Here is a 72,089-nt window from a genome sequence, read left to right as displayed (position 1 = left end):
GCTCAGCCCTGCCAATGTTGATCCATGCAGTCAGCAAAGGTGAGAGTTTGGGCCCAGCTAAAAGCACTGGACCTGCTCAGGTACTTCATTCCTTACCTTGGAGAGGGGCCAGGATCCTGAGTGTGCCTTGCCTCTGACATAGATGGTACGCAAGACTGGCATGGAGAAAGGGAAGGGGTACTCTGTGTGCACAAGTCTGAACTATTCAAGTTGTTTGAACAATTTGTATTAATGTTTAGGCTTAATTCCTCTTGCCTCTAGAGTTACACTAGATAAAAACCTGGAATGACATATTAATGAATCATCCCAGACTTCCTTCACCACCTTGTGGAAAGAAACAGGCATTTGCAGGCTAGGATTTATCTGACCTCTTTGGGCAGAGGTGAATCACACTGTCGAGATACCTCTTTCTCTTCATTGACCATGCAGGGAGCCCAGGGTGACAATTTGAATGCAGATATCTATAATTTAAATACCTACCTCTGGTGAGATGAATTTCACAGTTAATGCCAGTTTGCAGTACTAAAAGAAGTGGAAGTGRCTTAAAAGAGAGAAATGCCCAATGATTTCCAAGATGAGAGTTTCCCTTTTTGTGTATCTATGATAAACTTGTTATGTCACGTTCAATGAGAGGAGCAGGGAGATGCTTACACAGAGAGATGTGCTGAGATCACAGCTGAGAAGGACAGAGCAGGGAAAGGCAATAAACAGAAATCTACTGACCTTTTCATTATTTAAAACAAAGCAAACCAAAACAGGGAATGGCAAATAAGAAACAAAGGAATTGTGATTAATCATGAATTAGCCAGGTGTGATTCCTGCAGTGACCCATCAAGACTCTGTCATTCTGAGCTGAATCATTCTCTAAGGTCAGGTGCAGCAGCACTCATTTTCACTGAAGTGATACTGAGAGTAGCTTACAGTCTAAACATGAAAAAGAAAAATATCCTTCAGCATTGTTACTCTTCAGCACACTGGTGTATCTTTTCAAAGATACACCAGGCAGCTGCTGTTTCACTATGCTTAATCTCCAAGTGGCAAGGATTAGACTTGTTTTTTGCATCTGCATCACGGTTTGTGTTGCTTAAACTACAAAGAACTGTTAGAACTGTAACTCACATGCCTTAAGGAAGCCTTTGGGCAGCTCTGYGTTGTTTTTCTGACTGTAGTTTTGTTTCACATGGATCCGAGAATATATCCATCAACTGACTGAATTTTTTTACAAATTGTCACCTGCTCCTTTGCTATTCATTAAGTATGCAGTACTTTGCAAAAGAGCCATATTGTGCTCCAGCAGAAACCACTCCAATTGCTCTCTGAAAGGTTTTCACACAGACACACACATTAGGTAAAGGAGGGGATTATGCATTGGTCTCCCATTGCCTGGGTAGCTGTGCTAATTGCCACGCTATTACCTAAGTTGGTGAATGACCTGGGGATAAAACAGAGGGCACCACTGCACTTCAGCTACAGCTAGAAAGGAAAGGAAAACAGTAGCCACAACTGGCAAAATGGCAAGCAATTTTTCTGTGGAAATGATCCTGCTGGTGTGTATCAGCTACCTGGGGAAGCCTTTCAGAGGAGGCATGTCACAACCCTCTGTCCTGGCCAGGCTAAGGGGTGAGATACCCCCTGAGTGCTATCTCCAGGGTGGTGGGACCAGCATGGTCAGGGGAAAACAGAGAAACACAACAGTGAGACTCTGGCCAAACATGTAGCAATCCACTGGCGCCTGCAGGGTCATGCAGTAAYAGAGTGAGGTTTGTCAAGATTGTATTTTTGGGCCTTGATAGTTCTAAGAAGAGAGAATAAAAACTTTTTGAGGATATGGGTATCTATTCTCATCATGCCATGACAAGGCAGGCTTGTCTTCTGCTGGAAACAGTAACATTGTCATCATAATGTCCAGGGGAGTGATGGAAGATGAGAGAAAGGGGGAAAGTACTGGGGACAACGGCAATAACAAAAATAGTGGCTGCCACATCTCACAAGCAAAGAGTTTTATCAGGTATTCCCAAAAGCAAATGAGCAAGGATATTGGCCAATATCCTTGGAAACTGTTACTCAAATAATTGACACAAATGCTTTTGGACTTGTGCAGGATGTTGCAAAGTTTATAAATGTTACAGTCTTCATCTGCACAATCTCTCCTGTGTGAATATTTCTTTGCCTAGAGTTTTTACCATGGCTATTTAATATAGTGTTTGACATTTGCAAAACATTATTTGTCTGTGTGGAGAAGTAGTGATTARTGCTGATAGACTCTCTTATTGCAAAAGCCCACAGCCTTTAATCAAAAGTGGTGCTAGAAGGAGGTTTTTCCCTAAGTAACAGAAGAAATCAGTAACTATGTTGTAGTAGAAATATACATAAAAGCTGTACACGACTCCAGTATACTAAGCATGCATAGAGAAGCAGAAAGTTGGTATCTCAAAAAAGCCTGTAATCCAGAAAAAGAAATATAATAAAGGTTTAGTCTTTTCCTCCCCCTGTGTATTTTAATGTAACTAAACACTTGTTTGTTCCAATCCATGCATCTTGACTGCATCCTAGTCTTGCTGCTACTACTTCGTAACAGTCCAGTTCTTTGACTTACCCCTGTTTGCTGGGGTTTCTTGTTTCCATTCCTGCGTCAGCCATCTCAGCTATGGAAATCTCAATTCCTTTAGCAAGTCGGTCTGGCTCCTTGGTCTCAAACAGTCACTGCTGGGAATGTTACTACCCTGTGGTTTGGGGCACTATCTCTTGCTTCCTGATGACTGCATCTTAGAAATCCATTACAGCATGATGGTTCAGTCCCTCTTTAGTCATCTTTAGCTTGTTTGTTGACTCTAAGCCATCAAGAGTGACTACGCATCCACTCCTGCCACAAATGCCTTCACTTTTTCTTCACTGATTCAATACACTTCCCAATCATCTGATCCTCCTTAGACTTGCATTTACAATGAACTGTTTCTACAGGAGCCTGATATATACTTCAGTCTCAGTTAACTTCTATTCTTGAGCTGAAATGTCTTTATCACAGGGTCTGTGGCTTAATTCCTACAGTTTGGAAAACAACAATCTTTTATAAGACTTGTTATAAAAATATTATGAATTAAAACACTTAGAGGAAGATATAGGGGATTGAAGATAAAATCAAAATGCTCACCTGAAACTGCTCACCTTTTCTGCCTAGTGTAGATGGTAGATGTTTCTTTCTGGTTAAGCTGATTTAACTTCTAATCTATATTTTAAATATTTTCTCCCAGAATACAGGAATAGAAGCCAAAATTTCCAGCCTTGATAGGAAACCAAGGAGTTTAATTCTACCTTATGATCAACAATGTGTGTAACAAGATCAGGGAAAAGTGAGATTTTACAGGAAATTCAGGATAAATCAGTCTTGTGTACATGTTGGTGTCCACTGTGATGTGTGGAGTATTTTAAAACCCTAATGGATAGTCAAAGACAACTCCCATTTRTTACAAAATAGCTAGCATTTCACTCACTGTTTCACACCTACAAGTTGTAATAGTCTTTACCTCTATTTTTTTTTATTTTTTAATTGAAAACTTGCTAAGGAAGAGGCATTGCAGTGGCTAGAGCATACCCCAGAAGCAGCTGCTGCTATTACTCTTATCTATTCCTTATTTAATGGTTTAGAATGAAGAATCCAGCTTGTTTAGATCTGCATTTTAAGGAGAGCTGCTAAATCATGACTACTGAATAAGAAATTAGCACTTCTCCTGTGTCAGATGTTTGCTAGAAGGGAAGGCCAATGGAAKGTAGGAAAGAGTTGAAATGGGTAGCAGAGATCCTGAAGAGGTGGTAGAAGGTGACAGAGAATGGAAGGAATGTGCTGGGAAGAAGTGCATGAGTAAGGGAAAAGGACACCACGGAGGCTGAGGTAGCAGAGTATCTGAAAGATGCTTCTAAAGATCTTTTTGTTTGTCTTGCTATGGACTTTGCTCTGAAGTGAGAATCAGTTACATGCTTTCTTATGGGACATTTCTATAGCAATTTCAAAATCACCACTGTACCTGTGAAGTTCTTAGCTCTTGCCACACCATGGCAGCTGGACCCAGTCTCACCTCAGCCTCCAATTCTGTTATGAAGATATCTGCAGACACTTGGTATCTTGGGACATATCTATGGGCGTTTTGGACTACACAGCTACCTTGTAAATGGCTTTTGAAATAGCTAGGTGAACACTGAATTCATGGATCCAGCTCCTCACTAACCAGAGAGATTTGATATATCTGATACAGTCCTTCCCAAGAAGAAATAATCATCTTTTCTGTGTTAGCTTCTCATTTACTCTGCCTATTTTCTGTTTAACCAGCTGCACAAGAAAGCATGTAACTATGATTCTGAAACGTGTCGGGGGTGTCTGCATCTTTTTCATCTGATGTTTAGACCTTGTTGTCTTTTCAATGACCTTGGCAGGGATGGCGCTTCCTTTTCAGGTCCTCAATCTCCCCCTCTCCTCATCACTTGCGTTGCATGCCTGCCCCATTTACAGATCACATGCCTCAAAGTCAGCTTGGCCACTGGAGGAGTCCTCACAGGCACTTTGCAATCCATCAAGTCATGGATGATTGTTACATATTTGATAATTCTAGAACTGCAATGTGTTCCTCCCTGTTAGGCATAGCTGAGTTGAACTCAAGCCAAGTAATAAATAACTCTGGGCAAACAGGTATTTACTAGGAAGACAGGCTCCATCTCTTACACTTTGCTTGTACTTGAAGTCTTAGTAATGCACAATTTTCCTGAGGGCAAGGTCAATTTACAATTGTACCAATTACAATTGTCCAATTACAGCCATTCCAAGCCTGTTGCACCTTGATAATGAGATCCCTGTCCTTATCAAATTGCAGAGAAAAGGGAAGATGGGAATTTTAACATTTGAATATTCACCAAAAGGAGAAAGTCGTGGTCAAGAGACAGTGACATGCCTTCATCTTGACAGCTGTTTGTAGAACTTACACTTAAAAATCTCCAATGATAGAATGTCTGGAGAGGTTATAGGGGCTTCATTAATATGCTTTTCCTATTGCCATTAAATATTATTTTCCCACTAATGTTTCCCACTAATGTATCTTACAGCAATTTAAATAATCTATTTCATAAATCCGTCACTAGACTAGATGAGAGAACAGATTATCCTTAATTCTGTTTAATTTTTTGTATACTCGAAGGTTTATACCTCTTAAGCTCATACTCTGTAATTAGGTGAGTTCCATTCATTCAAACTTTCCTCTTAAGTCATAATCTGTAGATCTCAAATCACTCTGGCAGATGTCCTTGGAACTCTCCACTATTCATCCACATACTACTTTTACATTAAGAGAATTTGCTCTTGCACCCATGAGACTGTTTCTCTGAGGAACAGTTAGCTCCCTTTAATTCCCTTTTCCTTCCAGCTTTGGATCTCAGATGAATTTCTGGAGGGCTGACTTGCTGAAGCCAGTTGATTTTGGTTTGTTTTTTTTCCTTTTTCTTTTCTTAAGGAATGTGAATTCTGTCATCTCACAGTCACCCTCACCTTAGTTACCTTTCACCTCCCCACCCTTACTAATCCCACTCCATTTCTAATGTTTAAAATTAATTCTTGCAGAGTATTCTTTTCGGTTGCTTTTTCAGCTTTCTGTATCCAAAAGTTGTTATGTATACATACCAAGAAGTTGCTGGATTGTCTGTGCCTTGCTGTATTCTGTTCCTGGGTAGTGGAATCAACAAAGTTATTCAGTCTAGAGCCACTAACCCTTTCTGGAAGACAGAGCTGAAGACCTCACACCTCTTTTGCGTAGGTGGTACATTAAAATGTTGCTTTTGCACTATAGCATATTATTACTTCCACCTTTGTTCCCAAGTGGACTGCATTTCAGACAGCAGACCTTTCTGGCTCTCCATAACTTTATTAAACTTCAAACCATCTTTGTTCACTTTTGTATTTTACTGTCATAGCCTATGAGCAATGAAAGTCGTTCATTAATATTGACTTCTTGGAAAATAGGGTCAACATAGATATTCAGAGAGYACTGAAGTATGATCCTCTCATGTCGGCCTTAAACACATCACTTCTGGGCTATTATCATTCCTCTGAAATTGAAATACAGTATCTCAGTTAATATGAATGTGGTGTTGACTCCTTCAGCAGAAGCAATCTACCACTCTGTAACTTTGTCTTTCCAAGGGGTTCCCAGTTACAGAACATCCTTTGCAGCCTACTGCACGTCAGTACTTACCAGTTAGAAGAGCATGCCAGTGCTGCCAGACTTATTTAACAGGCTACGAATACTACRCACCTCGTAAGGCATTTTGTGTTGGCTTACTGTCTCAAAGCTGAAGCAGTGTAGTAATCTCACATGGCTAGTCAAGGTGCAAGAACAGACCAGTGTATCTTGCAGATCTTAAACAGGGAAAAGAGGTGGCCTATCCCCGGAAATTTGGAGTGACTATGTTTGCTGAACACAGATGAAGACTAACAGACACCACAACAAGCCCAACCACCCAGGATTCAAGTCTCCAGTAAAGCTTGAATCCGGAAAGTGATATTTTCCAGAATCATGTACAGTGAAGCTTAGAGAACGCGTAAGCATTGGGAATTGATGAACACTCAGCGTCCTGCAGGTGTTCAGAGGAGAAGGCGTGCAACTTTGACAGCCCTTTGGCATGTCAGCCTTATTTTCCATGCATTTTTTGGAGAGGGTTGAAAGACAGAAACTCAAATATTTAGACCATTAACACGTACTTTGGAAGGAGAGAACAAAAGCATTTACAGAAATTGATTAAATCTTGCCAGTATATCATTAACCAGAGCATTTTGTTAGAACAGGATTTATCATAGAGAGACTGAACTCTGCTTTTGTCGTTCTGTGTGCAATGTTGTATAAGAATATAAGTCTTGGAAGGCTGTTCTCTTGAACTGAAAATTACTAAATATTTATCAAGCAACTATGACTCAGGGATTCTTGCTGCAAAATACTGTGTAAGATATTAATGGACAGTAAGACTGGGAGTGAATCAATCAATAACAAATATAAATATTGCTTTCCAATTTGGCCCGTTAAACCACCCCTGGAGGAAGCTTGGATTGTTGTACAGAATTCAGCCGGACAAAGTTTTTTCAGGACTCTAACCTATCCTTTTGCTTTTGCTGCCCTTGAGAAGAAAGAGAAAGGTAAACATTTTCTATTGAAAATCCAACAAGTTGTTTTGATATTTTATATCACTTACTCTAACCGCTTCCAAACTACTGCTCTGATATCTTCAAACTCTTTTTTTCCTCTCAAAGGAGTTAAATGACTGTGTGAGGATGACACTGGGGAAAAAATGGATTACTGTTATTTTGTCGTGAGGACTCCAGTGGGATTTTGATTCAACAAAAAATACACAGAACAAATTTGCAGGGCCAGTGGAGAGGAATAATAGTCTCCTCCTCCGCCTGTCTGTAGCATCATTGTTGTTAATGGTCTGCACTTGCATTTCTTAGATATAGTGTACCTAAAGGTGGAGAACTATCTGTTTGTTGGGATTGGGTGCATTTGGATTTGATGCTGCACTTTTGCTGTACACAGAATACAAAGCTGAAGGAAGTTCATGTCATAAATATATCATCTCTGTCAGCGTTTAGCAAACAGTCTCAGGTGCTGTGGGTATGCCCTTTTGTGCTTTCCTTTTTTTTTTTTTCTTTTTTCTTTTTTGCTGATTTGTTAAGGACTGCCAGGGGTTAATGCTGATACCCAGTCTGACTTTTAATACACCTTAAGTGTACTACCAAATGAGTTGCTTTCCTTCTGCCCATGACTGTCAGCAGAATTTTGTTTCTCCTCTAAATCCTTTATGGCTTCTGTCTGCCACTTCCACCATAACTTGGGAATTGGTCCCCCAGGCCCACGAATTCACTTCCTTCGTATTATTTTAGACAGGAAATAAAGCTGTTTGTTTTGATTATTATGAGGTACATATAGTCAAACAAGAACACGATTTTTTTACTGTGCACACAATATTCTGAGAATTTTTTTTTATTTCAGAAGGCTAATCTATATTCATGCTTTTGTAATAAAGGATACCTTTACTTCTAATAGCTAGCAAAAGGAAGAAGCAAAATTATCAAATCAGTAATCTCACAGCTCAGATTAGGAGGGGTATTGGAGTAGTCAGGGATTTTTGCCATCCAAATACCTTAAAAATACTCCCAATTTTTCAGAAGCTGATATTTAGAAAAGTTTGTTTATTGATGATCTTCAGGAAAATTAATGGAAACACTAACTTGTTAGAGTTTTGCCTGTCAGGTATGCTAAAGAAGAACCTGTTTAACACCTTCCATCTCCCCTCCCAAACTCTGTGAATTTGCATGCAGAAAGATTTGCCCTTCATGAAGAGATCTTACATGCAAACACTAAGCTTGCTCARTCAAAGAAATGCTAGAGACAGATGATAAAAATGATTCCATATGGAGTGGACAAAAGATAGCATAAATGATGTTATTACTCAAAAGGTAGAAATCCAACACTTTTTAAATGCGGATAGTTAAAATGAGGCTTTTAGAAACAATAAGGCACTGGACAGGAAGCATTTACAACTTTTGACCCAATTGCTGACGCGTCTAAACATGCACTTGAAAGCTTAATTTTGGGAAGACATTAAAAAAAAAAGACAAGATAAGGTGTTATGCAACATCTAGTGCAGATAACTTACGTTTCTAAGACTCTAAGAATCACTTTGGTTGGTCATTTTTGAGGAGAAAAAACAGTCTAAAAAGAAATGCCGTAGCAGATACCATTCAAAAGACTAAAGCTTGAAAATTCATCCAAAACATTATCTCAAGTTCTTGTAATCTCTGTGCTGAAATTCCTACATGCAGTAAAACTCCCTTYTCTCCATATTTTACAGTAGAATCAGAAGAAAAAACAACAAACAAAACCATCTCTACTCCCCTCTTTTGGGGGGGGGGGGCATGAACATCAGAAATCAGGATTCCTCTTTCAGCTTCTCTTATAAATCTTTATACACAGAAAAAAGTTCTGCCTAACTAGAGGCAGGTGCTAATTTCCAATGAAATCAATGGGTATAATCTGGAAAATTTACAGCAACCAAGAATCTAGCCTATATCTCTCTCTCTACGTTCCTCCTTCCTCTGCTCCTGCCAGGCCAAGTAATTTAAATGCATTAACTCCTCAGGTCCTTCCTCCCCATTCCCAGGAAATCATGCATCAGATTGCAATGTGGAGTTTAGTATCTGCAAGTTTGGGATGTTGCCTGCTACAGAATTTCAAACAGAGGCAGGAGCCTGCTGCAAGGCAAAGCATGAAGACAAAAAGAACAGAATTTAAAAAATAAAGGGGAAATACTTAATTTTCCATCACACTTGTTACTTATCAAAATGAACACCCCCTTTAGTGAAAAAAATTCCTCTCTAGGCCAGAATGAAGATCTGTGGCATAAATTGTGACATGGATTTGTTGTGATTTGCAGGTGAGAGTAGCAGAAAGAAAAGAAGCCAAAGCATGTAACAGAACTCGTTATATGGAACACAGCTTCCTGTAGTCTGCAGTGAATTATTCCACTTGCCTGTTGCCTCCTTTCAACCACWCTGTCATGCCCTCATACCGGCTTATGTATGTCCTTACAAACACAGCTTTTTTGACATGCTGTCACCTATAAATGCCACCGTTGTGTGTTTGGCTCTGCTGCTGGAGATGTTGCTCATGCAGGAGTTGTGGGAGCAATTTTGGTGTGGGGGGGTGTCATTCATATGTGGGAACTGGAGGAAGACCACTCAGAGAGGGTGCAGCTCTGAAAAACATCCCACCTTCCAGTGAGTTTAAAAGGTGTGGTGGCAATCAGGACCACAGCACCCATGTGTTCACAACATGCCCCCGTAGTGCTGTATCCTCAGCCAGCATGATTAATTCCATTAACTTCAAAGAAACTGCATAGGGTCCTCCTGCCTGGTACGCCGGCTGCTTAGATGAAAGAGGAAGAGCTGTGTTTGTTTCCTTCTGCATTATGTGTTCACATTTCCGTCTAATAAAGAAAGTTAAAGCTTTATTTCCAATCAATTTCAGCTTATATTCATCACAGCTAACAATACCCTGTGCCCCTATAATTAATTTAGGCACATACATGCAATTGTTTGTCTTGGCAGGTTCACTTCATTGCACAGTAACTTATAGCCTGAATTTCAGAAAGCTGAAGCCATAGAGTAAGAACTGCAATTGCTCACCACTTGCAAAATCAGGCCATTAATATCACCTGGATTACAAATGTGTTTGTATTGCCACTATTGCCAAGAGAACTTCCTCTATCATCCACCTTCACAAATTATTCATGATAACTRTTATGAAGATGATCACTGAATTAATTAGTAATCAGACGCATATTTAAAAAGCACAATCTCGTATTCAACAATAAAATAATAAATCAATTTTACACTTTCATGGCAATTGCATAAATGGTTACTGCTCCTATTTAGAGTCTTGCTTTTCCTCCACATAGCAAGAGCCCATTGCATCTGTAGCACTAATAAATAATATAAATAGTCCCAATGTAAGAGAAAAGAAGATGTCAGCATGGGTTCTCCTTAACTGGTTTATGAAATTTCATAGATCTTTATTATGCTGAATCCTGCCGAACCTTTCAGCAAATCACATTTAAATTTAGAAAACAAATGGTAGTGACATGTAGCTTAACACTTTCCAGATTACAAGCATTTAGAAGAAAAATTATTATGAAAGCTTAAGATGACTGCCTGAATTCGGTCCACCATCATGCCTTTTCATCTGAGTTATTTTTTCGTAACTACTTTTGATTAATCATTATTGAAATACTTAAAGATCAAACATGGGCATCCAGGACTTGCTTTGTTTAACGGAGAAGATTGTGCCATCACACCTTTTTTTCTGTGGGGAGATAATAAAGGGCTTATTTAGGAAGAGACTTGCTTACTCACACTGACAAGAAAGCTTCCCCTTAAGGAGGACACCTGTGTGTTAAAGGCGGTTTGGTACTCAGGTACCTGCACGGTTTAGCCTCAGAAACAGGACGAGTGCTTTGTAGAGGTGTCAGTGCCCCCCCGAAATTGAGGCACGCTGCCTTCATGGAGGAAAGACAGGCAGAGGCAGGCCTGCAAGCAGGCTTTCCTGGTGGATTTGGTGCCCTGGGGCCAGGGGATATTGACTCCCCTAAGGGTCCAGGGTGGTCAGGCTGTGCTGCTTGTGGGGTCCTCAAGGCCGGAGGCACCAGCTCATGCCCAGGGGCTGGTCAAGCAGAAGGCGGGTAGGCAGGCACTGCTGAACTTGTTCAAGCACTAGTAGCCACTTTCTAGTGCCTTCCTCCTCATCTTAATTTTCAGGGTGGGAGGTCTGTGTCCAGCTCCCGTTGCTCCAGCTACTGGCCCGTCCTAGACTTTTCTTCCCAGAGCCACAGTGCTAAGGAGCACCTGAGTGCTGGTGTCTCCCATTTCATTCTGAAGGATCGTGGTGATCCTTTTAGCCAAAGCATTTTCCATAAAGGTCTTGCTTGTCCTCTGTAAGAGCTACATACTCTTCCAGGTGCAGTCCCCTGTTCAGGGGGAATACCTGTCATGTCTCCTTCCTTGCTGTATAACTTGCATTTAGCTGCACCTAAATGCACTTTGCTTAATGTGACTATTTACCAAATGACCCAACATGCTCTGTTTCTCCTGTCCTTAATGTTGTTGACCTCATTAATAACTGTTTTACCAATGCTTTCCTGAAGTGATTGTATACCTGCTTGCAGATTGCAGGCGAAGTTGCTGAGTACCACCAAACCTGGTGCTGATCCACGAGGAAGATGAATTCAGTGATTTCCCTACTGACAAACACTTGAGGTCTGTCAATGAGCTAATTCTTTTTCTCTTCAGCCTGTGCTTTTTTCTCTCCTGTAATTCTATGTTTTTAATCAGAATGTCATGAGTTACTAAATCAAATGGCTTTACACGGTGTAAGTCTATTATAGCTATGCAGTTATCTTTAATCATTAAATCTGTCACCTTATCATAGAATGAAATTATATTTGTTTGACAAGATTTTTGTTATCCAGAAAATTGTGCTGAACAACACTAACTATATTCCTATAATTTAATTCTTTTTTAATCAAATCCCTATATTAGCTTTTCTGGTATTTTAACTGGAATTTATTTCAGGCAGGGCTATGAGAAACTGCTCCATGGATGAAGAAAATATGACGATATCCTTTCCCATCCCTCATTAGGCAGTTTGTCCTGCACAGAGCTGCCCATTGGGGTCCCAGTCAATGAAAAGAATTTAGGAATTCTGGAGAAAAAGTTTAGTAATAGTATAAAAACTACTTCAAAGTAGGCAAACGTAGGTGGAAGAACAGCTGGCTCTTCCATTTTTCAGATGAAATACAAGGCATCACTGTGATAAAATTCTGGATTTATTCTATTTGAAATTTGCCAAGCAAAACCAGTAACTGAATTATTAATAAATATTATTTATTTCTATTTATTTATTTATTTAGAAATGTTATTATAGCAGAGTTTCTGGAAAGATACACTGCTTTATTTCAGTCAACTATTAATGTTTCAAAGCTCAAACCGATTCAATAACTCTGCTTATCTGCTTATTTTCAAAGAAAGAGCTCTGGGCATTCCAGGACCTCTTGCCTGTTCCATTTAATTAAAAGTTTCCTTTGATAAACCAAGAGTTTTAACCTACTGAATTTTATTTAGGTGTTCTGCTGGGAAATAGAACCTGATCCCCACTCAGTGTAACCTGAAGGTCCCTGGTCAATAATGGTAGATCTACATCTATCTTACTAGAGTCTCCCCTAAGCTCCCTTTGAGGCTCAGTTCCTTGAGTATCTGCACAGCCTAGGTCTCAGACCTTTTGCAGAGCCCAAAACAAGAGACCTGGCTGAAATACTGGTTGCTGCAGGGGAACACTGGGAAACAGGGCCCCTTGGGCCAGCTTTGGAGCACTTGAAGTGGAAAGAATGTGACCACGTGGAGGACCCCCACATGGTACTTCTGCTGGCGATGGACAATATGAGAGCCATGACTATGGTCAGAGCCTGCCTTAACACCCAATTATAAGCACAGAAATCACATCCAAATGTGGTGGCGTGGTTCCTGCACTCTCATCTTTCTCCTAGGCCACTGGTTTCAACAGCCCCAGAGGTGTGCTGAGCCTGGAGGCTGGCAGGTCATCTGTCTCTGCCTAGCAAATACTTGTCTCAAAAGCTAAGAGGGGTCGGCAGAAAGTCAGACCCTGCCTTATCGGCTTGTGACACAGCTAACTTCTCTCTATTTTCTCCCAACCAAGGGCAGGTGGAACAACTAAGGCGGGTGACAACCCTGCATGCACGCTGGAGGCATGAACACATGAGTATATGGCATGGGAACAGGAATGTATTTGATTCAGTATTGCTTGGGGCTGAGACATAGGCTCGCCCAGGTCATTGTCTGCCTTGTTGCCTCCTCACTTAACTCTTTATCTCCTCCCACATGCAATGAATTCTAAGGGTGGTAGGAAAACAAGCTGGCTCCATGCAGCAGAGGTATATCTTGTCCCAGCCTGGCCCTGCCTAGCCCAGAAGGTGAGCATGTTGTAGCAGGATAGATGGGAATGACTTGTGTTATCCCTTGCACAGCTGCTTGTCTGCACAGCTCTGCTTTCCTTTATTCCCCTGTGTCTACCTTACCCAGCTGTGGCCCAATCACCTTGTGATGATCTGTCCTAGCATGTCTGTCCCCACCACTGACTTCCTGTGCTCTGCTAAGTCCGCCTCCTTTCAAGACAGATCAGACAGCTAGGCTTCTTGGACACAGGAGCTTGGCAAAAATGAAGAGAGGAAAAAGAAGCCAGCACTTGGCCCTGAGAATGTCTTTCCGTCCTCTCTGCTGCCCTGCTGTAGGCTGGGAGGTCACCTCCTGGCCCCTTACTGCTGGCTCTCCGTGAGACCCCCCCACAGGATGGCATGCCTAGCAGCATCCTGCGCGACATGCTCCCCGCCTTGTCCAGCAATATATCAAGATGTTCCTGTGGCAACTTCTTCAGCCTATCCTTCTGAGCAGCAGCAGCTGCCAGCAGCATYCATGGGAACCAATCTGGCCCCATCAGGGCACTGTCTCACACAGACAGGTGGCTTCCACACTGCTACTCAGTGCCTTTTCTGAGCAGGTATTTCAGAATTACCATGTCAGGTTATGGATGTGGAGACTGGAGAACAGGACACCACGAATGGTGAACATTCTCATCATTTATACTAGTACCTGATCAGCTGGTCCAGTATATCCTTTCCATAACAATCTTTTTTCATCCCTCCACTTCTTACAGAAGGAGCCAGCTCATCACTTCAGGTCAATGGTAGTGACTTTCTCAGTAGACATGAAAAAAAGAGGATGTGGGGAATTATGCACCAATGAGCTTAACCCAAACCCCCAGAAATGATTTAGAACAAGTAATCAAATATTTAGAAAGTGCCTGTAAGATGAAGAAAGAGCTGAGAAGCAGGCAGTGGGGATTTGTAAGAAATATATTGTATAAAAATAATCTAATTTTCTTTTTCAGTAGAAAAGCAGATGTGGAACTAATCTATAGGACTTCACTTTAAGAACCCTTTTGATTTGATCTTACCTGACATTCTTATAAACCAGCAAAATAAGCACAGTCTGGATGAAATTACTGGAAAGTGTRTACAAAACAGGTTCTGTATCTATACTCAGAATTAGTTCAGTAGCAAAATATAAATAGGCAGYGAGTGCTCTTCTGGGGGTCTTTCTGCTCTGATTCTGTTCAGTGGTTGCATTAGTGACCCTATTCTTACATTTACAGATCACACAAGGCTGGGTAAGGCTACAAATATGATAGAAAACAGGTTTAGGTTTCAAAGGTATCTTGACAAATTAGAGAAAAGACTCAAACAAATTCAATGAAGACAAGTGCAAGGGAGTGCTCTAAGAGATGAATGATCACCTCCATAGGCATGGTATATTTAACAGCTAGTCCTGTTGCTGTTCTTTGGAAAAGGATCTGTGGGATTTTAATGGATCACAAGCAGAACACAGCAATGTTGTACTGTTATGAAAAAGGTAAACCTCATACCAGGAAATGCAAACACAATTGGAGTTAGCAAAATACCTAACATATCAGTAAGGCCTAAGTGGGAATACTTTGTCCAGTTTTGGGCACTGTGGGTCAAGAAAGATGGAAGCCAACTGGGGAGTGTCAAGAGAAGAGCAATGAGAGTATATCCATAGTATTGAACCCTATTTACCCTCTAAAACTGGCTGTAGCCAGATAGCTCCCTGGCCTGTGCTAACTCCTCAGGTTTGCCTGGCAGCTTTCCAGGAGAGTGTTAGCTGGCCAAGGCCAAACTGGGCCAGGGACTTGTCTAACACCCACAGCCCAGAAATGTTCCCTAGTGTTATCTAAATTATAAATATAGACAAAGTCTATGATTTTATGACCTTCATCCAAGTCCAGAACCCCTGGCATCACTGGAAAGAGAGAGAGTTCTTGTCTGTCAGACTCACTGGTCAGACTCTGAAATAAATGCTTCCAGTAATAGATTTGGGGTATGTTCCTTAGAGTTGTCTTTTGCCCCCAGAAGAATCTGTGGATTTCATCCATTTGGTTTGAAATGAGTAAGAGTCTGAGTCTCACTGGTGGATAGAGCAACACACAAACACGGATACACACATACACTTGGCGAAGAGGTTTTGGATTGTCTCCAGAGTCAACTCTTGTGGGGAACTTGGACCAAGAAGATTAATACCTTGTATTGAAACATCTACCATGCATTGTGGATGCCAACAATAGGCCTTCAAACCATATCTGAATACTGATTTCTATGGTATTTTCCCTTCTAAGTGACTTGTCCTGTGCTGTATTAGGTCAATAGTCCCTCTGGCTTTTTGTAGGGCAAAGTGCTGTCCCAAGGCAGTGTGGGGCTCCCCTTGCTGTTCTGAGTTCTTTGCTTCAGTTCTTTGCTTCTTTCAGCCCCACGGGTGGCTGGGTCCCTGTGAAGTGGTGGCTTTCAGAAAGCCCAGAGAGGGTGATCTGGGAGACAGATGGGGAATCTACCCCATTCAGTTTCCCCAGTAGCTTTCAAATAATGCTGGGACATAGAGATGCCACTCTTTGGGGACTGGCTGTGTGGACCTTTTCTTTGCCCACTGCTCCTGTAGGCGGAAGAATTTTAATCTGAATGATGCACCTTTATCACTCTCTCCTAGGATACCTTGTGCAGTACTTGAGTCTTTTCTCCTTTCATGACCCAGGAAGGCTCTCAGATCCAGATTTGGCTAAGTCCTAGTACCACAGGGAGACATACAGACCCATGAGACATGGGCTGCTCTTGCCTTCCTCAGGATGGCCTGAGCTTTGCACGTCTGCTCCCTGGGACACTTTGATGAGCCTGGTCCAGGCCTCTAGGGTCGCACAGGAGAGAGGATGGCTGAGACTGTCACATGCTGGGACCACAGCGGGGAAAAGTGAACGGGCATGCTGGAAGGCTTTGACTACAGTGTCTTCAGAAAGAGAAGGGAGCCCTGTCTACTCCATTTTTCAAATGAAAATAATAGAGCCCACATAGGGTCTAACAAAGTCCCATCTAACCCTCTATCCTGTCCCTGACTGGGGCTGGTAAAAGAGGCTTAGGGAAATGGCATAAAAATAGTGCATTTATAAAGAGATGCTTCCTGAGCTAGAGGTATTTCCAAGATTGCTTGGCAGTCTTTGATGCGTTTTCTTCCATGAAGTCATCTAATCAATTTTTCAATTGATCTAAACTTCAGACAGCCACAAGATCCTGTGATGATGAATCCGTGGTTTAATTATTCATTTTAAAAAAAAAAAAAAAAAAATTCCATGAAGTCATCTAATCAATTTTTCAATTGATCTAAACTTCAGACAGCCACAAGATCCTGTGATGATGAATCCGTGGTTTAATTATTCATTTTACAAAAAAAAAAAAAAAAAGCTCCCACCTTCTTTAAAGTTTTAAATCTTCTAACCAAGAATTTCATCAGCTGACCTTCAAATATTTTGTTGTGAGAAACTATGAACGTGAATTTCTATTCACTTCTGTATGCCAATTCATGACTGTATACATCATATCCTCTCCGAGTCTTTTCTTTCTAAGGTGGAAATCTTGTGATCTCTTTAACCTTTCTTCATACAGAAGTTATTGCATACCTTTGGTTTTCCTTCCATTGCTGCACGTATTTTCTACTTCTATCTTTTTCGAGGATGAAAAAATGAGAACAGCACATAATATTCACAATACGAGCATGCTCTACATGCATACATTAGCAGATCATTCTTCTGTTTTATTCTCTCTCCCTTTCCTAAGAATTCCTAACATTTTATTTACTTTTTTGATGAATGCTGAGCATGGCATTGAGATTTTAATAGAATTGTCAACAGTAACTCAAAGATCTTTTTCTGCATGCTGACAGCTAATTTAGAGCCCATCACTGCTATGCATGGTTAAGAACAGTTTTGCCCATGTGCAGTACTTTGTATTTATCAGCATCTCATGTGCCATTTTTTTGCCCAGTCACTCAATATTGTGGGCCATCTGCAACTCTTCATAGTCGACTTTTATTTTATTGCCTTCAATAATACAGTATCATCAGCAAATTTCATTACCTAATTTTTTCCAGATGACTTATGAACATTTGGGATAGCATGAGTTCCAACGCCGATCCTTTCAAAGAGCTATGAAGTGCAAAGACTGTCTATTAACCTAATGATCTGAGGACGTGCAGCGAGGAAAAGAAATTTCTCAGTAGGTGAGCTGTAGATGGTCTCTCTGCTGTTCCCTGATTTTTTGGCTCTTAGTGCTGTTGGGACTTAGATGGAAGAATATCTACAGAGGATATCACTGAACATTTCTAAATATACTGCTTTTTACTTCTCTGACTACAGCATAGCTACTATTTTTGCAAAATAATCTGCTCTGCTCTGTACTGAGGCAAGATCTTGTTTACCACTCAATGTGTGAGCTGCTGGTTTTTCACATCATATCATACTTGGGCTTTCTCATCATCTGATCTGTTTACATTTATTTTTCCTTTTCATCCTATACTCTCTACTTTCAATATCACAGAAGTCTGTAAGTAATGCCTGTAAGTAATTGTATTTTCAAACAAGTGTTGTGAAATCAGTCATGCTTTGGCATCTGGTCTTTCGTTTGCCCCATTAGTTCAGCATAGCACAGATGAAAATTTTTCCATTCCCATCATTGCCCAGGATGCAAGTCATCCCTTTCTTCTGAATACACTTAACGGCTGCACAATAAACAACTTTTCAGAAACAACCTGTTGATGGTGTCTTTTGCAGCTAATTCAGTCATCAGCTTTTCCACTTTCCCAAGCTTCTTGCATTATATACAGTAGCTTTGTATTTAATCAGGGTTCTGATGAGCTATGAACCATATCTCAGTTTTAATGTCTGCTTTGAGACATACACATATGTAACTCCTTTCTTTCCATCAGCATTTGGGGCCAGACTTTAGCAATTACACTTTTTCCCAGGTAGGACGCCATGGCAGTATACTGTCCCAGTCGCATCATCAAGAAATGACATGCTTCCTTTGGCCTCTGAGACCATCCCAGCACTGAAAGGAGGATGCACTCTGTGGAGGGAGCCACAAGAGCATTCATTTTGCACTCTCCTTGAGGTAGCTGGAGGAGGAGGATGTCTGTGGTGTCATTCCTCTGCTGCCACCTTCTCTGACTGTGATATTTGCAGCTCAGGAATGACTGAACACTCATAAAGATGCCATCCTGCAGGACCTCCTCTTATCCCCCCTTAGATGGGTCAGCAAAGGAGCTTGCATTGGCGCTTCTTTCAGCCCCATTTCAGCCTCATTCAGCCCACTCAGCAGCACTGTTCTGCATCCCTGAATCCATCACTACTCTCCAGCCAGTACCAATGCTCGGGTACTTGGCAGGGGCAGTAAGGATGTGGTGGTGGGTTGCTCCTACCTGCTTGTACAAAGGGAATGGAGGGTACCAGAGGTGATGAGGATCGCTATGTGGCCTTTGAGGTCTGCTTGCTACTGACTGAGCACTGCCATGGACACAACACTGTATCGGTTCTGTTTCTTCTTGATGAATTCAAGATAATTGAACTCAGACTGGCTCTAACATGACATGTCACTGAATAAAACACACTGGGCTACATTTTTCCTCTTCAGCAGAAGCTAGCCCTTTGGCTGTGCTGCCCAGTTGCTGAAGGGGAAAGGAAATATGGGTGGTAAACTATCTCTGTGATCTTTGGGAATTCACATTACCTATCACTGTTAATTACTCACCAAAATCTTCATACTCAGCACTTGCATTGCTCAGGGGAGGTGGAGTACACATCCCTTATCATGGAATAGATATATTCAGGCTCATGTCAAGAAGAAAGGTGTTAAAGTGTGTGACTGGGAAGAGAAGGAGGAAGGCAGTTAAGCTAACTTGTAATGTTTCTTTGGGATAAAAAGTCTACTGAAGGCATTCATACTGGATGGAGCCCTCTTCCTTGACAAACCAAAGCCAGAGGGATGCTCCTAAAGGGATTCAGGGAGATGACTGGTATTCCTCTTGTTAGGTGAAATGAGGTAAGCCCTATTCCTTAACACACAGCCTTCCCTCTCTTAAAGCGGACCAGGATGAAGTGTGGATCAAACAGAAACCCTCTACCAAATGAAGCTACCTAAGGAGTACATCATGAGGCAGAATTAACTGCTGGATACAGAAGAGARCAGCCCAGAAAGGGGTCTGACAAAATCACTGTATTCAGCTAATTTCAGGCAGTGCTGACTCATGCCTGTCCTAGAGGAGAAGCTATTTAGACCCCTTCAACATATCCTTCTGAAGTTTATCCTATTTTCTAGACTTCTCATTTGAGTCAGTGACTGTGACAGAGAACAGTAGCTGAAAATCTTTAATATGACAATTAATGTGACTTTTAATGTGATCATTGAAGGAATGAACAAAATCTACTGCAACTTTTTGCCCCAGATGTGCAGCACTGCCCCAGCAATACCATGCTAATGAATAGCTGTGGGTCCTGTCTTGTAGTAGGTAAATAAAAAAGTAGGTAAAATAGTTTTTTTGGTGCTTTTGCCTAGGTAGAGAGAAGTGATTAAATGCTACATAGGCAAAATGGAAATGAGAAAGCTTCATTTACCAGTCTTGAATCCTATTACTGAGCCAACCTGTTATCTGCAACTGGCAAACTGCTTTAGTAGAACTTGTTCCCTTGACACTTCCCTACACCCATTTTCTCCTGTACTCAGTGCTGTTCACCTCTATTTCTCCCCAACTTACAGCACACTGTGTAGTCCTGTGCTCAGTATAGCCAGGTTTGCGGTCTTTCCTTCTCTCACCTGCAGTCAACAGCCCACAAAGCCCTGTCTCCAATCTCTAGAATATATTCACTTTACACCTATTATAATTTATTTGGTTCAGAGAGCACCTATAAGCTGCTGGAATAATCAGACAACCAAAGCACTACTTGCAAGCTTAATATATTTTTAAATTTACATAAGACAACTGAGTATCATTTATTTTTACAGTAAAATATGTTAAACAGTGGTACAAATGGTTTGTTTTGTGCCAGTGCATCACAAATATATACACCTTGCATATATATCACCATATACTTAATAAAGCCAGACAGTAGTATTTTCTTGTAACTGTAACTGTAGAAGAATAAAGAACGAGCAAATTCCCTTGGGTCATAAGGAGGAGCAGCAGGTACATGCCGGTCACATCTATAAGAATAGTTACGACAGTATGTTTGGCTTTATGACATACTTTGCTGCTTTTGATCACGTCATTCCCGATTCTGAGGGCTCTGACTGTGTTTCCTAGGTTAGCTACTGTAGTGGGGAATGTATGTCTTTCTCTAGTAAAGGAGATGTCAGAAGAACTTAGGCTCCTTCTAGGCTGGGTCCTCTTGAATCAGTAATGAGGGACCTGCTGCAAAGAAGCTCTTCCTTTCCTGCCCATTTGCTGCTGCTTCTGTCACAGCTCTCTGAACTTCTCATTTCCTCATTCTTTCAACCTGGTCATCCAGAGTAATGAAATTGTTATGAAAAGCTGACTTAGCTCTAAGAACACACTGCTCATCACAGGTGTGAGGTAGCAAATACTTATTACTAGACTTTTCAAGGAATCGGGGCATGAACCAAAACCCATGGGTATTTTTTCATTAGCCACAGAAGCCTTTGGATCTAACTAGCATGACCAATTTCCCTTGAAGTCGGAGCCAGGAGCCCAGCTGACCTCAAGGGGAGCTGGAGCTGGAGTGGCGACAAAAGTCTGTGTCAGACGTTGCCAAAGGGCTGACTTTATCACGGGAAACACCAATCTTGGATGGTTCATAGGCTGTCCAAAGGGATGCTGCTCAAAATATAGAAGGCAAAGTAAAAAAATGAGCATCTAGCTTCTCAAGGGAAAAAAAAATTGCACGTTCAAGAGAGCACTTGAGACCCTATTAGAAGAGAGTCTGTTCTAGTTCATCTGACACAGATAAAACAAATGACGAATTAAGCTCTGCTTCATGATTTTTACATTCATTTGAAAATGCCTGTCATTCCACAAATACAAGCATCCACTAGAGGGACAAAAGTAATGTATATTTGTGGCTTGGCAGCACATTACAAGAGTGGGAAGTTGAGTCTACCCCTCCATCTGTTGCAGATGACTTTGAATGACAGCAAGATCTGGCAGACAAAAACATAACAGAACGTATTTTTCTCTCACTCCTTTCCAGACCACCAGTGTCTGCTGGTGGCTAGCACCTCCAGAGATAGCAATACAGCAAATAATCAAGATAACAAGCAGTAAATACCCAAGATGTTTCTCTTGCAATTATGTTAAGGGTTCCAGCTCAATGCTGTTTCTCATGTCCTAGTTTCCTGTATGCTATACAGGATGCCATCCTCATTTCCTGCTGATAATAATCATTTACTTTTAAAGTGCAGATTAGAATTTATATTTAAATAAAATTTCTCATACCTGTGCAGAGAGGCTTATGTAGTTACTGACAAATCCAAAAGAGTAACAAGTCCCAGTTTACAGTTTTCAGTTTAGAATTTTTGTCCAGAGAGATTAATAAAAATTCTGGAAAGATGTGAAGGACAGATACAAAATATAAAGTAAGAGTTTTACTAATGGCACATGAGTGATGAGCGACCTTGAAAGGCTTGGACATGTTGGAAGGTGGCACCTAGAGCAGGTGTCATGACTAAATTTATTTCCCGTCTTGGACTCTCACAAAGAGCCTTAGATGTGTGCCTTCATAGTGTTACTTAATTAATCTAATGGGAATTTCAGGCACTGATCTACTTGAAGTATAATAAGGCATCTCTTAACAAGGTTTGAAGAAGACTCTATTATCATGGGAATTGAAATTTCCATGGCATAGGCAATAAGCCATGATTTTATTCTGGGTACTATAAATCTTAAATGCAAGCATGCCCCCATTGAAAAATGCCCTTGAGTATCTCACTGTGATTGGTGTTTAGTGTTTTCCTTAAGAAAACTGCCTTGCAAGCGAATTACTAGAAGGTAACCTAACCTAGAGTGCGAGTTTACAGTGCTCTTACATAATTGAGCAAATACATGCTTTCTCCCCAAGGTAAGTGTGAGGTTACTGACCCCAGGAGAAGAAGAACAAGGTGCCTTATGCTTACAGATGGGTCCCTTGGGCAAAGAGCATGAGCAAGGGCTGTTGTTATGGTGCTCGCACCCAGACTGCTGCTGCATTTACACCTCCCTGTGGAAAGGCTCCTAGGCTTTTCTGTAGGTGCTGCCAGAATCAGGCTTTGGAGCTGTCTTTGAAAAGCCCTAGGACAAGCTAGTACTAGCTCTGTCTACATTTACCTCAGATTTTCATGAGGCAGGTATGTCACAATCAGCTGCATATAAACTGGAGGTGTTGTGTGACAGTGGTGATCACCACACGGATRATATGGAAGTGCTCTAGAAAGCCCAACTTTGTGCAAAATACAGTGTGGGAAAGAGAAGCTGGAAATGGCTAGAAATACAGAGAGATGTAGCAAAGTTTTTACAATTGATAGAGTTATCCCCCATCGAGCATGAATGCTCTTCTGCTCTGTAACTGTTATCAAAGGCATACATTCACCAAACTACTTTGAAACTTATGAACTTATGACCCAAGTCTTTAGCCTTGGTGACATCAACACCAAACATCAGAATGGACTTTAGCAGTATAAATGGGAGCTACCATGCGATACCTGAAGATGGTCTGTTCCCAGTATTTGTGACTAAGAATATTCCACTTAAGGCAAGAATTTACCATTAATAAACACTCATCACAGGAATGACCCATCATGCACATGGCTCAAACAATAGCTAAAAATTACAGATTGTGAACTTCTTTCTTAGATGTCTAAATACATGCCACCCTGACTAGCCTTCCCTTCAGCATTTTGCCTTCTGTGAGAAAGAGGCGAGACCAGGACCTGTGCAGCCAACGAAAAGGAGCTGTGGGCACTGAATGCAAGCAGATCCATTGACAGGGAGGGCAGTGTGTCTGCCCTTCAAACACTGCCAGAGAAACACAAGAGCAACCTTCAGTGGATGAGAACCATTCAGACACATTCAGTAAAAGACCCACRCTAATATGCCTCTTTTCAATATTCAAGACAGACTCGTGCTTCTTCACTTGGGAAGATGCTGAAGGTTATATTAAATCCCAAACAATGCCTGACTCCCTGTATCATTCTGTAGGATGCATCTGATGAGCTCTCACAGTACCCTTGAAGCTGATGGGCCATCCACCCCAAATGTGAATTAGAGATGATGCCATGCTCTGCTGTGAGCCCAGCTCATAATCATTACAGCACTCAGGGAGAGGATGAATTCCTTTTGTTAGTAAGACTATAGCTTAAACAGACTGACAAGACCTGCACATGCTTAATGAAAAAGGCTACTTTATAAGGGGCTGCCAAGTTTTCCTACCACTCATCATTTAGGAGCATGAATATTAACATTAGCTTTTTCTTTTCATATTGGTATAAAGCCAAACCCTTCTCTGACATCTGTGGAGATGCAGATCTTTTGATAATTGGGCCTATGATAGCATAGAACCATAAGGTGYATTTTATCTATACTGTGCTGATTTTAATCATCAAATTCACTGCAGTGAAAAGCAAAATCTAAAAACAGAGTCTTTTCTTTTTCAGTTGGGGTCTTTGCTTTGCTTTGGAAATGATCTTTAGATCCACTTTTGGCCCTCCATATGCTGCCAACAGTAGTGTTCAAGTGAAAATCTGATCCTGCACTCATAGAGGAAGCCAGCATAAAAATGATGCATATTCAAACAAAGTAATGAAATTGATTTAAATGTTAAGCAGAGTAAAATCAGTGTAACTCCCTCTTTCCAGTGAACAGGGTTCAGTCAAGGCTAGGTAAGGCACGGCTCTGGCTAACGGTAGTGCCCACACTGGAGGAAATATCAGGAGCTGCTATGCTTTGAGAAGTGTCAGAGGAGGAATCTCACACATTTAACACTGAAAAAGAAACTAGGGTGGCCCTGCCTATTTCACTGAAAATAATGCAGGACTATGGGGCCAGTCACTCTGCAGACTTCAGCCTTCCTCTTAGATCTCTCCACCACCTTTTTTTAGTAGTGGCCTCCCTGCCTATTTCACCAAACACACCAGCTTGGTCTGCTTTTCTCCAAAACATCTCACATTGCTTGAAAAGACCCGGTCCTTCCTTCTCCACAGCTATCTTCGAGGCCTTATTTTCATGTGGCACCTAGAAAAAATCTGCTAAGCAGTCAATGCTGGGGGAGAGAGCTGGCAATGATTATTTTACAGGAAGTTTCCATAACCTTTGTGCTGTACGCCTAATGCTCTCACTGCTGGTCCTCTTATCTTTCTTCCCCGTGCCATGCCATAACTTGTGGCTCACTGATTTTAATGCTTGGGAACTGTATCTGCTTGCATGCATACACTATGCATAAAGCAGCACGGACCTGCTCCGGAAAGTAAACAGAAGATAACACAGTCAATAAATAATGGTACATTATAGGGTCTCATAACATTACTAAGTGTTGGTTCAACTCCCACCATTTGTAGTAAAAAATTCACGGTGTGAGCAGCAGAATGGCACAGGGTTGTACAGCTGGACCTATACTTTTATGGAGTTGCTTTTGTGCTCTCTTATATTGAACTCAAAAAAGACTTAAGTGCATTGTTAAGGTTCAGGAGTCTTTTCAAGATTGATCTGCCATTAAAGCCTTGGACTCAGAGAGAGGCTTGTTAATAGGATATATTAAATAAGACTAGATTGAACGAATAGGAAACATTTCCTTTCCATAGGGAGCACTTTATCTCCAACATTGGAAATGTCTCAGCTCAAATGTCTCAACTGCTGACACATTGCAACTCAGCTGCAGCAGCATTTCATTTAGCCTTTGCCGCATAAGCTCATTTTTGTTTATGGAAAAGTTGTATTTATTGGCTAGGCTTTGTAGAATAAAACATTATTCTAGTCTGAAGAGATAGCAAGAAGAGCACTTTTTTGTTAAAACTTAATCTTGTCATTTTTGCTGCAAATCTTTAATCATTCTTGGTTTGGAAAAAATAGGGTTCTAATAAAACTAATATATATTTGGTGTTTCTTCCAACACCCTGCATTAGATTTTCTTTCTCAGTGCAAGAGAATGCATTTGCAGATCCTCCCCCTTAGTTCTAATTTTACAGTACTAAGATCTATTTGTGTGTGTATGCAAATGTACAGAAGCTCTTCCCTTCTCAGATGAAAGCTCCAATCCCAATGTTACTGGAGTTTCTCCTGGAATTTTAACAGATTTATAGACAGTTACTAGTAATAAATTCATACTGGTAGTAAAGAAAATAATAACCTACCTGAGTCAAAGGCCAGTCCTGCACAATTTTCTCTGCTCCAACAAGATTAAATAGCAGCTGGAGTTACTGAGGGTTACTGGGGGGTTAGCTGGGGTTACACAGTACTTTGCTGGACTGTGCCTTACATTGAGAGGGGATGGGGAAAGCATAAGAATCAGTCCTAAATCACATTAATGAAACTGAACTGATTAAGTGGCCTAAAGGACCCTAGTGTAAGTCTCAGTAAAAATATTCTCGGTCGCATTTGAACAACCCTGAATGAGGGCACAGCTAATCCTCCTAATATAAATGTTTGGCAAAAGAAGCTTCATTATTTCTATGGCCCGTTAAGGGTCTCCTTTAAACTGGTGGCAGAAAACATAATAAAACTCAGTAATCTGAGGAGTTTCTAGGTGGAGATTTGAAGTATTTTCTTAATTGATATCTTAATAAATCCCCAAGTGTGTCATAGGAAACACCTCAATCTACCAAAATATATTTTCCCAGCAAGAAGTGTCTGCAAGACCTATCATGCAAATGGAAATGTTTGTGAACTGGTAATTAATGCTAACACTGGACACAGAAACAAAGACAATTATTAGTGGGTAGAGGCAGAAGTTCTGCAGACATCAGGTAAGGTCACTAAATGTTCTATATAGATCAAGGTCAATAATGTTAATATTGAGGAATTCATGGTATATTTCCATTTCTGCTATGATTTTCTTAGATCTGGAGCATTTCTACTATCTGCAAGTAACGTTAGGTGATGTAAGGCAATGCTTTCCAGCCATTGTATAATGAAGCTGTTCAAGAATTGCTAATGTATGCTGCCATTCAAAGGTACAAAAATTTCCTAAGGCTGATTGAAAACCAATTTAATTTCCTTTTATCAGATATAATCTGGTGTTAATATCTAATGTCCCATTCACATTTTAAAGCTGTTCAGATTATTTCACATACTCCAGGACTGTTGAAAATGTCAGTGGGCATCCAGATCTCTTTTAAAATCTCTCTCTTTGTAACTACGGAAAGACACTTAGTTATTTCATTATTCTTTCATGTGTGCAGTTCATGAGATTACTGATTTGCCAACACAATTTGTAATAGCCTTGTTTGCCTTAGCAGAAAGAAACCAGACCACAGCTATGTAGAATTTGCAGTGTCCTGACACTTCAACAAATGCGGTGTTATGAGAGATCTTGCAACACTTTTCTTCATACTGCAGGTTTTCCAAGGAGCATCAGGGACTTTCTGATTTGTGTAGAGTGCTACATTAAAGACATTTGAATTGGAGATTATCAAGCTCCATACTTTTTCACGTCACATTCACAGTGAAAAGTCTGAGTTTTGATACCTGTACCGTGTCTGAAAATACCTACTCAAATGTATTATTCTGACTATTTTATGGTCTTTATTATTATAATGCACCCATCATTTGCATGAAAATGCAGTAAGATAAGGAGTTTAGTGTAAAAATATATAATGAAACTGTAACCAATGGGCAGAAAAAAAAAACAAGTTTTAAATGGTTAGCAGATAGAGCTCATGTGTAAAGAGAGCTCCTCCCGTAAACAGTCCTGTGTGAGTTACCTATACTGTTTAAGCTTTAGATAGTATTATTAATTGTAAGTCAAACATGGAACAAAATGTGAGCAGCAATATAAATCTGAATCAAACGATGCCAAATAGAAGAAACTGAAATATGAAGGACTCAAACAGCATCTATTAATATGACATTCTGCCTCCTGCAGCACTCTTAGCACACCTAATGTCTGCGTTCAGCTCGCAAAGCTGTTTGTAATAAGGATGGAAAAGACTGTTAAATGCATGGTGAAATAGACTGATGATCTAAAATGCAATAATGTTTAACAAGAACTCTGTTTCCTTCAAGCTGCAAGCTGTAACTGGTTCTCCGAGGACTCAGATTGTTGTGTAGCAGGTACTCGAAGTGCAACAGTTAAACCAAAGACCACTCATGGTTTTGGGTTTTTTTTTGGTGAGCCAGACACCAAGACCACTGATGTCAATGTAGCACAGGAGAACTTCCATAACATGCCTCTCTATTTTTCCTTCAATTAATCAATCTCATGCAGCTGAGTTTCACAGCCATTAATTGTTAGGTGCATTCAGTTACTCCAAAGCAATTGCTCTTAGCCTTTTTTTTTTTTTACAGGCGACACTGACAGCAGCTCTTTGTTGCCCTTCCTGGTAGTGGCCTTGTCTGTCCTCTGCCCCATTCCCTGGTCCCCTTGCGCTGCATCAGCACCACCGTTGCCACATCGCATCAATGGGGGCAGAAATGAGAGCACTAAAAATTAAAAAAAAAAGCTGCCAGATCCTTAGTGTCTGTAAATCCGTTGTTGGTCCAGAATGTTGCCGCAGGAGCAAACTGGACCCAGGATAAACACTCACAGAGGGAAAAGAGATTTCCTGAGGGGTTTGTGACAGTGGCTCTGCCTTTATCTACTTGGTCATTGGAAGATAAACCTTTTTCATGCCCGATAATTTACAAAAAAGCAAGAGAATAAACACATTTATCAAACTTGAGATTTCTTCTAACTAAAAAGCAACAGAAGCCTTGTTATTTCATCTATCATGCTTTATTAGCTGTAAACTTTGTGTAATTCAATATTTGCCTTTTGATAGAGTGTTCAACTTGAGTCCATATTTCTATAGAGGCCATTCATGAGCATTTTTAAAAGCATGGTATATAAAATTAGAAAATATATCCAAAGGCAAAAAAAAMCCAAATGAGAACAGAGATGCTTTAGCATTTTGACTTTTTTCTTATAAATTCTCTTCTAAATGTCATTTCAAGGAAGCTGAAACATTAACAGTTATGCAAATTTTAATTTGATAAGAAAATTATTTTTCAGTGGTTTTCAACCAGATTACACAGCATCTGGAAAAGAGAAAGCAAAGTGTGTTTCAAGTAAAATAAAGTGCATTGCCTCTGTACACAGTAATTCAAGACATTTGTATTCTAGACAGATGGTTGAATGCATRCATACATTACTTTACAAAGCAATAAGTAATATTCAGAGGAGATATTAAAATTACACATACTTTATGAAATCTGTACAGTGTTTTAGTTCATAACTAAGCTCTCGGACATACGTGCCTGCAAAATGATACAAAGTGGGTTGTGTCTTTCAGCTATCTTCAGAGTGAACTGCTAATAAAGGTAATCTATAATATGTAACTGGTTCTCTCTGTCATAATTTTTATAAAAAGCAAATACTGTATGGTCTTTTTAAGATACTGCTAAAGTGTGCATCATGGCAATGGATCACCATGCTTCCTGAACTGATTCCTGGCTTGTTCTAGACTGCCCAAAACTGGTCCTAAATGCACATTCAGCACATTCAGAACAACTAAAAGCACGTTGATTTTTGCTCTGGGAGCAACCAACTGAACTTGAAATGCCTTTCTGGAGTCCAGTGCTCACCTGTCATTCACACGGCTCTGCTTCTTGGAAATGAGATGGGTTCCTTTTGAGACTCCTAACCACTGAGTGAAGGAAGTTGAAAAATGAGAGGTTTTCTTTGCAGCCTGGCCTCTGGCCCTCAGATTGTACAGCATGACTTACCTCTTTCCAGAAATACAATACAACACTGACAGTGAGAAAAACATCCAGCTTTCCCAAAGCGCATGACATTTCCCTCTGGCTGTCAATAAATTATTTTGTTCCCACAGTTTGTCTTTTACATGGTCAATACAATATTTGTGTGCATCAGACCAATGGCTGTGTTTAGCCATTGGTCTGCAATAAGCTGCCCTGTTTTGGCCTTCACCTTCAACCTGTGGCATAGATAGCAAAACTGTAAGCACTGTAGACATGAGATTGATCTAAGATTTTTCTGGCTTTTCCACTGTCTTCTCCTGAGTGAGCCTATAGGAATAATGCATTTTTCTTCTGGGTCTTCCTCCCACTCAGTGTGCTACATGAGTAACCACATGGTGCAGGGGAGACAGACTTCTGCTGTGGTCCTTCTTAGACACACTTATGGTGTAACAAAGCTTGAGTAAGAGGCCTAGATTCATCCCAAAGCATGAACATTGCCATTAGGGGTATATTCACAACAGGTAGCCCTCTATAATGCCCACAGGGGGCTAGACAGCTCCAGAGGATCAGCAAATCGGGCAGAGGGCTGAACCCCACTCTGGAGAGGTCCCTTTGCAGCCCAGTAAGGTGCCTCCAGCTAGGCAGGATGGGTCTGTGCCCAAGTCTGCATCTTGGACAGGCACATGCATGGTCCARTTAAGGAGAAGGAAAAGCCTCTTCTCCTTGTAAACCATCTTAATGGCCTGACTGATGTGGCCATGGGATAGTTTTGGCAGGGATACAAGCAGCAGCTAGTAAGAACAGAAGACCTGGGCCTTGCTTGCAGCCTTGTAGAGGGTGCTGATGCTGACTGGTGAGGAGGGAGTGTGGGCTGGGGCTAGGCAGCTGTGGTGGGGTTTGGCTTGGCTGACATTACCCCTTCCAAAATAAGGCATCTAGCCTGAGCCAGTCATGTAGAACTGGTCTGGGTGGTCAATGGAGAGAGACAAGGCACCTTGTCTCATACAAAGGGGGGTGTCCAAAACAGGAGGGATGACCACCTAGAAGTGCCCCCAGGTGATGCAGGGCTGGGGTTGGGAGCCTCAAAGAAGCATCCTATCCTGGGGGTGATGCTCAGCTCTGTCACTGACCTCCGGGGTTGGCAGACAAGCCATTTCTACTTTCTTTGGCATTATTTTAGGCTTGCCATAAAACACGGATGAAAACATCACTTTTTTTTGGCAACATGCTTGAACCCTTTGGACGAAAAACCTGTTCACTAGATGGATGTTACAATCATTGTTCTCTGCCTCATAGCGCGGAGACTTGTGTCACACCCACCTCCCACTGAAAAGCAACTGTGGAAGATGAGTGAAATGCTTATGTGTTATGGTGGACTGAACAGCAGTAATATGCTGTCTGACTCTAGAGTTAAAAGTGCTGATGCAAAGCCCAGACCTGTGAATTTCAGAGCAATATACTATACTGACCTAAGGGACTGACTGGTCTTGAAAACACACAGCAGCACTTTGTAGTGAAAAGATGTTCATCATGAGGCAGGCATTTCAGCGTGAAGTGTAATTAATTTACATTAAGATAGATTAATTCCTTTATTTCAAAAGAATTCTATGATCAGTTCTCTTTAATTCATATCCACTTATGGTAAAATAGTCAAACTAATCACAGAAATCTTCTGAAGCAGCTATTTCCAGAAACAAGCAATTAGGCACTTTTAAAATGAGTTTTGGATGTGATTTTAATATAAAATTAGATAAAGTCTTCATTGATAATCTTGGCATAAAGCAGAGTGATATTTAATCTCTATTCTTAAAAGATTTTACAGTTGCCACAGAGTGATCAATTATTATGAAATGCAAAGTAGGCACGTAGGTACTCATCCAGACAGCCAGCATTGATGAACATTACAATTCATTGTGCCACCACCTCTTTTGTCCCCTCTGTGAGAAGACCTATGCAGATGGTAGGTAAGGACTCACGGGCTAAGCGTAACTCCACATCCAGGTCCAGGTCCACTAATGGGCTCTTTGTTAATCAGTACCAATCATACTAACATGATTAAAGGCGGTCTGTGTGGCTAAACTTCAGGCTTTCTAGTGAAACTATTACAGAGGAGAAATAAATTATATGGGAACTGTAATGCTGTCTTGAGCTAACAGCACTTGGGGGGGGCTGGGGTGGGATTTGGAGATGAGTTTGGCCCATGGGCTATCCTAGTAGCACCTCTCCTTCCAGGGGCCAGTGGGGTGCCCTGCCACCAAACCAGCGCTCCTCCGAAATAGCCGACTTACAGCCCAGGCAACAGGCTGTCTGAGCTCTTTGTGCTACATGTCTGCAGGCTGAGCACAGCTGAGCTATCCAAACTAAAATACACTTTATAGCCAGGCGAACCACATGCTTACACCAAGACCATCTTTTTACGATGCTAAATAAATACGAATTTCYAGAAGACTCGAATCAGCTATCTCTTTATATGCATATTTTTCAGGCTTAAAAGATAGCAACTTGTATAAAGATGATATCATTAAAAAAAAAAGGGAAAAAGACTAAGGATAGCACAAATAATTCAGTAAAGGGGCAGAAAGCCTTCAGTTTTGAATAATGTCATCTAAATATTCCTTAACCTCCTTGAACTGCTGCCTCCTTCCTCTTGGAAAGGGCAACATAAGAGAGCTCCAATGATTTATGGAAGAATGACATAGGCACAGCACCTGCTTTGGTTTCCCAGGATGGAGCGGGTAAGCTACCCCGTTGTCATCATGATGCCTAGCACTAACAATAAGGGCCACACATTTAACATTCAGGGGATTGCTTATTGCTCAGATAAGCAGCACTGAATTTCTTGCCTTTAAAGAAGGCTGAAAGATAGTTTTTCCCAACTGAATACACACAGATGGCTTTCTGCGTAAAAAAATTGTATTTTGTCAGAAAACTGAGCAATAAGGTGTATAATTTCTGCCAAACCATGCATAAAAATGTCAGCTTTCTGTTTTATAGCTATAACATTCATTTCATACAAATCAAATTAATTATGAGAATCAGTATTACGCATATCAATAACAGATTCCTTGTTTTATTGTTGGGTTAAATAAAGGCCCTTGAAATTTTTGTTTTGCTTAAAAAGAAGAAAAATTCATTACTTTATGCAGTATTTTGTGTTTTTTTCTACCTAAAATAAATATCTGGGTTCTAAAATATAACCCCTCTTTTACGCCATGTGATAATTTTGCTTGCTTACGGTTCTTGTTGCCATGCAGCAGAATCACACACCTTCGATTTTCCATAATTAAACATTTCCTAAAAGGCAATATTTGGAAACAGTGCCACCCAAATGTGCCTTGTAGGCAGAGCTGAAGGAGAGGGATGACTCTGAAACCTTTAACTGGTGTCAGTATTAGAAAGTTTCCTTACTTTTTGATTCTTTGCAGTGATTTCCCAAGTTTACTTATGAGCAATCATTTTGGAGCCAAACTGCATGGAATTATTCTAAACTAAAGCAAGAACAGCTGAATGCTGTGTTTTACTCAGCATCTTCATTGCCCACCATGTTCAATGGGAGCAAAGGGAATTTAGGAATCTCAGAAATCTCAAATTCCTAAATAAGAACACAGAGTGCTGCACAGTGTTTCTCCCCTATTTAATTCTTCCTGAAAAGGCATGGAGGTAGCGAGGTACCTACTCARCATATTCCTGTTAAATATTAATTTCATGTTTCATGCTGACTTATCTAATAGGCAACTATGTATTTAATAACCCTCTGGTCCACTGTACTTCTGACCTAGGATGAAAGCCCAGCACCACTGTAGTAAATAGCAGTACTCCCCTGCTGAGGAAAATACAGCAGCCTGCTCAAGAGAAAGTTCTTCTACACTCTGCAGCTGGAGGATCATTGCACAACCACCATGTGTAGGATGAGGCAGAGCAGTGTGGCCTCAGCTCCTGGGTCCAGGACCAGGAAGTTTCCAAGGACTGAGAAGTATTAGAGCGTGAGTCTCTGGAGTCGCCTGCCAAGGCAGGGGATTTATTTCAGGTCCTTTGAAAATTTATCAAACATGAGAAACTTTGCAGACAACCCTCCGGGTTCAAAGTATCAGTGTTGCGGGTATACCAGCAAACACTGATGTAACTCTAGGGAAGAGATTAGACTGCTGTAGGAGTGTAAATAAGTACATTGTGTTTTTGAAACCAGAGTAACAAGACAAGTAGTGAGAAACAAAAAAATCAGTTACAGCTTCAAATATTTCAGTTTTATACCAGGATATTTCAGAAAACTTTCTTGAACTCTTTCTTTTCTGACTTCAACCACTGCATTTCRGGTTTTTTTTTTTWTTATTATTTTAACACAGGAATGAAATAAAAAGAATCCTTGCCTCAGATTTGTTCTTTTTATGGTATTAAAAAAATCAGCAAAAGTTTTTGAAATATATTCAAAAATGTTTTCTGCCAGGAAACTTTTTTCAATGGATTTTTTTTTTCGCAGAATGACCTAGTTTTCTTAAAGATATTAAATGGGGGTAGGTCTGAATAAAATGAAGAATTTCCACAAAAATTCACACTCTAGTTTTCATCTGAAAATGCTTGGTTTAAGTTGCTAAAAATTAAAAGGTTGTAGGTATTTTAGCTTCTTACGAAAAGTTTACACTTTAGCTGGAAACTCCCCAGTCCCCCAATGTTTGCCTATCAATCAGTTCTAAAAACAAAGAGAAAAGAAGTATGAGAAAATTAAGCAGTGGTAAGGCTGTGACACATGTGGACATATGCAGTTGCATTTTGGGGAAATCAGAGCCAAAAAACTCTTTCTGCTCAGTTAGGAATAAAAAGGTGTGATCAATAGCACTTACTTAATTTCACTGTGCCATACCTTCATAATTCTACTGTGTTCAAAGCCACATCTTGCTCAGGGAGGCAGTGTCTGTGCACAACAACGCTTAGCCCTGAGGAAGCTGTAGCCAATGTTCTTTCCTCATAGTTGCAATTTGCTCAGATTGAAGCTCTTGCTTCCCACTTTCCCTCAGAAACAAGAATTCATAAATTATTGAAGTCTCTTCTGAAGCAACAGTAATCTGTTGTTCATTACCAATCAGGAGGACACATCACACAGTGCAGTCAGACTACTATTGAAGTACAAAATTCCTGTGTACCTTCACCTAAACTGTCACAAGGCTGAAGAAAATATTTACTAAAAATACCTCAGGCCAGATAAATTTTTCTCATTTCGGTATGTCATAAACATCTCAAAACTCAATCAAACTCTCTCTAAAATGTTCACTGACTGGGCCTAGTATCAGGAGATTCTGGTACCATGTGATTCAATGTTAAAGCTCAGGGAAAGTGTCCTTTTGCTGAAAATTGGAGTAAAAGAGGACTTCATATAGCCCAGTAAATTGAACTTAAAGCCATAGCTACACAGTCAGTTGAAAAAGGGAATGAATTCAGCTGTAAAATAACCCAGAGACCCCCCACTGCATTAGTTTTCAGGCTGATCATGGGTGGGAGCACTCGTGTCTGCACAAGGGATAGCCACAGGGGAAAGTGGCCAGGGTGCTAGGGCCAGGGGCAGGACTGCCCTTCTTCGCAGCAGCTTGGAGGAAGATCAGATTGACTTGGCAGTGTAGCTAAATCCTCAGCTCACATACCTGCTGGTTGAACCTATCTGGAAGGTGCCATTCCCAAAGGCAAAAAAGGTTAAAATTTGCAGGGTTCTGCCTTTGACATAACAGCCCATTTGCAGTTCCTAGAGACTGCAGTTCCCACGAGCATCCCTGGGCACTCACATATCCAAGGCTGAGCATGATTATACTGCAGTTGTAACATTTTTACTTTCACAGAGCAAACCTACCACAAGGTTTTACTGGCTTTCGTATTTGTTTTGCTGTGGAAAGAAAAAAAAAATCAGCATCAAAGAGGGTGAGGCCCATTAAAAACTCAATATTCTGCTACAATGATTGTTTTTTTGGCCTCATCTGCAGCAGCTTTCTTTATCAGGTGTATAACTTCATTGCCTGTTCTATAGCCCATGCATGTCAAGAGTTTGTTATCTGCAGGACATTGCGCTCCTACTTCCAGAATAACTGATACCTGATACAAGAACTATTCTGAAGTGAAAAGTAGAGAAGACCTGTTTCTCCAATCTGTTAGTCAGCTTTGTCACTCTATCTCCACAGATTTCTATGAAGATGGAACATTTCTATGAAGATAGAAGGAAAAAGCTGTTGATTGGAGATCAGACCTTGCACTCCTGATGGCTTTTACTGAACTACTAATGTGCTACAAAGCACTACTGCATGAAAAATCTCTGTCCTTCATTTTCTATTACTTGTCTGCCCTTAGCCAAACCCACCCAAAAATCTGCGTTACCCCTTGGGTGATGAAACATCCATTATCTCACACCTTGAAGACAGGAAGAGCAAAATAGGAATGCTCAGAAAATACTGTGCTGTCTCCTCTGCAACATGGCAAAGCTCACGCATTTAAAAATTGTAAACATATTCCAACTCACATTTATTCACATGTTACTGCTTTCACATTGATGTGGTACAAGATACTGCTCATTTCAGATGGGGCCACCAACATACCCCAGTAAACTCTTGAGATCTTTTACACCATGAATTAATACTGTACTCAGAACATTAATAAATACTTGAAAAGTCTGTAAATAACCTACACTGAACTCCTTTGTAAAATTATTTACCTTATTTAAGTGGATTTATTTTGGCATCAAAATAAATTAAACCATGAACTGTAGACGCAACCATTCAGACAAATTTTGTGCCCCTTGTATGGTCTTTACCACTGCTGCAAGTCTGCCCGAGTCCGGGATTGAGCAGAAACTGATGAAGAAACTCCAGGTCCAAACTGGATTTGATCTTTTGGCACTCTCTTCACTCCCATTAAAGGCAGTGGGTCTTGAAGGGACGCAGCCCATCCCAGGGAGCTCCTGTGGTCAGGTACTAAATGATCTGCTTCTCTGGACATCCCTCAGCCCAGGAGAAAAGTTGGACAATTCAAGCTCCTCTGAGATCTCTGAACACAACAGATTTCCTTCTGTGCATGTGTGTGTGTGCGCGTGTGTGTGTGCTACTCCCCAACCCCACAGAGCAAAACCAACTTGCCACACTAGGCATGCCCTGTGCTGGTTCCTGACTATGAACTTTAGACGTAGCCTTCATGACAGGCGTGGTTGCCATTGATGAGGCTGAAGGTAGCCAGGGAATGGTTGGTGCTCTTGAGGGAGGTCATTCGTGTGGTGCTCCTGGCCATGCTCTGAGAGCGGATGAGGAGGCGAGCTCTGCAGCAGAACAGTTGGTTGTTGAACTGTTTTCTAAAGCTCTTGCTGAGCAAGTAGAGAGCAAATGGGTTGACGCAAGAGTTAGTGAAGGCCAGGATCCGAGCGCAGAGACTAGCAATGAAATGCAGCACTGAGGTGTCCACCTCTGAGTAGTGGTAGGACCGGTATAAATAGATGATGTGAGTGGGAAGCCAGCAGAAGGCAAAGAGGCACACAAAGACCAGTACTGTCCTGGCCAGGCGCTTACGAGATTCAATCTGGAAGAACAAAGGGAAATGCAACAAAGGGAGGTTAGCAACTCGCTTTAATCAGTAGCTGACTCTTTTTCCCAGTGCTGTAGCTTAGAGGCTAATGTGTGAAAGGCGGCACGATGACAACAGGGGAACTGGACTGCAGATGAACACAGAGTTAAGAACCTTCCTTGCCTCTCCTCACCCTTCCCCTAAAAACAGATGATTTTGCAAATTCATTAAATAATGAAATACAATCTTTCTTTTCCTGTTCAGAGATAAACTTCCAATGGCTCGTCATTTAGTAAAACCCTATCTCAGGTAACAAAAGTGCAGACGCCATCATTAACTATCTGCTGGGGTGGGAGCCTGGGTTACTTCACAGAGCCCAGAGGCAGGACTTTATGCCTTGGGGCCATGTAGTATATGTACACAAATGTGCTGCCAACTGCTCGTGGCCTGCAGAGACCAAGTGCAGCACCTGGAAGCCAAAGGAACTGGAGAAACSGAAAGAGAAAATTCTATATTTAGAGAAACAAGGCAGTTCAGAGGTGGACCCTTCAGCTGAAAGAGCTGGGGCCATGAGGAGTAGATGATGTAGGTGGCAAATAGATAGATGACCATCTCCCTAGCAAAATTTGAGCTACATTAGAAGAAGGTGTGTTTTTACAGTGTCAGCTAGCATGCAATATAACCTTCACACAGATAAGCCACCCTTTTTTTTTATTTAGATGTAAAGGTTTGGAGTCAACCCAAAGGTATTGCTCAGCTGTAGTGAGCTGAGGTAAAYCATACTTTCCCTTTTCTCCACCAGCATTGCACACTAAGGTAACAACACCACTGAAAAACACATCTTTCTTCCTAATGAAGACAAGAAACATGCTGGAGGTCACACAAAAGAAGAAGATGGACAGAGTCGTCCAGAAAAACCTCCTGAAATACACTGCACCCTGGGCGAGTTGCACAGCCAGAAGTTTGCAGGCACAGAAAGCATAACACCATTGCCTTTTCAGGGCTTTGTAATGTTCTTCTCTCTGGTAATTCCTGCACCTCTTACTAGACACTTCTGTTTAATTTGTTGCCACCTGCTCCCTGTATTTGAGTGTGATCTCAAGGGCCTGAAACTCCACATGGCCCTGAGGGACCCCTACTCTTGCTCCAGCATTTGGGCAGCTGTGGCGCCTAGTCAAGCTCTTGGGCTGCTCCCAGTTGTCACTCAGCGGGAGTTGCGGCCAAGGTGAAAATAAATCAAAGAAGGGTAGCGTGGATGGGAAAGGGTTATGCAGGATTTGATCAAAGTTCACCTGTTTCATTTTTCTGAGGAAAATTCACCTTGATTAAAAGACAGATGATGTTTCAAAAATGTGAAACTTCCACAAAATCTTTGTTATAGAATTTCCTCCTCCCTTTAATATACCACTGTTCACACAGCCACATGTATTGTTTTGCTGGTAATGTGCCACACTTGGGGCAGGCTTTGTGCTTTGTTGTGTGGCTCTGATAAGTCCCACTGCCCGTTTTTTATTATTCACCTGAAAAATTGCACATCCTCACCTCCCAAGCTGTAGAAGTAAATCAGAAATTGAGTAGCTCACATAAGCTGATCTTTGTTCAGGGCAGCAGCAAGCAGGAAGCAGGCAGGACAGACCTGCAAGCCCATTTTGACTTTATTTGGTGCCCCTTTAATGGCACCAACTGAAAATTAGCCATTGAGCTCAGAAAAGATTGACATGTACCAGATGATAATGTCTCCAGAGAGCGGGCTGAAAATTAAATCCTTTGAGAAAGGGCTCTCCATGGCTGAACCATATATTCTTTTTAAATGTATTCTTAATTTGATACAGGGTACTGAAGCCACATCTGCACTATAAAGAAAGGAAGCAACGCAATAAAGAAATCAATACCAGTTATCTCAGATGGAGACCTATAGCTCCCGAATGCACTGCAGGACTGGATGATGGACTGATGACGCTAGACTGCAGCCTGTCCTTTTGCTTTCTTTAGAGTTCTCTCCCCAAAACCAAAGGGGAAAAGGGCTGCTTTTACTACTCACTTTACTGTCTCTAATCAAAACAGTCATTGAATCAGCAGAAAAAATGGCCTGCAGGGGAAAAAGATTTATGCACATTCAGAAAGAAAGAAGGATAAGGATTTTACGGGTTGCACATCATTTAATGGGCAGAAAATGCAGTTTTCCACCCCTGCTGTTTCACCTTATCACCAGAAGGCCACATGAGAAGATTATGTTAGGGCAGCCTAAGGTGGAGATGTCAGCTTGGAGCAATTATATGGACATTCATTCAGTTGAAGAATGGCTTGTGACAGTTTAGTTTAAGTTGAAGCACTCCTCAGTTGAAAGGAAGGGCATATGTCAAGGTAAATAAGTTGTTTAGAAACAAGTTATCCTGCTGCTACTTTCTTTGTTAGACAAGCCCAAGGCTCAAATGCATTCGAATTTAAGCAGTGACCTGAGATACCCAGTTGCTCATGCAGAATTTGGATTTTCTCCTGGAGATGACTCTTTTTCTCTKTAGTTGCTTACAAAAGGAGTAGTCAAGAGCAAATAGCCTCCAGTGGAAAGTCTGGAGTTAGACTGGCTAAATACAGGTTAACTCCCCTCACTTGGTGCAGGACTCACACATTTTCAATCACACATTTTCAAACAGTGCATGAGAATCACTTGCAACACTCAGGTCCCAGCTGAGCCACCCCGACTGACAGCTCTGCTGCGGGACAGTCAGGGGAGTTTTGTGAGAAGTCCCATTCATGAGTGACAGAAGCAGAGGTAACACTGGTTGCAAGGGTGAAAAGGGCAGGTTAAAAGACTGCATTAGTACAGAGAAAAAGGCCTGCTTATATAAATCAAAGACTGTCTAAAGTAAAAACTGAAGCTACTAGCTATTGGACCAGAAGTAGATTGACAGAAATCTGCCTTATTAGAGGGCAAATAACAAGTGGATAGGCTATTCTTTCCAACACCATTCTTTGGAAACCACAGAAAAAGAGGCATTTGTAGAGGGAAAATTATGCCTGAGGGGTTTCAGAGAGAGAAGACAGACCTCTCCTTTTCTCCTGAGACTTTAGACTTGATTTCCACACTGCAAAGATCACACCATCCACAAGACACGTAATTGCAGCACACCTGTGGGCACCCCATACCACTGCTGCTGTGAGGACACAACACCAGGGCCCCAGAACGAAGCCCACACTGTCCCACTCTGTCCTCCTTCCCCGATGCCTCTGTACCCAGTTTCCACTCTCCTGCCCCTCTCCAGTTTGTACTAGTGTCTGAACACTGCACAGCAAGAGCAGGCAGTGGGAGCAGAGCTCCTGGGGGACGAGCTGGAGCGGTTGCAAGCATGGAGAGGCATGGCCACTCTCACGGGCAGCTTTGCACCCCACCATCCTCCATGACCAACTAGCGCATCCTGCACCAGGAGGGCTGGCAYGCAAGGTGCCTCCTACACTTCCACCCCTTCACTGTACTATTACTTTAACCCTTCTGCTTTTTCATTCCTGAGAACTGAACAGCAGAGCCAGTGTTTTGCTCTGTGTGAAGAGGGACCACCCTGCAGAACAAGATTTTATCCAAGATCCTCTCTCTGATAAAGCAACTTTGAGGGTTTTTTTTCTATGATGTAACTCCTCAGCTTCAATCTCAAAGCACCATCCCTAGCTCTGCCTCTTTTCTTGTATCCTAGTCAATATCTACCCGGACTTTGGCATGACTTTCCTGCTGTGTTTGCCATGGTAACCACATTGCCAAAGTCTCTGAACTCAGAAACCTGAGAAGATTTTTTAACTGTTTAGTGTTGTGCCATGACAGGATTGTGTTTGGTCGTTTTGATTCTTTAAGCCCATTCAATCAATTAAAACTAGCACAACAGATGCATGCTGTCCTAATATAAATTTCTCTCTATGCAGTCCAAACTTCAGCACACTCTTAACTCCCCTTAACTTGTTAACTCTTAAGAAGGAATGTGGATTTTTGAGGGAAATAAAATCTGTACCTGTTTCCTCACATGTATATTTCCTTCCACGGGGATGTTGTAAGCGCTCTGGATCAAATTCTTAGCAATGAAATAATAATATATGGAAATGACAGACAGGGGGATGATATAAAAGATCAGAAATGATGCCATTGAATGAATTTTGGGATGCAGCCCATCAGAATGTGGGTAAGGAGCACAGCTGACGAAGGTTTTATTAGTGCCTTTCTCATGGAAAGGGTGCAAGTCAGAAAACACAGCTTCAGGAATGGCAAGCAACATGGAAACAATCCAGATTATAGCAGCTCTCACACAAATCTTCATCAGTGCATGGGATGCTTGAATTTCCATTGGTCTTACTATAGCTTTATACCTGAGAAAAGAAGAAAGAAATCATTTACCAACCTCAACACTGATCATTTAGAATATTTGGGCAATGTATTTGTGCTTGTCATTCACAGATCCCTTCCATTTATAAAAAGCATACAAAAATCATTTTCAGTCAAGACTGCTAATTCTTTTTTTTAATCTTGTTTTAAATTTCACTGGTTTTGGTGGATTTTTCATCTCAAAGCAGAGCCACCTGACATGAGTTCATTCAATTTCATATGTATTGATTCTTCAGTTTGTAACTGATCTGACAAAGCACAGTGCTGCCTGACATTAATATGTATGTGTCCAAATAACATTAAGATAGGACATGTAATCATAGGGTTCTTTTGAAAAGCATATGACAGTTTACACCCCTTTGCAGAACACTGTTCAAGGAAACTAGAGGGGTTACTGAATTTGCAGACATTGCCACATATTTCTTTTAGAGCTGTGAGTACACAGCCTCCTGCAAGCCAAATCTTATGTTTTCTGAGGCTGCAAGGAGCATGTTGCCCATTTTAATTGCTGCTTGGTGGTGTAGTTGGCATTTGTCATTTGTCCATAACTAAATACACCCAGGCTAAGCAGTCAGAGCTGCTTGAAGAAAAGAACACAAGAACTTGCTTGAAGAAAAGTATTGCTTGCTATGCTAAATAGGTAATGACATTTTTTGATTTGCTATTTTGTCTTTCACAAGTTCAACCTTTCACAAAGTTGTGTTTTAGAATCCAAGAAAATGAAAGAAGCAAACTTATTTGAACCTGATGTGTGGAACGGGAAGACCAGAGAACAAAGGAGCCCTGGTCTGGCAGGAACGTACACTACAAATAAATTACAATTCATATATATATTTAAGGAAAACTCCAGAAGAAAAAAAAAATAGGAGGAAATATCTATGGCTTTCATAAATCATTCTTCAGGCTCATTACCATAACAATTACAGTTTTGCTATTTCCAGTGAATTGCTCTGTTGGATGCTTTTTCCAGGGTCTACCTCTTGAACTGGCCATGGCTCACTTGGCCCCTTGGACTCTGTCCAATCTRCAGGGTTGCCAAGACCCTGGGCCCTCAGCTGCCCCAGCCCATTTTTGGCATGGCAGTGTACTGGCCTGACCCCCATATGGCTGCTCCGGAGTCTGTTTCTCAGCTCCTTCCAGGGTACCAGCTCTTTCACCAGCTGAATTGGGCCCTGAGACAGGAGTGGGGGTAGTGAGCACAGCACTCTGCCCAAGACGTGACAGCACGCACCAGGACCCAACCGCCCAGCAGCCTGAATGTCAGCTCCAGGGACACGGCATACACATTTGACAGGTGCCCTATATACTGTAGTCTGCATTACCCTAAAGCTCATCATCTTATAAGTGAGTCTATCAATCAGTCATACACTTTTTTTTTTTTCAGAATTGCTTTGTTTACGGGATAAGCATGCATTTAACCTYGAGTTATAAACACTCTCTTCAGTGCACCTAGTCTCTCTCTGTGAATGTATATATATGTGCACATATGTATGTGTCTATTTTTATATACATATATGTATATTTATATAGATATATACATAAATATATACATATACACTTTAAACACTGTATATGGACATCTTTCCTTCTGCAGATGTTTCTCCATATGATCCTGTGGGTGTCTGGAGTGGATGATTTTCAGTCCTTTAATGGCCTGCAAACATCGTGCTCATTAGTCTTTTGTTTAACTGCTTATTTCCCAAGCTCTCCCCTTTACTGCAGCTACACAGCTATAGTAGCCAGACGCAGTATTTTTCATGCTTGCCTGGCACCGCTTTGATGTGCACTCTGAAGTTAGGGGTTAAGTGGTGTCATRCTACAAAGCACAAGCTTCTAGTGCAACATCATCATCTCAGGTGAAGAAAATCACAGCATTTAAACACATATGGTGTTACAACTGTTATAGTAATAAAATGGAAGAGATAGGCAGATTAATAAAACAGTGCAGCTAAAATAGCTCACATTATAGTCTGGTTCACTGGTTATATATTATTGACAGAAACACTAGCTAACTGAACATCTTCAGTAAACCTTAAAGAGAATAAATACAAACAGAAACGAATTACATATCAAGATATCAATAAATTTAGTTAATTCCAAGCTATTTCTCTAGGTGCTTATTGTATGCTTATCACCATGGCATATTAGCATAATTATTTCAGTGATTTTTCTTAAATATAATGTAGCCAGCTGAGAGAATATTTTCTAGTGCTAATTTTGAGTAATGTAAATGAATTGAAATATACAGAGAAAGAGAGATTCTGTTTTATTTTCATGAACATAAATAGATTAGGGAGAGTCAGAAAATGAATCCTTTTCAAGTTATTAGTACATTTTAATTAGAGATGGCATTTCCGAACAATATAATTTTGAARGAACGTAATTACAAATGGCTAGGAATGCTGGCACTGATTATTAGGCATTTAGTTTATTTTATAAAGCCTGCTACAACAGATATAAAGAAGATCTATGGAAGGTTTTGGTTGCAAGGAGCTCAGTGTAGACCCAAATCATGAGGTCAAAAGTACAAAAAGATAAACCAGAAAAAAAGAAGCTAGAAAAATAGGTTTTGAAAATGTAGGTTCTCAGACAGAGAAACATGGGTACATGTTTTCTTACAAGGCTGACAATTGAATCAAATTATTTTGCTGACTATTTGTATGACTTACTTTATGGTGAGCTAACTTACTCAGAGATCTTCAGTAATTTATTTTCATCTTAGTATTAATGCTTAATTGGTCATTATTGACCTAGCGGCAGTCTTTATTTCCAGCTGTGTTACTGCTATTTTAATGGGTCTCTCCATAGCTTATGTTTCAACAGCCCTATTTTCCCACATCATTCCCACATTTTTGGTTCTGGCTGCAGAAGTTTATTCTCTGTGGAGACACACTGGTGCGTGCACAGGCCATCTCCCAGCGCTGGGGCTACGGGGCCTCTGGGAGAGCTTCCTGTGGTCTGTGCTCAGAAAGTGAAAAAGCTGCATCTCTTGGTTGATTACTGAGCACAGCTCATATCCTTACTCCTCTACTTTTGCACACCACTTTCAAGAGGGGCCAATCCTGAATTTTATAATTTGGTTAAAATTTCTTAAGAACTGCAGCAAGCTGGACTGGTTTTGAGCAGCAGCTAGTCCTGTTTTTCCACATCTGTATTTTCAGCTCATGTGTCAAACGCGATTTCAAGCTTTCCACAGCTTTGTCCAGTGCCTCTTCTTTTTCAGTGAGTTAGTCTTTCCCTTTCCCTTATCAGATGCACATCAGTTGCATGCCCACTCCTTCTCAGAAAAAGAATAGCTCTGGCTCTGGGAGCCGTTCCTACTTTTCCTGCTAAATGGCTGGTCCTACGCATGCGAGAGCAAGCTCCCTCCGTCCTGCAGAGACACCTCTGCTCTCCCTAGGGCCATAGCTAGAGAGTTTTGCCATGCCTAGGCAAAGCTGTGAGGTTCTCCCCCAAATTGCTGAGCACAGTTTTTCCTGCTCTGCACAATCAAATCAGTTATGATCAGCATCACAGCAACGAACTCCATCTTGGACACTTCTGATTTCCATGGTAGGCCACCCCTGTGAGACATGAGCAATGTCTAAGCCATGCCATTTACATCTCCAGCAAATAGGTTTTAACTTTTAGCATCACTTAGTGCTACAGCACTTCATTCTGTCTCCTGTGAAAAATACAGGTGGAAGGTAAGAAGCTCAGGTGTAAATGGCCACCCAAAGGCTGACTGAATTTGGATGAATTGAATCCAGTTCCCATATCTGCATTAGATCATGGGGGTGGAATGCATCTCCCCTACTAAAACTATCTGAGAGCAGAGCATCTACCTAGGCTTCTGCTATAGTCAGTGGAGAGAGAGGCAATTCCAGGGGTAATTCCTCCAGTCCTGAAACAGATATCTGAGAGAGGTGGGATGGCAAATCCTTTGGAGTTGCATCTCTTTCCACTTTCTGTAGAGGGATTCTGGGCAATGAGAGGACTAGCTTCATAGGCAATTTCAGATGGCTAAATTTAGGAGTGAGTCTGAGGTACTTAACTTTTCCATACTTAGCTTCCAGCATTTGAATAATCCAATCCACTTTGAAGGAGACTTTGATGAATATGTCCACATACCTCAGTGGAGTTATGGACCTACGTGGCCGGCAGAGTGAGCACTTATGCAAGGTTCTTACAACAGTTATTTTCCACCCATGCAATAATATGAGATCTAAGAGTATGTGTCACATTGCACTCTCAGCTTGTCTGTGATGAACCCAGTCATAGCTTTGGGTTTATCACCTCTGCTTCCTCTCCCATTCCATCTCTCTCTCTCTAATTGTTGTATRATACTGCTGTGTTTCAGCTGAACTCCTTCCCCAACCTGTTCTTAAAGAAATTCTTAAAAAARATTAAAAATCAAAGGTATGATTCATGCACCACAATAAAGGCTAAAGCTTAAAAAGAAAAATGTGCCTTCTGAATACTCAGTTGAATAAAAATGATAGAGTTAAGAACTTGTGTCAACTCCAATCTTTCTCCAGTTTTCAAAAGGCCCAGATGAAAATGACTGGGTTGCTGATTTGGCTGGAAATGCGAATGAGATGTTGACCTTTCCTATTGCTCAGTCTTTGGACTTCTCTGTTCCCATTGCACTTGCTAGGCTGCAACCTGCCTTGCACGCAGCAGCTATGAATGATTTCCTGGCCAGGACAGATGCTGGTGTTCTCTGTGTCTCAGGGTCTCATTCTCTGCCATTACAAACAAATTGCACATGGGGCTTTAAAAAAAAAAAAAAAAAAGAATCAGCCCATCATTTTAAATCCACCTTAAGTGCAATAATCACAGGATAACCTCAAAAGCATCGGCTGGGAGTTTTGGCCAAGGGTGATCATCTCTTTGTAAGGCTCTGGCAGATCAAAGCGGTTTCCCAAGGTGCCTTTAGGATTCACCCTGCAGGGAAATTCACACCTTCACCTTCCAYAGCACCTCTGATGTGGTCCCTGTTCTCCAGAGTTGGTCTCCAAGCCTCGGAGGAGGAAACTGATCATGGAGCTGCTTCAGCCCAGTGGCTCAAGCTGCAAAAAGGATTTGTGGGAAGGCTGGCACTGCGTGGTGCAACATGATTCCTCCACCTTTGGAGACAGAGCTGGCAGGGGTCAGTGCTACCTGGGCATCCTAATTAAACCTCACCCAGTGCAGTGTCTTTGACACAAGAATTCAGTAGCATACGGTGCACAGTCATTTGTCAACCTAATCCCAGCAACCAGAATTCAATTTCTGACTGAATTTGTTATAACCACTAGAGTTAAAAAAAGCATGGCAGAAGTGATTGGTAGGAGCCCAAAGAGTGTTTGCTTCTCCATTGAATCCTGGCAAAATCCTGCATTTGTCTCTTAGGATCTCTATTGTGCTCATTGGATAATTGTTTCTCATAACTGAAACCACTGAAATGACTATATATTGCTAAGATGTGACACACACAAGGTTTTATGTGGTAAGTATTTTTCCCACTGAGGTTAATATGTCAGGGAAACTGTGGAAAGCTGTGTCATTATCCTTGTGTTAATTATAATGTTACTAACGATAACATCACCAAATGTACTCTCAAACTTTGACTATGCAAACATTGGTTAATACCATACACTTAGTCCCAAAGCCACAACTTTAAATATAAACACAGAAGTATTTTTGTCACAAGAAAAACAGTTGCAGATATATTCTCCAAAGGCACAGATCAAAATAAGACCCCAAATGGATGTCAAAATTCCCTAGATGCAGCTTCTCTGCTCATGCAAAGTATTTTAGCCATTCTTGTGCTCCACAACTGAGCTAAGAAAAAATGCATACCAGCTGAAATATAAATGGACTTTGCCCTCAAAAGCACAGAGGTACGAGGGGTTGCTTTTGCTCTTACACTGGAGAAGAAAGTACCTTATCCCTAAAGTGGCAGCAGGGCCAGTGTGTCCATCATGGTTTTCTTTTCCTGTCACCTTCATCCACTTAAYTACTGCCAACTACATCAGTCATAAAAAATCAAATTAAAACAACTAAAGCTCCAGAGGAAAATCAGATCTTTTTCCTTGGATTTTAAATTAATTGAGCTCCATATGTCTCACTTTCTGTTTTTTGCTTCTTTAAGGAGATAAGGCTATGTTGCGTGGGGAAGCTGGTGCTGTAGGCAGCCTAGCTTGCTTTTCTGCTTTTTGACTGCTTTGTACTGATGCCCTTCCCCCTTCCCTTATGTCAGTAATTAAAGCTAATAAATATTCCCTATACAACAGCCCTCATTATGTGTCTGATAGGTATGGGTGACGAATAACAAGATGGGCTTTTTAAGCTGGGAGATATCACCTGTTTTTACAAGTGGCAGGTCAGTAGACCCTAATTTCAGCCAAAATCACTAGTGTCTTTTTTAATAATAGTAGTTTCTCTGTGACCATGAACTGAGGGATATATGGTACAACATATCAAGGCGAAACTGCAATTTCTGCCACTGGTAATGGTAAATGTCCCTCCCTTATGGCAACAGGAAACATCTGCAAAAGCGGGTGTTCACACAGGCAGCTCACCAGGGATGTTTCTGGTGACCCAATAGGACAGCAAAGCTTTTATAGCAGCATTTACATACATCCCTCTCATTTGTTAAACGCACCTTCAGAAGAGGCACTGAGGTGCTCTCATAACTCCTTCTCCCTCATTTTTTGCTGCAGTAGGACTGGAGCAAGAGAAAATGACTGAAATAGGTTTTCTCACAGAGCACTACTCTTTTTTCTCACAGTCCTTTCAAAGATACTTGTCTTCCCCCAGCTGAACCTCTTCCCTCCACCTCCCTTCCAAGGCAAATGGGAAGTCGTGCTGCATACAGCAAGACCCTGTGGCTTTGCAAACACACTGGCGAGAAATATCTGAAGAGAAAAAAATTCTCTCCATCCTTCCTACAGGGATAAGGGATTCTGCCACTCCAGAATGGATTTGCAGGAGTACTTTAGAGTTAACGCATGTTTCATCTAAATAATATCATCCATTACTATGTCCTACAGAGCGTTTACATAAGAACATCCTGGCGCCCGCTCCTGAATTTGTAAAATGTCTGAAAGAACAAGTGCCTTAAAAACTGTTCAAACAAAATTTCTAAAAGCTTGCCTGTCCTTGCTTCACTACCAGCCCCATTGCTCAGACTGCAGCAGGCTGGCAGACAGATTTGTCATCTTTCAGACTTACTCTATGGTTTCTGTTTTTCTCTGAAGTTAGAAAGCCACTTTCAAGCTTCTGAATCTGTTTTAACTGAGCTCTATTTTGAGATATTAGGCTAATGTGAACCTGAAATTTAAATAAAAAGTAGGGATTAGTTGGGGTGGACTGAAGTCTTAGAAAAATAGCTGTGTAAATTACTGTGAAGTAAAAATGCTGCATTTTTCCCAGCTCTAGAAAATGAGCTCCTGAAATTGCAAGTGCTTACTATTGTAMTGATGAAAGAACAGCCTTTTAGTCAATGTGTTCCCACATTTCTGTTCCCACCTGAAACCAAAAGAGGAAAAAAACACGAACACTTTACAGTTCATCTGATCCTCAGAGTCATCTGTTCCCATCTGTAAGCTTAGTGTGTGCACCCTGATCTGGTCTTGGCCTATGAACGTAGTGAATGAAAATCTTCTCATTAAAAATTTGTAATTATGTTCCACTAGTATCACATTATTGTTTTGCCTACATAATCTGAAGGACTGGCTCAATTATCATGCAAAAAGCCTCAAGCAACAAAGGAAAACTTGATGCTCTATGAAGACTGCATAAATGAAACATGGAGTCTTGTTGAGTGTAAAGTCCCATTCTGAAAGCAATGAAAAAGTCGTACTAAGTATCTGAGGAAATTTATGAGAAATACAATGCCCCAAACTTTCTTTATTGTTTCCACCATGAACACTATGAATATTTATAGTTTTGAAGACAAATAATTCAATAAATCCACAAAATTGCTAGACTGTCTAACCCATCAACACACTCCTACAATCTATTTTGGGTCTATCTGCTTTCAGCATACTTAGTTAAGATTATGATTATTATGCATGATTCTTGGGTGAACATCTGTTATTAAAATCTTTACTTTAGTAAATTGCACATGTGCACAAAGACATCTCTAATGGGCTAGTCTTACATACATTGCTAGGTACTCTCTCTTCCTATTAATTAACATTTCAGTGGGGAAAAAAAAAGATGCAGTGATGGAAGTGGCATAGTTCTTACTTTTGAAGCCTGAGTTCAAATTTCAATTCATATTCCTGCGTACTGCTACACCATCCTGGAATCTGGATTAAAAGGAATTTCAGTCTAGGAATGATTCAGGTCAAAGAGTGAGAGTAGAGACAGAGTGTTTTAGACAACATTAAATTTCTTTGGTATATTTGGGAAGGATTGCTTAAATAGTAACCACTTACTAGTAACTGTGCTATTCCTAATCACTACTGTCCAGAGCATAAACCATTTCACGAATTAACTATAGATATGGAAAACAATGGACGGGAAGGTTACTACCGGAAATAGTGGGAGTTCTGTGGGCGACGCTTTCCTTATTAGAAAGCACCCCTTGTACCTAGGCTAACTATTCTCAGTGGGTGATCTTCAGTGAAGTCTTTGAATGAAGCCCTGATCCCAAGTCAATGATTTCAGTGGGGACAGCCTAGCAGTTTGATGCAGGTTTTACAATTGGACTTGAGACTTGTCATCTGAGGGAGGGATGGTACCCATTATTTTTAAAACACCCTCTGACTTCAAAACCAGCGAGTTCCCACAGACAGCCAATACCCCAGCTTGACATGTTTCTCAGCACCAGCTGTCAGTATAACTGACTGGGAAAGTAAATGCAAAGTGGGCAATACTAATGACACATAAATTGAGTAGTAGCCTCCCCACATTGCCCTGAAAAAACTGTGCCAGGCAAAAAGCTACTCTGACTGAGAGAAAATGTGGAGTTGTGATAAAACCTCAAAGCCATAATTTAAAAAATCGATATACAACAGATGGGAAAAAAAGCAAACGTAAATGACAGCAAATATCAGAGTTTAAAAATGTAGGTGTCTGATAAGGGAAACTGAAGGAGCCAACAAAATATCAAAGGTCACTGTATGACAGACAAATGTGCATTTTTAAATTTATCAGGAACAAAAAAATCAGTAAGTCAGCCATACATGTAAATGGTGAAAGTATAAACAATGATGGAGAGAAGGTGGAAAGCAATTGCTAGATATTGGTCTTTAAGAATAAATGCAGAGGAGGTATCCAAACCATGTGTGCAGTGCTGTAGATGTAGTAGCAAGCTTGACAGCTGTATTAAGGAAGATATGAGCCAACATCTGCTAACACAAAACATTTTCACATCAGCAGGCCTGAATAATTTACACCTAGGAGTATTAAAGGAACCAGATAGGGAACAACTATAACCATAGGTGTTCGTTTTTCACAAATTTTGAAAAATTGGAGAAATTCCCAAAAACTTGAGAACTGGCTCCAAGTTGTGAAGTTTAGAAAGGTGAAAGGTGTGAACAAGGAAACTGCAAGTATTTGGATTGCCTGAGGTCAGTTGTTGATGGAAAAATGGAGCTGTAACTACTACTAAGAAATTATAATTAACATCAGTTTCTATTGTTTAATGCATGAGAGATTTTGCCAAAACAAATTGCTTCCTTTCTTTCTTTACGGGATTATCAGTCATGTGAAAAGGATGTGGGCCACATTGGCATGTAAGGGAGGTGCAGCACATGTGGTCATGTTGGTATGGGTGACTTTGCACATGGATATGCACATGCATGTGCCCAGGCACATGCGGTTTCCCCTCCCCCATCCACGCTCACACGATCCATGCCCCTCTCCCATGGGACAGGGATGAAAACAGCAGTGCTGAGGCTGTGGCCAGGCTGGGGAGAGCAGTACCAAGCAGGGACCCCAAGCCCCATGGCCTCACCAGCAGGCTCCGCGACAGGTCTCCGAACATGCTCGTACGAAGGTGCCAGTGCATGGAGCCATCCCTAGCCTGGCTCCTGGGAACGCACTCTGGCTGCAGTGCTACTTGCTGCGTTTATCAGTTCTCTCCAGCAGGCTGTAAAACTTTTGCTGGGAAAGTTTGCAGATGACATTATGGCTGACCAGACTGCAAGAAATATTAGAGAATCATTGGGATAAATGACCATAGTCTAACAGAAGTCATATCAAGTGCAAAATAGTACATCTAGGACTCAAGTGGACATGGTATGCCAACAGATTGGCAGTCTTTCAAGGAAAGAGGTCAGCAAGAGAAGACTTTAGAGCACCTCTCTGCTGCACCTGAGAAAATGAAATATCTCATGCCATTCTTATGGTGTCAGGTCTTTAGTGTAATCAGTTCCTGAGCTAGCTAGTTTAAAAGTCTGGTATGTTTAACTGACGCTTAAGTCCTTTCTGTAACTTCATAAAGACAACAGTCATAAGAGACTGTCACCTCCATATAAACTTTCAGCTCCATTTTGGGGCAAAAGTCAAATGCAATCCTTGGATGTTATTATGTTATTAGTCAGATTATTATTAGCAATGTGGCAGTAATGTTGTCTCTGGTGCTGACAGCACTGTAGGACCATGCTGAATGTTCTGTTTGTGCCATTGTCTACTTTCAAGAAGGACATCAAATATTGGGAAGAGTTTAAAGCAAGCTGCCAAAAGGAGACAAGAGCAGGGAAAACAATTTTAAGTCAGTTTAGCTGAACGGTGGCTTTCAAGGATAATCACCATGTAAAGATATTTTCACAGAGAGAAAAGCAGAAGTAAGGGATGTTTCCATCCTACTGAGAAAGGTGGAGGCAGATAAAATGGTTAGAGGTCAGAAAAATTTAGATTTGAAACATGACATCATTTCTAAGCGGTGAGGATAACAGGTTGCTTGGAGACACTTCTGGGGGACAGGTTGGTATCTGCATCTTTAGTCAGAGTACTTAGGAAGTGGTCTGGTGTCATTGAAATGATCTGTTTTAATCCAGATACTAAGAAATATTCAGCAGCCACTGTGCATGCAGGCAGGGTGTGAGAAGAGTTATTGAACTGGATGGCCAGAGCAGCCGGTGTTGGCATGGCACCCTTGTCTCTGGCTCTCCCAGGTCATTTGACAGGCTATGACTAAATCCCATGTTTCAGGGCTGTTTGAAAGTGTCAAAAAATAGTTTTTCGTCTTGGTGTGTCACGGTACCGTTTTTTCTCCTGCCTTCCCATGGAGCTGCAGAGACTGGCTGTAGCAGGAGAGCAGGTGAGGACAAGAGGAACAGAGCTCTGAGGATACATCTCTCTTAGATGCTCTGCAACTTCCTGCACTCAGGTTAAACTGATTATGAGACTGGGATCAGGAAGGTAGTTTCTTACAAGGGACTTCAGATTTCTGCCTTCCTCTACAGCACATGTTCTGGCTTACTGTTAGGATGTCTTTCAGTGCCTTTCTACTGCAAGGGGCCCAGGAGTCACCCTCAGTTTCTGCCCCAGGGCACAGTTTGCTCTTCCGGACGTTGAAATTCACTGCTCTGCCTAAGATTGTAGACAGCAGAAGGTGTGCATGGGGGAAGTGAGCAGCCTGCTATGGACAGGAGGTCAGACAGGATCTCATGGCTCCTGGTATCTTAAATGGTATGATGGGAGTTGAGAACACTGACGGAGAACTGGTGAGAAACCACCCAAGGGGATCCCACAGGGTTAGTGTTAGTGTCACTTTCCAAAATAAAAAGAAAACAGGTTATTGCAGAACCTGTTTGTGAGCAAAGCAACTGCTGGATGTGTCACTGCTTATACTGCAAACTATACAGCCCAGGCTGCCCACTTCTGCTTTTTTTCACTGAACTCCCTTCTGCTCTTTTGTGGCCAGGATGTTGCCCACATCTGAACACCAGGTACTAATGCCTGAGCTGATGTGACCACCATGGGCTCGTCACCCGGCAGCAATGATGACCTCCCAGCCTGCTGCATTCAATCTGACACACAGACTGCAAATTCTCCACAGCCAGTTCCTCTCCCAGTTAACAGTGTGTACAGCACCTTGTACCATGAGACCATGACAACTGATTGGGGTTTTTAGGTTTTACTGAAATGTAAACAATAAGTAACCCAACTTTTCTTCCCTTTGATTGCTTAAATATTGACAGTCTCCAGAACATTAGCACTGACTCTGCCCTCAGATCTGCGCACCGGTCCCAGTCATACAAATGGAAGCTGTAATGTTCCTGGTAATAGAATCACATCTATCGTGTTTTAGCCATCTGCTCTGGCTAATCAAGATATTCAGAAAGTTTGTGCTGTTTGCTCTGTTTCTCTTGATGCAGATGGATGCAGGGGCTGAGGAAATGTAGGCTAAAAACAAGGGTGTTAAGAGTGTTTATATTGTGTTGACACAGTGGCCAGCAACACAGGATCTAAGAATCTGTCCATCAGCTGGAAGAGATGCGTGTGTCCGTCTGCACATGCACCATGCACTCACCACAGGAAGAGCAGCTGCAGGGAAGCAAAAAAAGCAGATAAGATCCCGTTCCCCTCTCCAGGAGAGGCTGCCCAGTGCTTCTGTGGGAGCGAAAGCTTTGCATGGGGATTCGAAGCCCCTCAGATTTTCTTATTTGATTTGGAAGAACTGATGTTCTGGCTTAGATTGTGTCCGTGAATGCAAAATGTAAATGCAGAGGTATCAGTCTGTCAATTCGGATAGGCTAAATTAGGGGTTGTCTTGGTATTTCAGAGTGTCTGTCTCCTGTTCAAAACCTTCCTGATGCTGCACAGTAAATTATAGCACAAGAAGTCAATTGCCCCAAAATAGTGCCTCAGTGACCTTTAAGGGATTTCATGAATGCTGTGGCTAGACTGCCTGGAATAAATTAATAACCACTATGCACCTGTCATTTCACAACTGATGGTGTTAAAAAAAGAGTGTCTTTCAGTAAATCAAGAATCAACACTATGGAAATCCAGTCTGGCTTTCCATAGCTTTATTTTAGGGTGACACACTTCCCTTAATTCTCTTGTGGAGACATACTACAGCAATTGCAGAATAATACAAATGAGGAATGAACTGACATGTAGGTATTACTCCTTCTTTGGTATTGTACGTGTTATTAATAGCAGGGGCTGAAGACACCCAGAGCACAGAAGAGATGAGCCCAACAAACAAAGATTTTTGCATATTTAAAAGTATCTTTCTAGAAGCTCCRGATCTCCTTCTTTCCCTTCACCACCGTCTTTTGGAGGAAAGGGTTGTTTGGATTTTTGTCTTAAATAAATAAACTGTCATATGAGTTTTATAGGAACATCGGAAGGTTGTGTCTGTGATCTCTCCAAGGGACACAGCACTGCCAGAAGCACCGCTGCATCCCTGCATCCAAGCACTGAGGTTAACATTTCCAAAAGCAATCTCAATTTCTATCTTCTTCATTTCAGCTCAGAGCTGCCACCCTACCGCAGTTCCTGCTTTTGAGAGCTGGTCTTGCAGCAACCTAACCCTGTGTTCATAATTTGTCCCTGTGTGTCTATACAGAATCGCTGAGGTTGGAATCATGATACTCCATTCTGCGACTGGCTGGCTGGCTGGCTGGCAGATCCATGTGGCAGACATTCCTGTAGTTTGCCAACACTAAAATCTTGATAAGCCGAAGGGCTTAAAATAAAGATCCATTTGCAAACTCCAATTATGCTTTGCATTTACTCTGCCATGTGCTTGTAAAAACAACATTACTTCAGGAAGGTTTCATTGCATGAGCATGGGGTCATTTGGGTTTTTACTATCTCAGAAAAACAGCGGGGAAGTATGATCAGTGCTTGACAGCTTGGGTAATTCAAATGCAAATGTATAAACTCTGTCAGTCATGGAAGAAATAGTCAATTAAATAAAGACATTTTCCATGACAAGGGCAATTAAATGGGCTGATTTTCCTCTTACCTCACCAAGACATTTTTTAATTCCTTATTACTTGCTGAGCCAGTCTTGGCTTTTCTGCCACCTGGGCTAGCAGCCCAGGTGCATTCACTCTCACAGCACACCTCTCCACCCCTTACACCTACAAGGAGGGCAGGCAGGTAGGCAAGCACACTCAAATGCCCAGCTTGTGGGGTTGTGCTGAGCACTAGCTGAAGAAACCTTCTGTCTTGACAGAGTGGAACAACAGTGCAGACAGATGTCCTTCCTTTGCCAAATTCATTTAGAGTCTTTCTAAAACACACAAACACACATACCTGTGCACTGACTGCTTGTTCCCTTGCTCTTGTATACTCAGCCGTGGCACCTTATCATTCACGGAGGGTGGCTGTAAGCACACCACAGGCCTTAACCCTGTCCTGGTTGTTCTGCAAATTTGCAACACTGACAGGAAAACAGCTCCCACTGACAGCTCTCACTGCTCCTGCAAATGTAGCTAGACAGATGCAAGTACCATGTAGTCAACAGAGCAGTCCCACAGAACATACATTTGTAATATTGTTAACTCTTCTTTGCCCTTTCTCCCACACTCTATTGAATAATTTCATTTTAACCTGATATAGGCTCATTGTTGTGCACAGAGCTGGCCTAAACAGCCTGAGATCCTTTGGGCTATGCCCTACCTAACCATACCTGTGCAGGTGTGCATGTGTGCATGAATATGCACATAGAGCACCTCACAGACTGGGGGACTCCTACAGCAGGAGGAATGGAAATCAGCGGTTTATCCTGCTTTTTGGCAAAACACAGTCTTTGAGAAAAGTTTGCAAGTGAGCAGTCGGTTGTTTATATGACTGGTAGGTGTTGGCAGGACAAACCTCTGAGAAGCTTTAGGAGCTCTGTGGTGAAGGCTGACGCTTTCCTAAGAGTTTGCAGTCACCAGGAGATAATAGACTCAATTTTTTTAAGCCAGCTTAAAACATGAGAAAGTGAAAATGGAAAGAGTAAAAGGGTGCCTCAGAAAGGTACCTTTGCTTATATGATGCGGGCTGTGCAACGTATACTAAAACTGGGACTAGTCATTAGAAGGTGATCTGAAACAACGGAGATGATTTGTAGCATTGCCATAACATGTAGCCTATTTGTCTTACTGCTCCCTCATGCACTTACCTGCTCATCACCCACCACCTTTCATCTTGTGTTTGGATGGGAATCTATCTGGTAAGAACTCTGTTGTATCACACTCCAGTGCTTTCCTTCACATGGTTGATCTCTCATCCCAAAGATGCCAGGTCTTTCTAGGCACCACTATGATATCTTTAGTAATGCTAATAGTTTTTCTCACTTTCTTTTGTTAATGGAAGCTGACTGGAATTGAGGTTATTTCTTTGCAGAATTATGAATTATGGACACAAGGCCTGTGGTCCCTTTCCATGGAGACAATGCCATGAGGTGCAGTTCAGACCACATGGGATAAGAGGTTATTCTCTCCAGGGTCCATTGTTTCAATTTTTGAGAACAGGTTAATTCAAATGCCTCATGGGAGCATGTCAGGTAGGGCTGACATCACTCAACTTTAGCCATCTCAAATACACGCATCTAATTTATGTTAAACAGCAATGCTACCTCTATACCCAAGGAGAGAAATAGGGACCCTGACACAGTGATTTCTCCCAGCTCCTCCGGAGGAGTTTCTCTCTATGGGCCAGAAGGCATCTTGCTGACTAGCTTGGAGTAGCTCTCACTTCAGACTGCAAAAGCCAGGTGAGATAAGATGTTCCTGAGTGGTGTCACCCGCCAGGCTCCTGGCTCCTCACCTTACCCTGGCCATGCTGCAAAACACACTGGCTTTGGCAAGCATTTCCAGAGGGCTCTGGGGTGATGGAGGGATGGCTGGGAAGCTCCTTCAGAGAGTGCTGCTTCCCATCCTTGGCACAACAGCATATTTGAACTCAGAAATGAAATAATCTTGGGTGCAAGTGTAGTATCTCTCCATGCGGTAGGTGGCACAGCTTGTCCCCAACAGAGTACTGGGCTGTAGGTCCTGTTTGCAGACTCAGGAAGGCATCACAGCACTATTATATTCAAGTCATGTTTGGGAAGCTTTCTCTGTACATTTTAAGTTTATTTTCTTAATGTTTCTGACATGATTTTTACTGGGTCCTAGAGTTCAGGATGACGTTTTTGAGAAAATGAAGTTAGACTAATAGGCTGTGAACTGACAAAATGTAGGCCATATATTTTTGCAACAAAACTATCCCACAACTGCTGATAATATACCAAAATAGAAAACTCGGTAAACATAACAGATAAGGCCCATTTGTAGTTCAGTGCACAGCATTTAAGCTTAATAGATCTAAAGATGGTAGAAGCTGCATTATTGTCTCCTTCTATAGTAGGCAACAGACACATTAGAATAGGGCAAAATGGTCCCTTAAAAATGGGAACATTAACTCTTCCCCCCACATGCATGCCTGCCTCTCTTATGGCCAAGTCACATTTCAACGTGTTGCAACATTTCACTGCCAGTGCAGCATGATGGTTAACAGGGTTCAGATAAAGCTGAAGTTGAGAATTTCAAGTCATCAGAAAGCAAGTTTGCTACAGCTGCAGTTTTCTGTTCTGTTCACTCACTTCAGACAATAACTGCTATTGATGTGCTGCTCAGTAAAAGCATTTGCAGTGTTTACTTTATGTAGCACGTGATCAGATAGCAACAAATCTTTTCAATATAATCTTCTTCTTTATGATGCATTTTTCTTTTCCTGACATTTTTAAAGCAACTTACATTACAGCTTTGGAAAGACCAATTTCCTAGAGAAATATTTATTATTTTCCTGACATTTTTTTCAGAATGGGCAGTGTTCCACCTGTCACATGAAACTCAAGAGTAAAAGTGTAGGTGATCCTTTACTAGAAAATTTGTATAGTTTTCCTACTTTCCCGTCCCTTTTACAGTAAATTGCTTGAAGATTGCTATCTGCACATAGGCATGTTTGTCATCTGCTATTGGGGCAGAGAGTGCTTTTTTTATATGTATACTTAAACAGAAGAGTTGAACCAATGTGGCTACAAAACATAGTGATCGTTCTCCCTGACTCTAAAGCACTATGGAGTGACCTGCTTTCATTGAAGCCACATCCCATTTATTGCAATACATGTATGAACTCCCTTTAAAACTGAATGGAAAGAGTTTTAAAATGTTTTAAATGTTTTAAAATGGTAGGTTGGGAGGAGACAAACAGAGTGGCATGCAAGGGGCTACCTAAAATGACCTATTTCCACTTCCTTGTGACCAAGAAATACAATCCCTGTGTGTTTTTGAGCAGGACAAAACTGAAGGAGTTTTTCTCTTCAGAAATCTTGGCACTTCTGTGAGATTTCATAACTTTAACATGTTGACATATTATTCCTTAATCTCTTTCTGAAGCACCAAAATTACGAACAAGGTATCTTGGCCTCTTTGATGTGGATAGATGTTTCTATAAAAGCGAACAGTACAATAAATACCTAAAATCTTTTCAGGAAGGTAGGCTGCATCCTTTAAAGTAACATTTAAATTCAAATGTCTTTTGACATTGAAATCTGAATGCTCTGAGGTTGATTTCAAAATCCTCACAGAAATCTAAAATAGTGCTCGAGTATTAGAAGTACATTGTCTGTAAAAGTCAATCCTTTTTTATATATTCTAAAATAGCATAGCTTTTGCATGTTATTTTTACCAAATATTATTGGAAGACAAAGTTGCCAAACCAACAGCACAGATCAGTTTTGATTGGATAAGAGGCAAATCATTTGATCAGGGAAAATATCCTGACTAATGTGGATTGAGATGCCTGACTTCAGGCACTCTCATTTGAATATTTTGAACATATTTCATAAACTGTTGCCTTACATGTAATTAGCCTCAAGAAAGCAAGACACTATAAAGAATTGTTTCTAACTGCACTTTAAATTGCTCCTCCAGTGCCTGTACACTTCATGAAATAGCAATTATCTTCCTGGCAAATTTGAAAATGCTATCTTTTAACAGAGCACCCTTTTTTAAGGACTCTTTTCTCTCTCTGGGCTTTAACTTGGTCTGTTTCTGTTTTTCTTTTAATTAAATTAGACTATTAGCTAAACCGTACAAGCATTTAGTTTAGCCTAGAAAAAGTATCCTGCGTTCAGTCTACCTCTTTGAGTTTTGTGTTCATAACCACCAGAAATAAACTAACATTGCTCTTTTTCCTCATTAGGTTAAAAATGCCACTTACAAACATTTTAGTTGTTACCTGAAAATATGCATTCATAATTGTGCATTTTATGGATCTGTACATATCCAGACTTCTTTGCAAGACTACAGCAGAAAGCTTACCTGTCAGCTGAGAGAGCAGTGAGAGTAAAGACTGACACCCCTACGGAAGTAAGTTGTATGAAGGGGATAAGTTTACATCCAATTCTCCCGAACAGCCATTCATCAGCAAGATACCTGCTGGCATCCACAGGCACACAAGTCACTAAAAGCAGCAGGTCTCCTAAAGCCAAACTGGAGATGAACAAATTAGGGACATTTCTCATGGATTTCACAGTACAGAAGATCTTAATCAAAGTGATATTGCCGATAAGGCCTATCAAAATGATGATCCCATAAATGGTGGGGATGGCATACAGGAACGCTGGGTAGAACCAGTCATCACTCAGGATGGAGAGATTTGCACTCTGGTTGACAGAGATGTTRTAGAGAACGAAGTTATCCATTTCCAGGTCTAGCAGGAAGCAGTCTCCAGATGCCATTGTCCCACTTTGTTCTTCTCTGAAGATAATTTTCTTTGACAATCCTCGTATAAAATCTCTTGCTTTAATCTGCTGCTGCTTGGCTGCTTTAAACAGTCTGAAGTTTAAAAGTCATACCACTTTGTGATGCATCTTGAAAATAAAACAAAAAGCAACAACACACTGTTCAGCAGTAGTGTTTCCATAAGTTTAAGAGAGAACATCTTTTAGCATAGCTTGAATCCTGAAACTTGCCTTTTTTTCACTGACTTGTCTTGCTGCTAGGTATTCCTCAGTTCTAAAAGGCCATCTATCAAATTCAAAGACCAACACGTGTGAGGCATTTTCAAAAGCAAAGCTAGTTAAATTCCCAGCTTCAGTTCTGCCGAGAAAAACTGAGTCTGAAATAAGAGCATTACAAAAAGCAAGAACTTTTGATAGTTGCTGTCATTCATGCTGCAGTTCCAATCTCTTCTGGGTTTTAGCACATGCATTTGCCAGCTGGATTTAAAGTGAGGAAAAAGAACAGCTCCTTTGACAACTCAGATCCTATAGGCAGGATCTTCTGGACGTCAATTCTTCCCCTGCTTCACATGATGAGAGCAAGCTTGCTTAAATGATTACAGTAATTCTATGGAAGTTGCAGGCTAGTGCCGGAGAATGCCAGCCACCTACTGGACAATTTAATCACTGCCTGGATATATATATATAAACATCGCTGTTAACTCTTTAGATGAAAAAATTTACTCATCTATATGTTGTGAGATGAGGTTCACAGTCTTGCCAAAAAAAAAAAAAAAAAGCTTTGAAAGCTTTGTTTATTTCATGCTGCAAATAACAYCATTACAGAAGCAATCACACCTTCTTAAATGAGAGCGCACATATTTTGTTTGCACTTCAGTATTCAATTGCTTCAACGAAAGAGAATAATGACATGAAGCCAAATTCATCCTCCAAGGCAAATGAACTGAATAAGGCCAATTAAGATAAAATCAACAATATAATTAAGGCAGTTAAATGAGTATTGGCCCTATGCAACAGCAGATAACCAGGGAAGCCTGAATTCTGCACATTTTTTTGTTAATGTTGTTTTAATTTGGAGGCAACAAAAATAAGGAATAAAGTTTACTGTTCAAAGTGGTCATTTCTATTTATGAGGTACCTGTCATATGGCATCTATAGGTAATGCACATTTAGAAGAAACAAAGAAAAAAAATACCTAGTTTATAAGGGAATCTGAAAATGCTCTTTCTTATAGCTTAATTAAAATATAACCATGACTGATGTCTTACTGCTTTATAACAGATGATAGACTATTTATGATTACGTACAAGGACTTTCTGGGCTGTGGAGAAATACAGTTAATTCAGAAACCAGACTGCTGAATTAAATGAAGCTGCAATTTACATTTGCCCTTGCAACATTTTTGCAGGCAAAAGAACTTCTACCAACTGCTACAATTCTTTGGAAGTGAGAAGGAAAGTGATTCAAATCAGATGTTAGACAATAAAAACATGATCACCAGCTACTTGATAAAGGAAACATTTCAGAATACGATCTGGAAAATACCAGATACTTGGGAGCTGTGTCCCAGAATGGGACTCTAAGAGAAAGCCATTAGTAGCTGTTTCTCTGCCTCATTCCTGTGACCCAGGTCAGTGTTTTCAGCTGCTTTGCTGCTGTTCACTCTAAGTCAACAAAGGACTTATGTGTACCCTTAACTTTAAGTAGGGATACTTAGATATTTCAAATCAAATACCCAAGAGATGGCTGTGCTGAGAGCTCAAGGGAACAGAAGAGAAGTCAAATTTTATGGTATTCTTTCAGGCAAAAACCTGCTTTTAAAAAAAAAAGGCCCGAGGTTGCCATCGCTAAAAGAAGAGGACACAGAGCTACCGTGCATAGTCTGATCAGTGTGTACAAGTAGAATAATCTCTGGTGGGTCCAGGCTAGATGAGTGCAAAGCTGCCAGGTTGGAGAGAGCCCAGGTAGAGGCTGCGCGGTGTTTGGCACAGCAGGACGTGTCGTAGGCACAGAGAGGTGCCAGGGGGCCACCAAAACTGCCTGGCCACATGGTGCGGTGGGATGCCTCTCTCAGCAGCTCCCCCCAAATAGTTATGAGCCTGGTCGGGGGGGCTGTGCTACATGGGGCTGTCCACTTCCCCTTCTTTGCTTTCCCAGCTTTGTGGTGAAGTTGAAAGGATGTTGCTGGAAGAGAGAGAAAGAAGTGGGAGCAGCCACTCAGTGTCATCCTGATGGGTGCCCTGTCCATCTTGACTCTGCCCTGAGCAGCCTGGTCAGTGGTGAGTGGTGACCCTGCTCTGAGCAGTAGGTTGGACTAGTCACCTCCCAATGGAGGTTGGACTGGTCACTGTCCAGCCCGAATGATTCTGGGACTTTGATTTATAAACCCACCACTCAGAGCTGTAACAGCTCCAGCTCTCATCAAAATCCCTTATTTTTCAAGCTGAACAGAACAGTTTGCCAGCCAAAAGCCCTCCAATATAGCCACCAAGTCATAATTTACCACAGTTTAAACTGTTCTGCTCTGAAATCTTTCATACTGTTACACAGCAAACTCTGTGGGATGAACAAAGCAAGGAAAATAAAGTTATCTTTGCAGGTGGTTGTAGGCAGATCAGCATGCCCCACACCTCTCCATCAGTGATGGAAAGGGCTTGCATGATCTCTGTGAGGATTGGCTTCAACTTAATCATTGCAAGGTAGATATTTAGTTCCAGGAAGCATTTCAAGTCTAAAGCTACATTTCTATTTTTGTTTTTGACAAACCGAGGCTTAAGGTTTTAGGACAGCCTCTTTTGGCCACAGAGAATGGGAAATTGAAGAGAGAAATGCAGAAAAGGAAAAATCAGATCCTGTGAAGCTTGAAACTTAGTTTATGTTATAAAAAAATTCATTGTTTTTGTCAGACTTAATAGACTGTTTTGGGGTTCCAGAATACATAACTAATACTAACATACAGGAGACAGGTTTTATTCACAATTACCTAGCCTATGAACATTCCACAAAAGTAACTTAGAAACACTGAAGATGTTTCCCAGAGATGTTTTTGTCTTGTCATAAGTTGCACATGAGAAGGTTTTTTTTTTAATATAAATTGTGTGCTTTTTTCATCACATTGCTCTTTTTCTCTAGCAGGCAAAAAGCTTGGGCATTTGTATGAGCATAGGCACCTCAGCTACAGTTTTCATTTCAAGCTCCCAAGCCTCCTTCTAAAGCAGGTAAGCATCATTACCCATATTTTACCAATGGGGGAACATTCATGCACAAAAAACAGAAGTGACTGGCACAAAGTTACTTAACAGGCTGTTGGCAGAATTGCAAATAGAATAACACAGGTCTCCCAAGCCTGGTTCTGCATTATAATGTTTTTCTGTTGGAGAATGAGAGATTCCACAGATACTTTCAATAGATGTTTTTTAARCTCTCAACCTTTACCCAGCCTCTAAACGATAGCTGCGAAGAGACAATCTTACTCCTTAATTGCACACAATGGGGGAGATTCATAGAAGAGCTCAAAGGGTAACATTTTCAAATGCAGTCAAAGTGTATTTGAAAGGTAATGAATTTTAGGCTCCTAAATTGCTCATGAGCTCACCCCCCAGAAAAGGAGCCAGAGTTTCAAACAAATGCAATTCACATTGAGAAAAGTACATGAGGACCGGCTTTTCAAAGGAGCTCAGCAAGCTGCAGCTGCCACAGTGACAGCTACAGGCAGATTTTCAAAGAACCCAAACACCCAGTGTACTGACATCTTTTGCAGGAGGCTGATCATCTATTCTTCATATTTAAATGGGCTTCTCTGAAAAATCTAGTCCAGTCAGGATTTTCACAACTCCTTCTGAGGTGAAACAGCACTAACCTGCTGTCTGGGTCTCAAGATTGGGGGAAATTTTCCCCTAGAAATTAAGACATGGGATCCCTCCCAACTGGCTGAGAAACCTGGATCATGTCAGAGACACAGGCTAAGCAAAGCCCTGGGAGGTCCCATGGGAGACACTTGGGTGCCCTGAGCTGGAGGATGCCGTTGTGGCCACCTGCAGACTTACTGGCTGGCCAAGGCAGGCAGAGGGCAGGGGCATGCTGGCACCCCAGGACTGGTGGCCTGCTCAGTGGCCTCCACACCACATGGCTCTGCATCAGCAGGAGGAGCTCAGATGGGGACTTTCACCTGAAGAACAAGGCTCTTTGCCAAGCATGTTTTGTTTGCTATCTTGCTACAATATGACTTTCCTTTGTAGTGGCTTCTTATGTATCACCTCAGAGGAGATGGATAAACTTCATACCAAAGTGTCAGAAGGAAATCCTTATACTTAGGTCCCAGCTATTTCCTTATAACTGTATTACTGGGGCTAGGAGCCAATGACCAGGGAATAATCCCTGCTGATCTCGTGGAATTTAACATCTGCTGCTTTACCAGATATTCTCCTTCTGCAAACTAGACTTCATTTCCCAGAGGGAACAAAGTGGTGGAAAACATCCTGCCTATGATGTGATCAAGCAAGTTCTTTATTATTATTACTGTCACAAATACCAGCTCACGTCATGCTCCGCATCTCAGTTTGCCACTCTGTTTCAGTCACCTAAGTTCAAATAAAGAATTGTTTTCTAACCCAGAAATTCCAGTGATCTGGTTTACAGCACAGCTTCACAGACAGTTAGTTACATTAAAACAATTTTTTGAGCAGTGATCTGGGCTCATATCTGCATAACTAGAGGTCAGAGGGGCTGGGGAGGGAACTGAATATAACCCACAGTTTAAAAATCCCCTGAGTGGATACCCTGTGCTGGTTTCTTGCATGTAGAAATAGAAATGAAGCATTGTCAAGTGTGCTCCATGATCAAGCAGCCTTGGTGATGTATACCCTGTGTTGCAAATGAAGATGCAGGCCACAGAATGTGAAGCACTCCCACTGTGCCTTTGAAACCAGCTTATTCATCCTAAATTAGACAACTCCTTCTGTTTGTTACTGAACTGCATAAATCCTATACTCACTCCCAGCATCTCATCACAACTAACACTTGACACAAAGTCATCAAAAACTGACACAGCTGGAAGGGATGCCTGAACTGGATAACACCTTCCTTTCCTACTGTAGAACACTTGCTCACAGAAAAGGAAGGATTTGAAGGGGGGAGCATGCAGCTATTTACAGGGGTCTCCTGACAGGCTTGAGAGTAACACAGGCAAAAGCATAACGCCATCTGAAAATGTAGCACGTGAGAGATGAAGGCTGTCTTATGAGCCGGGGGAAGAAGAAACCAACCTTTGGCTGATAAATGTTGGATGAAAAGGGAGCTGAGAATGAAGAGAGGTGCTCTTGAGAAGGGAACATCAGGAAAAGGTGCACAGTGAGTGCTGGTGTGAGCCAATAGCAAGGAAAAGGATCTTGGCAGCAGCCTTTTGAACATATTGGAGGAGCAAGATTGCATATTTCAAGACCAGAGAAAAGAATGCTGTAGTAGGCAAGAATGAGTTCGTGAGAGTTTGGACAAGAGACTTTAGCTATAAAAAGGATAGGAAAAATCACATCCTAGTCCTTTTATACAAAAACAAAAAACAAATAAAAGCAAAGAAACCCCTGCAAGACAGATAGCCATGAGGATGCAGAGAAGTACAAAGAGAAAACAGGCCTTAGTGATAAGCAATCAGGAAAGGTGGCAGCAGAGAGATTTTGGTGCAGAGAAAACATTAAGATTGCTCTATTAACCATGCTAAGCTTCTGCTGGCAGCTGATCATTCCCAAGGAAACATTGTGGACAAGACTCCTGTTCTGACAGAAGGAGGCAAACCAAAGTCAGAGAGATTTGTGAGTCATCCACATAGAAGAGATGAGTCTGTGGTTGTGGACATCTTGGAGGGGCAAAGAAGGATACAAAGTGAGGAGCACTCTGAAACCCCACAAAGAGCTCAGCTGGGATGAAAACAATCTGTCAAAGATCCTGCAGAAGAGAAAAAGGATATAGAAGAAGAGAGGGCAGTTGAGGAAATTAGGGGAAGACAAGGTTTCGGGATAAGTGTATGATCAGGCATATCATCATAAGTAACTAACTGGCCAATGTAGGTAAGGATAGTGCATAGTTTAGGCTAGATTAGGCTAAAAAGAAATAATTAGAGACTTTGATGTAAGACATTTCAGTAGAGTGGAAGGAGAAGAAGCCAATCTAAAGGTCTGAGCTAGAGCTGAAAGGAAGGCGTTTGAAGTCTGTTTTCCAGGGTAAAAGCAAAAACAGAGCTTGGGTGAAAGAAGAGTAGGTGCAGCAGCATTAGAAAGGGCAAAGAAGTGCACATCCTCATGCTCCCTGATCCCATTCTCAGCTTCTTCATGCTTCTTGGAAGGCACACTAAGGCCAGGCACTTCAGTCAAAAGTTACTGGAAGAGGTACGTCTCCTGCTCTCAGCTTTGAGCAGAACCAGCACTTCCCTGCCGGTTGCTGGTGCTTGGCTAGAACACAGAAGTATTTCCCTGGAGAGACAGCTAGAGAGACAGAGCAGAGCATCAGACAGCATATGTGCTGCAAAACGGGTAGTCTCAGGGCTGTAACACCAACCTCAAGGCTACAGTCCCATCCTAGTAAGACTTTTTTAAGGACCTACTGCCATAGAGCTCTGAACTCAACTGGCACCATTAGGGGTTACCTCAGTACCCATTTAAAAGTCTTTACTTGGGTAGATGAAAGCTGTTAGGGTCAGCCTGAGTGTTTATTTAGATAATAATTTGATAAGGCCAGCTAGCATTGCTAAAGGCCATAACATCCTCGTTGAGACCTCAAATTGTGAGCATCAGCCATTAGCCATATCAGTTTGCAGCAGTCTACAGGTGCTGATTTATGAAGAATAACTCTGCCCTCCTGGTCCCAGGATCAGGACCAGCATTCAGGATCTACCAGCCCTTGTAGATCCTTCCCTGGGACTGAGTGCTGCCTGAGTTTCAATCCCAGTTCACTGACTTCCCTGCCGCATCCCAGTGCCCTCCTGTGGGCTCTCAGGCCTGGAACACCTTTTCTTCCAGTGTTGTCACTGGCAAGCAGTTGGTGCAACTAGTGATTGCCAAATGCATGTTATTCCTTCACTTTTATAATGAAAGATGTGCAGAAGATGTACTTTTTTTTCTCATCTTAGTCATCATGCAACAGGACAATTCCGCAACTAACACAAAAGGCAGACAAAAATGGCAATATCATTATTAGTAATAATAAAAGTGGTACTCTGTAAGAGGGGGACAAATGAAACACCATTGTGTCAAATACATATTTTAAGAAAAAAATTATGTAAAATTCATTGTCACCAAGGCTGTTTAAATTTATTTTCTTTAAATAAATGATTACAAAACTACCTGGCAAAAATCACAAATAAATGTACTGGAGAAACACAGCAATGTAATATTATTATTTACCATTTTTATACTGTATTTGAGGGATATTTGAGAAAGCAAATCACATAATATTGCAGAGGTGTTCAATAATAATTCTGAACAAATTGTTTTTCTCTACATCTAGTATCCAGTTTGCTTTCTACTATCTTCTCTTATATCAGAAGCAGAATAAATCTCAAATAAAGGCAATGATTTCCCTCTTAAGTTAAAATTGAGAACAGTTGCAGTTGCAACAAGTGTTTTCTGAACTGCAGATGTGTAAGAGGGAGTAGTCTGCTCTAGCTCCCAGCGCTCTGGATTAAGCCCCCAGGTGAATCCCAGTATCAGCCTCGCACCTGTCAGCATAGACCCACATTTGTGTAGTGTGGCACAATGGCTTCACATGGAAAAAAACCCAAGCCCTTACAGAAACACTGAGGACAGGGGTTTTACTTGAGAAATTCCTATGATTTAGTCATGTTCATCTGATGAGAGCCCATGAAGAACTCAGTGTGAGGAGCCATACCTACTTCATTTCTGTCATCAAAGTTCAAAGCACGGAAGTGAGTATTTGCCTTTCTCCTGAGAGGATACTAATGCCCATGCACCTCAGACACCTCCCTTGCCACCCTTCTTGGCTGATATGCATATATGGCCACTAGAGGACATGTGTGAGATATTCTGTTTGCTGAGCAGCACTCAGATATGGTATCTGCTTTGTATTAAGATATATGCTATATGTTTTGCTCCTTCACATGAGTGACCAGGGGCAGAGGCATGTGGATACAGTCAGACTCAGGTTCCCTTTCTGTAAATGAGACGTGATTGTGTAGTGAAGGGCAAGCATTACTGCAAATCTGAGGGACTGTTGCACTCCTGCTGTATCTGCAGAGCTCAGCAGGGCTGTCTTTTAAGTATTCTGCAGGTAGACTTGCCTATCCCCCTGCTAGAGGTGGTAGGATGTGGACATAGCTCCCCCTGCTCCAGAGCATAGCACCTTGCAAGATACAAATTTTCTCACAGAGCAGCAGGCCCTGGAGACCAGGGCTGGGTGATAATCACAGGGACTACTTCTGCCACCCAGCCAGAACAGGAACCCAAATATTGACTGACTCCAGGTAGCATGAGCAGACTCCTTGCCTGGGGGAGACTSCATGAGTGGGTAATTAAAGACTGTGCCTTTCTTGCAGTCAGCATATCTGCAGGAGAGATAAGCTGGCAGAGAACAGTTAGCAAACACTAGAGGACAAACAGAGCTTTAGCAAGGTCACAAATAAACCCAATGCAAGAAGGATGGGAAGTCATCTGTGAAAATGTTTGGAAAGCATTCCATGTGAACATCTGAGAAGCCTCTGGGGCAGAGAAATGACCAAGGGGATGTCACTGTGCTCTCAGAAGGACACAGACACATGGAAAAATGAGATGCCAGCAAAGTGCCCTGTTGCACTGGGTTGATGAGTGCCCTGATTTGGAGCCTCCTACAACAGTGTGATGAACAGACAGAGGTTGGACAGAGCTTCCTCTCTTGACTCAGTTTAACTTATCTCCAAGTTTAAGTGGTGGATTGTGTTCCTTTACCCCCACCACCCATTTGCAGGTTCCATCTCAGTGGTGTTGGATAACAACAGAACATGTCCCTGACTGGCTCCATCCTTATTGCTTAGCTCCATCTGAACTGGCTAAACTTAAAGATGTGAGAGCACAACTTAGTGTGTTTGAGAAGCAAGGGATGAATGGGATTTTCTGAAGAGCAAAACCACATACCAGTGGAGTCCAGTCTCTTAAAACACTTCCTATGAATTTTGGATTTTGTGCCAAGAAATGGTTTTGTTTTGTTTTTTGAACTGATGTATTTCAAGTTCAGTAAAATATGCAGTGTTACACCTGACAAGGGGTAGCAGGAGGAAAGTTGATGCAAATATCACACTAATGTCCAGAAAATGTGGGGAGACATCTAGGGTGCTGCAGGACAGACATCTTTCTTCTGTTCTTGGCACATTAGAAGACTACAATAAAAAATAAAATAAGTAGCCATTTGGAGAAATGCAAGATGTTGTGGAAAAATCAACACAGCATTCATAAAGTGAAGTGATACTTCACAAACTTAATACAGTTTTATTTAGGAGTCAGTGAGGTTGTAGATAAGGGTAATCAGATGATCCATGTGTACCTGGATTCTCTGAAAGCTTTCAGAACACAAGCAGTTACAGATTAATAACAGTTAAAAAGTGGGAAACCAAGAGYAGGAATGAGTCACTCTTCATGGAGAAGGGACACTCTGGGGGGCCCTCCTGGCAATCTGTGTAGGTCAAAATATTCAGAAGTGATCTGGAAAAGGGAGTGAGCTGCGAGGGGACAAAGTCTGTTGATGGTTCTAAGTTATTCAAGACACTAACAGTAAAAGCTGATTGTTAAGACTGGCAGAGGATTTTGCATTTGGGTTAAGTGGCTGAACAATAAGTGACAAGAAACACAATGTAATAGTCAGAAGAATAAATAATTTTCACTATACATACCTGTATTTGATGGGCTCTAAATGACCTGTTTTCAGTAGGAAAAAGCTTTGAAACCCTGTGAATAATTCTTTGAAAATATCAGCTCTCTGTACCTCAACAGACCGAAAAGTAAACAGCAAAGAAGGAACAGTGAAGAATTAAGTAGGGAAGGAGTTATTCATTTAAATGTCTTGACTTCCTGTCCCTTACAAATTGTACCAATAATTGTGTTAAAGAACAGGAAACGTTCTGTGTGGCATGAACTGCTTTAATCTACATTTGCCAGCAATTATCACATGATAGTGTTTGAGGCTGTTGGGACATTTTAACTATATTTATGTGCAAGACAGCAGAAACTGTGACAATGTTGAAGCATTGGCTGGCAGTCTTTAGTTTTTAGTTCTTTCCAATGTAAGTATTTATATTGTCCCATGCTGAGAAACTAGTTATGTTCTACCAAAAACATAGAAGTTATTGTCATAACATAACAACTGGACATAAAGTCAGACAACTACCATCGGCCCATATCCTCAAAAATATTTAGGAAGTCCTACTGTAATCAGTGAGAGTTAGGTATCTAAATGCTTTGTGAATCCAGTCATCTGCAGCTGGCTTCTTATTGCCAGCTAAACATTGATAGAACACATAAAATCTGCATTAAATTTTATATAATGATGTTTGGATGCTCTTGACATTCTCGTGCTAATTAACATATTGACATATTCAAGGCTTACATGCTCTGATGCAAACTCATATTTCATCTATAAAGACAAGATGTGAGCCCTGGGCTCTGCCAATGTGCTAACTAATGCATAACTGTCAAGGGCATCCCAACATCATCAGAATCCAACTTGAAAGGAAGGTTACGTTCTATCAATAGTCATCCTTAGGCTCAGAGGACAGAGTTGATGTTTGATGTAATCAGCAACTCAGTGACACTTGAAAGAACTCCACAGCTCTGCTCATCAGTGAAGCTGACATCAACAGCTAAACATGACATATGCTTACAAAGTCAGAATATTAGAAAAAAATTTAAAAGTCAATATCTGCTATCACCACTAGCAGATCTTCTAATTAGCTAGACAGAAAGACAATGAAAGGGAACTGCAATTTCAGACAAATATGGATTTTTGTGATAGCAACTGTGCTTATTCCGATGAATGAAATCCCTAGTATCCATCATAAATTGGGATACTTTTGTCTCTTTTCAACCCAGATGGGGACAGTATCTTGAGAAATTTTTGTGCAACCAAAATTCTGAAGTTTTTTTTTATTTGGATACATCAAAAACATTTCATATCAGTGTTTTCCAACAGATCCAAATTACTTGATTTCCAGCCAGTTGAACAAGTAATTGCATTTCCCAATTTGTCACATTACCTTGTGAAAGTTTTATTTTAGGAGCTGACAGTCATAACTCTCTATTGTAGGCCAAATCTTATGGCATCTTCCATGCTGCCCCATATAATCCATTCAGAAGAAAAAAYACATTTTCATTCTGGAAACTAAAGCTGTTCCCGCAAAAGAGAATGGGACCTCCAACCACTCCACACAGCAAAGGACTGATGTGAAGTGTAATTTAATAACTTTTTAATAATTGATTCCAAATGAAACATTTCAGATCCATTCAGGAAAATGGAGTATTTCAGGTTGAACTAATCCAAAATTAAAGACTTCATTTGGAGTTTCCTGATAGGAAATTTGGTTTTCTATTTTCAGTCAGAAAGTATTTCTCATGAAAAATGCCAGACCACCTGTAGCATGTTGTGTAGGTTGTGCTGTCCCTGCCCTCACTGTAGAACCCAGAATCATCATTCTACTCTTGAAGGGGAAGAAGATGCAGACCCAAATGAATAAAGCTAAGACATTCTTCCWTGAAAACAAAGCAGAACTGAATAATGCAAAGGAAATGCACAGACCCTTGAAATGTTTTGTATTAACTGACTTGAATGTAGCCTGCAACAAACTCTCATTTATCGGTTCGTGAACAGTTGAAGTAAACATTTGATGACTGTCCCAATGATTTAGTTGAGTGGATCTGATAGCAAAGCTGTCAAAGAAATTAGCAACTGAAGATCAGCTAGTTTTGGTGGGATCCATTAACCAATGAAGACCACAAGGTAACAGGAAACAATAGGGGATTTGGGAATTTCTAGAATTTAAAAACTTCAGAAAGTGGAGGAGGATTAGAAAACAAAACAAAAAGTTGGGAGTTATTAACAAATGAACAATTATTCAAAGGCAAATCAAAGTAATGATTTTTTTTTTT

The 72,089-nt window shown here is 41.2% G+C and overlaps 1 protein-coding gene across 1 annotated transcript; it reads right to left on the bottom strand.

Moving 5' to 3' along the window:
- Positions 1-36,574: 36,574 nt before the first annotated feature.
- On the bottom strand, positions 36,575-59,970 carry GRPR (gastrin releasing peptide receptor). Its single transcript, XM_026054738.1, has 3 exons — positions 59,552-59,970; positions 40,951-41,302; positions 36,575-36,967 (listed from the first exon to the last, which is right to left on the bottom strand). Exons 1-3 carry the CDS (start codon positions 59,968-59,970, stop codon positions 36,575-36,577), a joined length of 1,164 nt encoding a protein of 387 aa, XP_025910523.1.
- Positions 59,971-72,089: the final 12,119 nt, after the last annotated feature.

Source organism: Apteryx rowi, unplaced genomic scaffold (genome assembly GCF_003343035.1).
Source record: "Apteryx rowi isolate R43461 unplaced genomic scaffold, aptRow1 scaffold_964, whole genome shotgun sequence".
In the NCBI taxonomy this organism is placed as follows: Eukaryota; Metazoa; Chordata; class Aves; order Apterygiformes; family Apterygidae; genus Apteryx; species Apteryx rowi.
This window is presented reverse-complemented; position numbering and strand designations above follow the sequence as displayed.